This window comes from Ascaphus truei, unplaced genomic scaffold, assembly GCF_040206685.1.
Source record: "Ascaphus truei isolate aAscTru1 unplaced genomic scaffold, aAscTru1.hap1 HAP1_SCAFFOLD_527, whole genome shotgun sequence".
NCBI lineage: Eukaryota > Metazoa > Chordata > Amphibia > Anura > Ascaphidae > Ascaphus > Ascaphus truei.
In genome coordinates, this window is record NW_027456858.1 from 5,544 (window position 1) to 77,632 (window position 72,089).

Sequence of the window (72,089 nt, forward strand, 5' to 3'; positions counted from 1 at the left end):
GGTTACATACACACATCATGGGACTGTGCGGGGTTACATACACACATCATGGGACTGTGCGGGGTTACATACACACATCATGGGACTGTGCGGGGTTACATACACACATCATGGGACTGTGCGGGGGTTACATACACACATCATGGGACTGTGCGGGGGTTACATACACACATCATGGGACTGTGCGGGGGTTACATACACACATCATGGACTGTGCGGGGGTTACATACACACATCATGGGACTGTGCGGGGTTACATACACACATCATGGGACTGTGCGGGGTTACATACACACATCATGGGACTGTGCGGGGTTACATACACACATCATGGGACTGTGCGGGGTTACATACACACATCATGGGACTGTGCGGGGTTACATACACACATCATGGGACTGTGCGGGGGTTACATACACACATCATGGGACTGTGCGGGGTTACATACACACATCATGGGACTGTGCGGGGGTTACATACACACATCATGGGACTGTGCGGGGGTTACATACACACATCATGGGACTGTGCGGGGGTTACATACACACATCATGGGACTGTGCGGGGGTTACATACACACATCATGGGACTGTGCGGGGTTACATACACACATCATGGGACTGTGCGGGGTTACATACACACATCATGGGACTGTGCGGGGTTACATACACACATCATGGGACTGTGCGGGGTTACATGCTCACATCATGGGACTGTGCGGGGTTACATACACACATCATGGGACTGTGCGGGGTTACATACACACATCATGGGACTGTGCGGGGTTACATACACACATCATGGGACTGTGCGGGGTTACATACACACATCATGGGACTGTGCGGGGTTACATACACACATCATGGGACTGTGCGGGGTTACATACACACATCATGGGACTGTGCGGGGGTTACATACACACATCATGGGACTGTGCGGGGGTTACATACACACATCATGGGACTGTGCGGGGTTACATACACACATCATGGGACTGTGCGGGGGTTACATACACACATCATGGGACTGTGCGGGGGTTACATACACACATCATGGGACTGTGCGGGGGTTACATACACACATCATGGGACTGTGCGGGGTTACATACACACATCATGGGACTGTGCGGGGGTTACATACACACATCATGGGACTGTGCGGGGTTACATACACACATCATGGGACTGTGCGGGGTTACATTCTCACATCATGGGACTGTGCGGGGTTACATACACACATCATGGGACTGTGCGGGGTTACATACACACATCATGGGACTGTGCGGGGGTTACATACACACATCATGGGACTGTGCGGGGTTACATACACACATCATGGGACTGTGCGGGGTTACATACACACATCATGGGACTGTGCGGGGTTACATACACACATCATGGACTGTGCGGGGTTACATACACACATCATGGGACTGTGCGGGGGTTACATACACACATCATGGGACTGTGCGGGGGTTACATACACACATCATGGGACTGTGCGGGGGTTACATACACACATCATGGGACTGTGCGGGGTTACATACACACATCATGGGACTGTGCGGGGTTACATACACACATCATGGGACTGTGCGGGGGTTACATACACACATCATGGGACTGTGCGGGGTTACATACACACATCATGGGACTGTGCGGGGTTACATACACACATCATGGGACTGTGCGGGGGTTACATACACACATCATGGGACTGTGCGGGGGTTACATACACACATCATGGGACTGTGCGGGGTTACATACACACATCATGGGACTGTGCGGGGGTTACATACACACATCATGGGACTGTGCGGGGGTTACATACACACATCATGGGACTGTGCGGGGTTACATACACACATCATGGGACTGTGCGGGGTTACATACACACATCATGGGACTGTGCGGGGTTACATACACACATCATGGGACTGTGCGGGGTTACATACACACATCATGGGACTGTGCGGGGTTACATACACACATCATGGGACTGTGCGGGGGTTACATACACACATCATGGGACTGTGCGGGGGTTACATACACACATCATGGGACTGTGCGGGGGTTACATACACACATCATGGGACTGTGCGGGTTACATACACACATCATGGGACTGTGCGGGGTTACATACACACATCATGGGACTGTGCGGGGTTACATACACACATCATGGGACTGTGCGGGGTTACATACACACATCATGGGACTGTGCGGGGGTTACATACACACATCATGGGACTGTGCGGGGTTACATACACACATCATGGGACTGTGCGGGGTTACATACACACATCATGGGACTGTGCGGGGTTACATACACACATCATGGGACTGTGCGGGGGTTACATACACACATCATGGGACTGTGCGGGGTTACATACCACACATCATGGGACTGTGCGGGGTTACATACACACATCATGGGACTGTGCGGGGGTTACATACACACATCATGGGACTGTGCGGGGTTACATACACACCATCATGGGACTGTGCGGGGGTTACATACACACATCATGGGACTGCGGGGTTACATACACACATCATGGGACTGTGCGGGGGTTACATACACACATCATGGGACTGTGCGGGGGTTACATACACACATCATGGGACTGTGCGGGGTTACATACACACATCATGGGACTGTGCGGGGTTACATACACACATCATGGGACTGTGCGGGGTTACATACACACATCATGGGACTGTGCGGGGGTTACATGCTCACATCATGGGACTGTGCGGGGTTACATACACACATCATGGGACTGTGCGGGGTTACATACACACATCATGGGACTGTGCGGGGTTACATACACACATCATGGGACTGTGCGGGGTTACATACACACATCATGGGACTGTGCGGGGTTACATACACACATCATGGGACTGTGCGGGGGTTACATACACACATCATGGGACTGTGCGGGGGTTACATACACACATCATGGGACTGTGCGGGGTTACATACACACATCATGGGACTGTGCGGGGGTTACATACACACATCATGGGACTGTGCGGGGGTTACATACACACATCATGGGACTGTGCGGGGTTACATACACACATCATGGGACTGTGCGGGGTTACATACACACATCATGGGACTGTGCGGGGGTTACATACACACATCATGGGACTGTGCGGGGTTACATACACACATCATGGGACTGTGCGGGGTACATACACACATCATGGGACTGTGCGGGGGTTACATACACACATCATGGGACTGTGCGGGGTTACATACACACATCATGGGACTGTGCGGGGGTTACATGCACACATCATGGGACTGTGCGGGGTTACATACACACATCATGGGACTGTGCGGGGTTACATACACACATCATGGGACTGTGCGGGGGTTACATTCTCACATCATGGGACTGTGCGGGTTACATACACACATCATGGGACTGTGCGGGGGTTACATACACACATCATGGGACTGTGCGGGGTTACATACACACATCATGGGACTGTGCGGGGGTTACATACACACATCATGGGACTGTGCGGGGGTTACATACACACATCATGGGACTGTGCGGGGTTACATACACACATCATGGGACTGTGCGGGGGTTACATACACACATCATGGGACTGTGCGGGGTTACATACACACATCATGGGACTGTGCGGGGTTACATACACACATCATGGGACTGTGCGGGGTTACATACACACATCATGGGACTGTGCGGGGTTACATACACACATCATGGGACTATCATGGGACTGTGCAGGGGTTACATACACACATCATGGGACTGTGCGGGGTTACATACACACATCATGGGACTGTGCGGGGGTTACATACACACATCATGGGACTGTGCGGGGGTTACATACACACATCATGGGACTGTGCGGGGGTTACATACACACATCATGGGACTGTGCGGGGTTACATACACACATCATGGGACTGTGCGGGGGTTACATACACACATCATGGGACTGTGCGGGGTTACATACACACATCATGGGACTGTGCGGGGTTACATACACACATCATGGGACTGTGCGGGGGTTACATACACACATCATGGGACTGTGCTGGGGGTTACATACACACATCATGGGACTGTGCGGGGGTTACATACACACATCATGGGACTGTGCGGGGGTTACATACACACATCATGGGACTGTGCGGGGGTTACATACACACATCATGGGACTGTGCGGGGGTTACATACACACATCATGGGACTGTGCGGGGTTACATACACACATCATGGGACTGTGCGGGGTTACATACACACATCATGGGACTGTGCGGGGTTACATACACACATCATGGGACTGTGCGGGGTTACATACACACATCATGGGACTGTGCGGGGGTTACATTCTAACATCATGGGACTGCAGAGGTTACATACACACATCATGGGACTGTGCGGCGGTTACATACACACATCATGGGACTGTGCGGGGGTTACATACACACATCATGGGACTGTGCGGGGGTTACATACACACATCATGGGACTGTGCGGGGGTTACATACACACATCATGGGACTGTGCGGGGTTACATGCTCACATCATGGGACTGTGCGGGGTTACATACACACATCATGGGACTGTGCGGGGTTACATACACACATCATGGGACTGTGCGGGGTTACATGCTCACATCATGGGACTGTGCGGGGTTACATACACACATCATGGGACTGTGCGGGGTTACATACACACATCATGGGACTGTGCGGGGTTACATGCTCACATCATGGGACTGTGCGGGGGTTACATACACACATCATGGGACTGTGCGGGGGTTACATACACACATCATGGGACTGTGCGGGGTTACATACACACATCATGGGACTGTGCGGGGGTTACATACACACATCATGGGACTGTGCGGGGGTTAAATACACACATCATGGGACTGTGCGGGGTTACATACACACATCATGGGACTGTGCGGGGGTTACATACACACATCATGGGACTGTGCGGGGGTTACATACACACATCATGGGACTGTGCGGGGGTTACATACACACATCATGGGACTGTGCGGGGTTACATACACACATCATGGGACTGTGCGGGGTTACATACACACATCATGGGACTGTGCGGGGTTACATACACACATCATGGGACTGTGCGGGGGTTACATACTCACATCATGGGACTGTGCGGGGTTACATACACACATCATGGGACTGTGCGGTCGTTACATACACACATCATGGGACTGTGCGGGGGTTACATACACACATCATGGGACTATGCGGGGTTACATACACACATCATGGGACTGTGCGGGGTTACATACACACATCATGGGACTGTGCGGGGTTACATACACACATCATGGGACTGTGCGGGGTTACATACACACATCATGGGACTGTGCGGGGGTTACATTCTAACATCATGGGACTGCAGAGGATACATACACACATCATGGGACTGTGCGGGGGTTACATACACACATCATGGGACTGTGCGGGGTTACATACACACATCATGGGACTGTGCGGGGGTTACATACACACATCATGGGACTGTGCGGGGGTTACATACACACATCATGGGACTGTGCAGGGGTTACATACACACATCATGGGACTGTGCGGGGTTACATACACACATCATGGGACTGTGCGGGGGTTACATACACACATCATGGGACTGTGCGGGGGTTACATACACACATCATGGGACTGTGCGGGGTTACATACACACATCATGGGACTGTGCGGGGTTACATACACACATCATGGGACTGTGCGGGGGTTACATACACACATCATGGGACTGTGCGGGGTTACATACACACATCATGGGACTGTGCGGGGTTACATACACACATCATGGGACTGTGCGGGGGTTACATACACACATCATGGGACTGTGCGGGGGTTACATACACACATCATGGGACTGTGCGGGGTTACATACACACATCATGGGACTGTGCGGGGGTTACATACACACATCATGGGACTGTGCGGGGGTTACATACACACATCATGGGACTGTGCGGGGGTTACATACACACATCATGGGACTGTGCGGGGTTACATACACACATCATGGGACTGTGCGGGGTTACATACACACATCATGGGACTGTGCGGGGTTACATACACACATCATGGGACTGTGCGGGGTTACATACACACATCATGGGACTGTGCGGGGTTACATACACACATCATGGGACTGTGCGGGGTTACATACACACATCATGGGACTGTGCGGGGTTACATTCTAACATCATGGGACTGCAGAGGTTACATACACACATCATGGGACTGTGCGGGGGTTACATACACACATCATGGGACTGTGCGGGGTTACATACATACATCATGGGACTGTGCGGGGGTTACATACACACATCATGGGACTGTGCGGGGGTTACATACACACATCATGGGACTGTGCGGGGTTACATACACACATCATGGGACTGTGCGGGGGTTACATTCTAACATCATGGGACTGCAGAGGGTTACATACACACATCATGGGACTGTGCGGGGGTTACATACACACATCATGGGACTGTGCGGGGGTTACATACACACATCATGGGACTGTGCGGGAGTTACATACACACATCATGGGACTGTGCGGGGGTTACATGCTCACATCATGGGACTGTGCGGGGTTACATACACACATCATGGGACTGTGCGGGGTTACATGCTCACATCATGGGACTGTGCGGGGTTACATACACACATCATGGGACTGTGCGGGGTTACATGCTCACATCATGGGACTGTGCGGGGTTACATACACACATCATGGGACTGTGCGGGGTTACATACACACATCATGGGACTGTGCGGAGTTACATACTCACATCATGGGACTGTGCGGGGTTACATACACACATCATGGGACTGTGCGGGGGTTACATACACACATCATGGGACTGTGCGGGGTTACATACACACATCATGGGACTGTGCGGGGTTACATACACACATCATGGGACTGTGCGGGGTTACATACACACATCATGGGACTGTGCGGGGGTTACATGCTCACATCATGGGACTGTGCGGGGTTACATACACACATCATGGGACTGTGCGGGGGTTACATACACACATCATGGGACTGTGCGGGGGTTACATACACACATCATGGGACTGTGCGGGGTTACATACACACATCATGGGACTGTGCGGGGGTTACATACACACATCATGGGACTGTGCGGGGTTACATACACACATCATGGGACTGTGCGGGGGTTACATACTCACATCATGGGACTGTGCGGGGTTACATACACACATCATGGGACTGTGCGGGGTTACATACACACATCATGGGACTGTGCGGGGGTTACATTCTAACATCATGGGACTGCAGAGGGTTACATACACACATCATGGGACTGTGCGGGGGTTACATGCTCACATCATGGGACTGTGCGGGGTTACATACACACATCATGGGACTGTGCGGGGTTACATACACACATCATGGGACTGTGCGGGGGTTACATTCTAACATCATGGGACTGCAGAGGATACATACACACATCATGGGACTGTGCGGGGGTTACATACACACATCATGGGACTGTGCGGGGGTTACATACACACATCATGGGACTGTGCGGGGTTACATACACACATCATGGGACTGTGCGGGGGTTACATACACACATCATGGGACTGTGCGGGGGTTACATACACACATCATGGGACTGTGCGGGGGTTACATACACACATCATGGGACTGTGCGGGGTTACATACACACATCATGGGACTGTGCGGGGGTTACATACACACATCATGGGACTGTGCGGGGGTTACATACACACATCATGGGACTGTGCGGGGGTTACATACACACATCATGGGACTGTGCGGGGTTACATACACACATCATGGGACTGTGCGGGGTTACATACACACATCATGGGACTGTGCGGGGGTTACATACACACATCATGGGACTGTGCGGGGGTTACATACACACATCATGGGACTGTGCGGGGTTACATACACACATCATGGGACTGTGCGGGGGTTACATACACACATCATGGGACTGTGCGGGGGTTACATACACACATCATGGGACTGTGCGGGGGTTACATGCTCACATCATGGTACTGTGCGGGGTTACATACACACATCATGGGACTGTGCGGGGTTACATACACACATCATGGGACTGTGCGGGGGTTACATACACACATCATGGGACTGTGCGGGGTTACATACACACATCATGGGACTGTGCGGGGTTACATACACACATCATGGGACTGTGCGGGGGTTACATACACACATCATGGGACTGTGCGGGGGTTACATACACACATCATGGGACTGTGCGGGGTTACATACACACATCATGGGACTGTGCGGGGGTTACATACACACATCATGGGACTGTGCAGGGGTTACATACACACATCATGGGACTGTGCGGGGGTTACATGCTCACATCATGGTACTGTGCGGGGTTACATACACACATCATGGGACTGTGCGGGGGTTACATACACACATCATGGGACTGTGCGGGGGTTACATGCTCACATGGTACTGTGCGGGGTTACATACACACATCATGGGACTGTGCGGGGTTACATACACACATCATGGGACTGTGCGGGGGTTACATACACACATCATGGGACTGTGCGGGGGTTACATACACACATCATGGGACTGTGCGGGGTTACATACACACATCATGGGACTGTGCGGGGGTTACATACACACATCATGGGACTGTGCAGGGGTTACATACACACATCATGGGACTGTGCGGGGGTTACATGCTCACATCATGGTACTGTGCGGGGTTACATACACACATCATGGGACTGTGCGGGGTTACATACACACATCATGGGACTGTGCGGGGTTACATACACACATCATGGGACTGTGCGGGGGTTACATACACACATCATGGGACTGTGCGGGGTTACATGCTCACATCATGGTACTGTGCGGGGTTACATGCTCACATCATGGTACTGTGCGGGGTTACATACACACATCATGGGACTGTGCGGGGTTACATACACACATCATGGGACTGTGCGGGGGTTACATACACACATCATGGGACTGTGCGGGGTTACATGCTCACATCATGGTACTGTGCGGGGTTACATACACACATCATGGGACTGTGCGGGGGTTACATACACACATCATGGGACTGTGCGGGGGTTACATACACACATCATGGGACTGTGCGGGGGTTACATACACACATCATGGGACTGTGCGGGGGTTACATGCTCACATCATGGTACTGTGCGGGGTTACATACACACATCATGGGACTGTGCGGGGGTTACATACACACATCATGGGACTGTGTGGGGTTACATACACACATCATGGGACTGTGTGGGGTTACATACACACATCATGGGACTGTGCGGGTTACATTCTAACATCATGGGACTGTGCGGGGTTACATACACACATCATGGGACTGCAGAGGGTTACATACACACATCATGGGACTGTGCGGGGTTACATGCTCACATCATGGGACTGTGCGGGGGTTACATACACACATCATGGGACTGTGCGGGGGTTACATACACACATCATGGGACTGCAGAGGGTTACATGCTCACGTCATGGGACTGTGCGAGGTTACATACACACATCATGGGACTGTGCGGGGGTTACATACACACATCATGGGACTGTGCGGGGGTTACATACACACATCATGGGACTGTGCGGGGGTTACATACACACATCATGGGACTGTGCGGGGGTTACATGCTCACATCATGGTACTGTGCGGGGTTACATACACACATCATGGGACTGTGCGGGGTTACATACACACATCATGGGACTGTGCGGGGGTTACATACACACATCATGGGACTGTGCGGGGGTTACATGCTCACATCATGGTACTGTGCGGGGTTACATACACACATCATGGGACTGTGCGGGGTTACATACACACATCATGGGACTGTGCGGGGGTTACATACACACATCATGGGACTGTGCGGGGGTTACATACACACATCATGGGACTGTGCGGGGTTACATACACACATCATGGGACTGTGCGGGGGTTACATACACACATCATGGGACTGTGCAGGGGTTACATACACACATCATGGGACTGTGCGGGGGTTACATGCTCACATCATGGTACTGTGCGGGGTTACATACACACATCATGGTACTGTGCGGGGTTACATACACACATCATGGGACTGTGCGGGGTTACATACACACATCATGGGACTGTGCGGGGGTTACATACACACATCATGGTACTGTGCGGGGTTACATGCTCACATCATGGTACTGTGCGGGGTTACATGCTCACATCATGGTACTGTGCGGGGTTACATACACACATCATGGGACTGTGCGGGGTTACATACACACATCATGGGACTGTGCGGGGGTTACATACACACATCATGGGACTGTGCGGGGTTACATGCTCACATCATGGTACTGTGCGGGGTTACATACACACATCATGGGACTGTGCGGGGGTTACATACACACATCATGGGACTGTGCGGGGTTACATACACACATCATGGGACTGTGCGGGGGTTACATACACACATCATGGGACTGTGCGGGGGTTACATACACACATCATGGGACTGTGCGGGGTTACATACACACATCATGGGACTGTGCGGGGGTTACATACACACATCATGGTACTGTGCGGGGTTACATACACACATCATGGGACTGTGCGGGGGTTACATACACACATCATGGGACTGTGCGGGGGTTACATGCTCACATCATGGGACTGTGCGGGGTTACATACACACATCATGGGACTGTGCGGGGGTTACATACACACATCATGGGACTGTGCGGGGGTTACATTCTAACATCATGGGACTGTGCGGGGGTTACATACACACATCATGGGACTGTGCGGGGGTTACATGCTCACATCATGGTACTGTGCGGGGTTACATACACACATCATGGGACTGTGCGGGGTTACATACACACATCATGGGACTGTGTGGGGTTACATACACACATCATGGGACTGTGTGGGGTTACATACACACATCATGGGACTGTGTGGGGTTACATACACACATCATGGGACTGTGCGGGTTACATTCTAACATCATGGGACTGTGCGGGGTTACATACACACATCATGGGACTGCAGAGGTTACATGCTCACGTCATGGTACATGTCACACACTCACCGATGGCCAGGTGCACGGAGACCACCGTCTGACTGAGGGTGAGAGCCCAGAGTCGCAGACTGTGCACGGACCGGACCCCCGGCACTGACAGCAGCACCTCCTTCACTGAGCCGTGTGACATGCCGCGGGGGGCACCTAGTATCAGGGGGAAGGGCAGGGTGTGAGGGGCTGCACACAGCAACAAGTGTGCGTAACACGCAGAGCAGTGTGCGTAACACGCAGAGCGGTGTGTGTAACACGCAGAGCGGTGTGTGTAACATGCAGAGCGGTGTGTGTAACACGCAGAGCGGTGTGTGTAACATGCAGAGCGGTGTGTGTGTAACATGCAGAGCGGTGTGTGTAACATGCAGAGCGGTGTGTGTAACACGCAGAGCGGTGTGTGTAACATGCAGAGCGGTGTGTGTAACACGCAGAGCGGTGTGTGTAACATGCAGAGCAGTGTGTGTGTAACATGCAGAGCGGTGTGTGTAACACGCAGAGCGGTGTGTGTAACACGCAGAGCGGTGTGTGTAACATGCAGAGCAGTGTGTGTGTAACATGCAGAGCGGTGTGTGTAACACGCAGAGCGGTGTGCGGAACACGCAGAGCGGTGTGTGTAACATGCAGAGCGGTGTGTGTAACATGCAGAGCAGTGTGTGTAACACGCAGAGCGGTGTGTGTAACATGCAGAGCAGTGTGTGTGTAACATGCAGAGCGGTGTGTGTAACATGCAGAGCGGTGTGTGTAACACGCAGAGCGGTGTGCGGAACACGCAGAGCGGTGTGTGTAACATGCAGAGCGGTGTGTGTAACATGCAGAGCGGTGTGTGTAACACGCAGAGCGGTGTGTGTAACATGCAGAGCGGTGTGTGTAACACGCAGAGCGGTGTGTGTAACATGCAGAGCAGTGTGTGTAACATGCAGAGCGGTGTGTGTAACATGCAGAGCGGTGTGTGTAACACGCAGAGCGGTGTGTGTAACATGCAGAGCGGTGTGTGTAACACGCAGAGCGGTGTGTGTAACATGCAGAGCAGTGTGTGTGTAACATGCAGAGCGGTGTGTGTAACATGCAGAGCGGTGTGTGTAACACGCAGAGTGGTGTGCGGAACACGCAGAGCGGTGTGCGGAACACGCAGAGCGGTGTGTGTAACATGCAGAGCAGTGTGTGTGTGTAACATGCAGAGCAGTGCATGTGTGTGTGTAACACGCAGAGCAGTGTGTATGTGTAACACGCAGAGCGGTGTGTGTATGTGTAACATGCAGAGCGGTGTGTGTAACACGCAGAGTGGTGTGCGGAACACGCAGAGCGGTGTGTGTGTGTAACACGCAGAGCGGTGTGTGTGTGTAACATGCAGAGCGGTGTGTGTAACATGCAGAGCGGTGTGTGTAATACGCAGAGTGGTGTGCGGAACACGCAGAGCGGTGTGTGTAACATGCAGAGCAGTGTGTGTGTGTGTAACATGCAGAGAGGTGTGTGTGTGTGTAACATGCAGAGCAGTGTGTGTGTGTGTAACATGCAGAGTGTTGTGTGTAACACGCAAAGTGGTGTGCGGAACACGCAGAGCGGTGTGTGTAACATGCAGAGCAGTGTGTGTGTGTGTGTAACATGCAGAGCGGTGTGTGTGTGTATAACACGCAGAGCAGTGTGTATGTGTAACACGCAGAGCGGTGTGTGTATGTGTAACACGCAGAGCGGTGTGTGTATGTGTAACACGGAAGAGCAGTCCGTGTGTATGTGGAAGACGCAGAGCAGTGTGTGTATGTGTAACATGCAGAGCAGTGCGTGTGTATGTTTAACACGCAGAGCAGTGCGTGTGTATGTGTAACACGCAGAGCAGTGCGTGTGTATGTGTAACACGCAGAGCAGTGCGTGTGTATGTGTAACACACAGAGCAGTGCGTGTGTATGTGTAACACGCAGAGCAATGCGTGTGTATGTGTAACACGCAGAGCATTGTGTGTGTGTGTATGTGTAACACGCAGAGCGGTGTGTATATGTGTAACATGCAGAGCGGTGTGTACAGTATGTGTAACACGCAGAGCGGTGTGTGTATGTGTAACACACAGAGCGGTGTGTACAGTATGTGTAACACGCAGAGCGGTGTGTGTATGTGTAACACGCAGTGCGTTTGTATGTGTAACACGCAGAGCAGTGTGTGTGTGTATGTGTAACACGCAGAGCGGTGTGTATATGTGTAACATGCAGAGCGGTGTGTACAGTATGTGTAACATGCAGAGCGGTGTGTACAGTATGTGTAACACGCAGAGCGGTGTGTGTATGTGTAACACGCAGAGCAGTGTGTATGTGTAACACGCAGAGCAGTGTGTATGTGTAACACGCAGAGCAGTGTGTATGTGTAACACGCAGAGCAGTGTGTATGTGTAACACGCAGAGCAGTGTCTGTGTGTGACAGAGCGGTGTGTGTGTTACTGTACATGCATAGTGGTATGTGTATGTGTAACACGTATGTAGCTGAGCTGGTCTCGCAGAGTCCATGTCACGTGGCCTCACCTTCCATGAGCACCCAGAACACGTCCCGCAGGATGGTGACAGTGGTCCCCAGGACAAAGACGGAGAAGAGGAAGGTGCACACAGGGTCTGCGATCTTATACTGCGGCTGCAAGAGAGCACGGACACGGCTCACCCTACAGGGACACAGCTCACCCCACAGGGACACGGCTCACCCTACAGGGACACGGCGCACCCTACAGGGACACGGTTCACCCTACCGGCTCACCCTACAGGGACACGGCTCACCCTACAGGGACACGGCTCACCCTACAGGGACACGGCTCACCCTACAGGGACACGGCTCACCCTACAGAAACACCACCGACCTGAGGAACACCCCTCGCCCTACCAGCACACCAGTAATCCCATGGACACTCCTCGCCCTACAGGAACACTACCGATCCAAGGAGCAGGCCTCGCCCTATTGGAACACCACTGACCCAAGGGCCACGCTTCACCCTACAGGAACACCACTGACCCCCAGGAATACTCCTTACTCTACAGAAATACCACGAACCCCAGAATCGCCCCTCACCCTACAGGAACACCGGCGACCCCACAAAAAACCCTCATGCCACAGGAACACAACTGACTCCAAGAACACCCCTCACCCTACAGCAATACCACTGACTTCTGGAACACCCCTCACCCTACAGAAATACCACTGACTTCTGGAACACCCTTCACCCTACAGTAATACCACTGACTTCTGGAACAGACCTCACCCTACAGTAATACCACTGACTCCAAGAACACCCCTCACCCTACAGAAATACCACTGACTTCTGGAACACCCCTCGCCCTACAGAAATACCACTGACTTCTGGAATACCCCTCACCCTACAGTAATACCACTGACTTCTGGAACACCCCTCACCCTACAGTAATACCACTGACTTCTGGAACCCCCCTCACCCTATAGTAATACCACTGACTTCTGGAACACCCCTCACCCTATAGTAATATCTCTGACTTCTAGAACACCCCTCACCCTACAGTAATACCCCTGACTTCTGGAACACCCCTCACCCTACAGGAATACCACTGACTTCTGGAACCCCCCTCACCCTACAGTAATACCACTGACTTCTGGAACACCCCTCACCCTACAGAAATACCACTGACTTCTGGAACATCCCTGCCACGGGAGACCAGGCAATTACACCTTTATACCGGGATCATTCACTGAGCAAAACAAGGAGAAAAACTAATTGTGTTAATTCCTTAGAAACAGACGCACACACAGCGAGTTACAATGTGCAGAAGGAAACCCACTTACACACCAACTCCTCTGGGTTACAAAACTAACCTTTCCTAACTCGGATAGTCCTTAAAACAAAGTCCTTCCAATGCCCAGGATGTACCCGCAAAGTCCTGGAACTGATCTCGGCGTGCAGCTCCTGCCGCCACCGCTCATTCCCCTCTGGAGATGCCAACATCCCTTGACCGGGAGCGTGTACCGAACGTCCTGGCACTCCTTTCGGCGAGTAGTTCCAGCCCGACGTCTCTTTTCAGAACTTGGCCCCAGAAATCTCTGATCCCGCCCACGTCTATTTCTCTCAGAGAATCTTTCGGGTGGGTTCAAATCTGTCGCTGCTGTTTTGGCGCTTAGAATATCAGCGAACTGATTGGCTGCTGGGTTTCTTATAAGGATTTCAGTCCCATTCACAAAACGCTACAGCCAATCGGCGCGTGGGAATATTTCTACCAGCCTATCACAGAGTTGTCGGTTCTCTAAAGGCGGGCACTGATTTCAATTTTGCTAAGGGACATGCGCCAACCTGGCACCTCTGCCACTTAGCATATTGAACCCCCCGCTGGGCCAGGCTCCTCAAAGTCTGGAGATGGGCAAATGGTTGCCGATAGCCCTTATTCATGTCAGGACGTGGGTACTTGAGTGTAACTCCGGTACTCCACCCGTCCTAACACCTTGGCATCTCTGGCAAGTTCAAGTCTGGGACCCAACCAGAGACAGTGGCACCAAGCCTGGTGGCCATCTGGTCTCTCGGAACCAAAGACTTGGAAATCCCCCAGTTCATATACCGGGCATATACATATACTCTGTTCTTCACCATGTTCATAAAAATCATACAAAATTCTGCTAAGTTCCTCGTCCCCCTAGGATCTACTGAAAAGACGCGCACATTCATTTTCAGAGCGCCTAGACCTTCCTATAAGAAGTTTTAATAAAAGTTGCTTCAAATAATCCTTAGGTTCATTTTCAGGGCGGCTTCAATTGTACCAAAGCTGGACATAGAAATAATTCTACTCCCGCAACCTTATACATGGTTGGAGACACCCCGAACCCCACGTCCGGGGCATATACTGTGGGGGACACCCCCTAAACCAGGGATCCCTGACTATACCTGGGATACCCAAATCCCTGTGCCCATTTTTACCTTTCTGGTCTGTGCTGAAGCAGGGACTCCTGGCGGTGAGCTGCAAGAACGTTTTCAGGGTAGGAGTTTGACCGGAGCATTGTGCCTGTTTGTATCTGGGATTCCGACCTGATTCCTGGCTACATTTTTGGGGTATCCAGTAACTCAGGGACCCCGCGACATAGCCACAATCTGGAAAGATTTTCTCCGCAACCCCCCCCCCCCCCCACCCTGAAACTCATAGCCCCGCAATCTCTGCTTGCTGGCACCCCCCCCCCCCCTCCCCCCAGCAATCTCTGCTCGCTGGCACTCCTGGAAAGGCAAAAACATAACAATTCTTTATGTCGCATATTTCCATACAATGAACAGCAGTACGTACACGAAAGCCAGGTCCAAGAGCTGACACTCTAGGACCCCAAAACACGGATCAGGTTCAACCAAGTGGGCTTAACCTTTATTAGTGAGCCTGGTTACCCCCTTCACTCTCACTACCCCTCACCCTACAGGAACACCACTGACCCCACGAACACCCCTCGTCCTACAGGAACACCACTGACCCCACAAACACCCCTCATCCTACAGGAACACCACTGACCACATAGAAACAGCACAGATACTACAAGAACAGCACTGACCTACAGGAACACACCTTACCCTACAGCAATACCATAGGAAACTAGGAAACTGGGAAACTTGGTCTTTATGAAAACAGCCCCTTGGTCAAAATACTGACCGCTAGAGAATCCCGTCCTGGCTATGACCTAAACGCACCCAAAAATAATACAACCAAAAAGCACATGAGTGTAACACCACACCAAGGTACCCTACCCATTATTAAGAACCCTGCCTGTCCTACACTCAGGCACCCCACCCATCATCAAGGGCCCCCTCTGTGCCTCTCCTACACCAGGATACCCCACCCATCATCAGGAGCCCCGCCTGTGCCTGTCCTACACCAGGATACCCCACCCATCATCAAGGGCCCGTCTGTGCTTGTCCTACACCAGGATACCCCATTCATTATCAAGAGCCCCGCCTGTGCCTGTCCTACACCAGGATACCCCACCCATCATCAAGGGCTCCGCCTGTGCCTGTCCTACTGTACACCAGGATACCCCACCCATCATCAGGAGCCCCGCGCCTGTGCCTGTCCTACACCAGGATACCCCACCCATCATCAAGGGCCCGTCTGTGCTTGTCCTACACCAGGATACCCCATCCATTATCAAGAGCCCCGCCTGTGCCTGTCCTACACCAGGATACCCCACCCATCATCAGAAGCCCTGCCTGTGCCTTTCCTACATCAGGGTACCCCACCCTTCATCAAGGGCCCCACCTGTCCTACACCAGGGTACCCCACCCATCAAGTGCCCCGCCGGTGCCTGTCCTACACCAGGGTACCCCACCCATCATCAAGGGCCCGTCTGTGCTTGTCCAACACCATGATAGCCCACCCATCATCACGGGCCCCATCTGTGCCTGTCCTACACCATGATACCCCATCCATCATCAGGAGCCCAACCTGTGCCTGTCCTACACCAGGGTACCCCACCCATCAGCAAGAGCCCCGCCTGTGCCTGTCCTACATCAGGATACCCCACCCATTATCAGGAGCCCCGCCTGTGCCTGTCCTACAACAGAATACCCCACCCATCATCAAGGGCCCCGCCTGTGCCTGTCCTACACCAGGATAGCCCACCCATCATCAAGGGCCCGTCTGTGCTTGTCCTACACCAGGATACCCCACCCATCATCAAGAGCCCCGCATGTGCCTGTCCTACACCAGGGTACCCCACCCATCAACAAGGGCCCCGCCTGTGTCTGTCCCTCTTTTACCCTCATACCTCTCCTTCCCTCACCCCCTCCCCTTCCCTCACCCCCTCCCCTCACCACCTCCCCTTCCCTCACCACCTCCCCTTCCTTCATCCCACCCCCTTTCCTCATCCCCTCTCCTTCTCCCTCACCCCCTCTCCTTCGCTCACCCCTCTCCTTCCCACACCCCCTCCCCTTCTCTCACCACCTCCCCTTCCCTCACCGCCTTCCCTTCCCTCATCCCCTTCCCTCATCCCCTCTCCTTCTCCTCCCTCGCTTTCCCTCACCCCCTCTCCTTCCCTCACCCCCTCCTCACCCCCTCTCCTTCCCTCACCCCCTCCTCACCCCATCTCCTTCCCTCACCCCCTCTTCTTCCCTCACCCCCTCTCCTTCCCTCACCCCCTTCCCTCACCCCCTTCCCTCACCCCCTTCCCTCACCCCCTCTTCTTCCCTCCTTCCCTCCTTCCCTCACCCCCTCTCCTATTCCCTCGCTTTCCTTCACCCCCTCCCCTTCCCTCACCCCTCCTCTCACCCCTTCCCCTCACCCCCACCCCTCACCCCCTCTCCTTCCCTCACCCCCTCCCCTTCCCTCACCCCCTTCTCTCACCCCCTCTCCTTCCCTCACCCCTCACCTCCCCTCACCCCCTCCCTTACTTCTTACCCGCCTCCCCTCTCACCTTCCCTCAGCCCCTCCCATTCCCCCTCCCCTCACCCCCTCCCCTCACCCCCTCCCCTTACTTCTTACCCGCCTCCCCTCCTCTCCCCTCCTTCTTCCCCTCTCCTTCCCCTCACCCCCTCCCCCTCACCCCCTCCCCTTACTTCTTACCCGCCTCCCCTCCTCTCCCCTCCTTCCCCTCTCCTTCCCCTCACCCCCTCCCCCTCACCCCCTCCCCTTACTTCTTAACCGCCTCCCCGCCTCTCCCCTCCTTCTTTCCCTCCCCTTCCCCTCACCCCCTCCCCTTCCCCTCACCCCCTCCCCTTACTTCTTACCCGCCTCCCCTCTCACCTTGAAGAAGATAACGATAGCCGCCACCAGCACCCCGATGCTCTGCAGCAGGTCACCGACCACGTGGATGAAAGCCGCCCGGACGCTCGTGTTTCCGTGGGGCCCCGTGTGGAGAGCGAGGTCACCAATCGGACTGTCCCCAATCTTCTCGTACCCAGAGCCGTGGTTGTGCCCGTGGAACATGGTGGACTGGTGAAGGATATAGGCCATTCTGAGACACACAAATCAGGAGCCACGTCACTGCCACGGATAATACTGCCCAAACTCGCCCCCAATAAAACTATAGATTAGGTGGAAACGGAGCATTAACTTACCGTTATCTCCGAGTCCCTGAATGGCAGCCCCCCTCCCCCTGCTCCTCCCTAGGACCCCGGTGGGACGGTAGGGGTAGATTTGGCTGCTTTTGAATAAAGGTTAAGCCACCGTTACCCCTACATGTCAATGATATGATGGATGGATGTACAGCGTATTGTAGCAGTCCATTATATGTTCCTCTTACAGTACTGTATATAAAACCGTGACGTACAGCTCGGTTCATGAGTGGGGACCTGTAAGGGTTAACTCTCTCTTGATAGCCAGCACGGATGGCTCACTCGCAGAATAGGGTATGTTCTGTGTCTCCTTATCTAGCTGCACAACATGGCTGCACTCGTTCATCTTTCTGAGAACCGTATGCGGACCAGACCAGGCAGCCATTAATTTGTTCTCCCGAATGGGCTTGAGAACAAGCACCTGCTGTCCTGGGATGAACTCTCTGCTACGGGCATTCTGACCTTACCAAGTCTTCTGCTTGGTCTGAGCAGCCCTAAGGTTGTCCTGTGCCAACCCCATGAGCATCTGTAACCGGTCTCTGACATCTATCACATACTGAAGCACAGAGGCATCAGTAGTGGTAGTCTCCCCTTCCCATCCCTCACGGAATAGGTCCAGAGGTCCCCGTACCCTGCGACCATATAGCAGCTCAAAGGGAGAGAGCCCGCTAGATTCTTGCGGTGCCTCTGGGTTTCAGTAAAGGAAAGAGATACAGCCCTGGGAGTGCAGCTAAGGGAAGGAGTTACAGCTCTGGGAGTGCAGCTAAGGGAAGGAGTTACAGCTCTGGGAGTGCAGCTAAGGAAGGAGTTACAGGTCTGGGAGTGCAGCTAAGGGAAGGAGTTACAGCTCTGGGAGTGCAGCTAAGGGAAGGAGTTACAGCGCTGGGAGTGCAGCTAAGGGAAGGAGTTACAGCCCTGGGAGTGCAGCTAAGGGAAGGAGTTACAGCTCTGGGAGTGCAGCTAAGGGAAGGAGTTACAGCTCTGGGAGTGCAGCTAAGGGAAGGAGTTACAGCTCTGGGAGTGCAGCTAAGGGAAGGAGTTACAGCCCTGGGAGTGCAGCTAAGGGAAGGAGTTACAGCTCTGGGAGTGCAGCTAAGGGAAGGAGTTACAGCCCTGGGAGTGCAGCTAAGGGAAGGAGTTACAGCTCTGGGAGTGCAGCTAAGGGAAGGAGTTACAGCTCTGGGAGTGCAGCTAAGGGAAGGAGTTACAGCTCTGGGAGTGCAGCTAAGGGAAGGAGTTACAGCTCTGGGAGTGCAGCTAAGGGAAGGAGTTACAGCTCTGGGAGTGCAGCTAAGGGAAGGAGTTACAGCTCTGGGAGTGCAGCTAAGGGAAGGAGATACAGCTCTGGGAGTGCAGCTAAGGGAAGGAGTTACAGGTCTGGGAGTGCAGCTAAGGGAAGGAGTTACAGGTCTGGGAGTGCAGCTAAGGGAAGGAGTTACAGCTCTGGGAGTGCAGCTAAAGGAAGGAGATACAGCTCTGGGAGTGCAGCTAAGGGAAGGAGATACAGCTCTGGGAGTGCAGCTAAGGGAAGGAGTTACAGCTCTGGGAGTGCAGCTAAGGGAAGGAGTTACAGCTCTGGGAGTGCAGCTAAGGGAAGGAGTTACAGCTCTGGGAGTGCAGCTAAGGGAAGGAGTTACAGCCCTGAGAGTGCAGCTAAGGGAAGGAGTTACAGCCCTGGGAGTGCAGCTAAGGGAAGGAGTAACAGCTCTGGGAGTGCAGCTAAGGGAAGGAGTTACAGCTCTGGGAGTGCAGCTAAGGGAAGGAGATACAGCTCTGGGAGTGCAGCTAAGGGAAGGAGTTACAGCTCTGGGAGTGCAGCTAAGGGAAGGAGTTACAGCTCTGGGAGTGCAGCTAAGGGAAGGAGTTACAGCTCTGGGAGTGCAGCTAAGGGAAGGAGTTACAGCTCTGGGAGTGCAGCTAAGGGAAGGAGTTACAGCTCTGGGAGTGCAGCTAAGGGAAGGAGTTACAGCTCTGGGAGTGCAGCTAAGGGAAGGAGATACAGCTCTGGGAGTGCAGCTAAGGGAAAGAGTTACAGCTCTGAGAGTGCAGCTAAGGGAAGGAGTTACAGCTCTGGGAGTGCAGCTAAGGGAAGGAGTTACAGCTCTGGGAGTGCAGCTAATGGAAAGAGTTACAGCTCTGGGAGTGCAGCTAAGGGAAGGAGTTACAGCTCTGGGAGTGCAGCTAAGGGAATGAGTTACAGCTCTGGGAGTGCAGCTAAGGGAAGGAGATACAGCTCTGGGAGTGCAGCTAAGGGAAGGAGTTACAGCTCTGGGAGTGCAGCTAAGGGAAGGAGTTACAGCTCTGGGAGTGCAGCTAAGGGAAGGAGTTACAGCTCTGGGAGTGCAGCTAAGGGAAGGAGTTACAGCTCTGGGAGTGCAGCTAAGGGAAGGAGTTACAGCTCTGGGAGTGCAGCTAAGGGAAGGAGTTACAGGTCTGGGAGTGCAGCTAAGGGAAGGAGATACAGCTCTGGGAGTGCAGCTAAGGGAAGGAGTTACAGCCCTGGGAGTGCAGCTAAGGGAAGGAGTTACAGCCCTGGGAGTGCAGCTAAGGGAAGGAGTTACAGGTCTGGGAGTGCAGCTAAGGGAAGGAGTTACAGCTCTGGGAGTGCAGCTAAGGGAAGGAGTTACAGCTCTGGGACTGCAGCTAAGGGAAGGAGTTACAGCTCTGGGAGTGCAGCTAAGGGAACGAGTTACAGCCCTGGGAGTGCAGCTAAGGGAAGGAGTTACAGCTCTGAGATTGCAGCTAAGGGAAGGAGTTACAGCTCTGAGAGTGCAGCTAAGGGAAGGAGATACAGCTCTGGGAGTGCAGCTAAGGGAAGGAGTTACAGCTCTGAGAGTGCAGCTAAGGGAAGGAGTTACAGCTCTGGGAGTGCAGCTAAGGGAAGGAGTTACAGCTCTGGGAGTGCAGCTAAGGGGAGGAGATACAGCTCTGGGAGTGCAGCTAAGGGAAGGAGTTACAGGTCTGGGAGTGCAGCTAAGGGAAGGAGTTACAGCCCTGGGAGTGCAGCTAAGGGAAGGTGTTACAGGTCTGGGAGTGCAGCTAAGGGAAGGAGTTACAGCTCTGGGAGTGCAGCTAAGGGAAGGAGTTACAGCTCTGGGAGGGCAGCTAAGGGAAGGAGTTACAGGTCTGGGAGTGCAGCTAAGGGAAGGAGTTACAGCTCTGGGAGTGCAGCTAAGGGAAGGAGTTACAGGTCTGAGATTGCAGCTAAGGGAAGGAGTTACAGCTCTGGGAGTGCAGCTAAGGGAAGGAGTTACAGGTCTGGGAGTGCAGCTAAGGGAAGGAGTTACAGCTCTGGGAGTGCAGCTAAGGGAAGGAGTTACAGGTCTGGGAGTGCAGCTAAGGGAAGGAGTTACAGCTCTGGGAGTGCAGCTAAGGGAAGGAGTTACAGGTCTGGGAGTGCAGCTAAGGGAAGGAGTTACAGGTCTGGGAGTGCAGCTAAGGGAAGGAGTTACAGCTCTGGGAGTGCAGCTAAGGGAAGGAGTTACAGCTCTGGGAGTGCAGCTAAGGGAAGGAGTTACAGCCCTGGGAGTGCAGCTAAGGGAAGGAGTTACAGCTCTGGGAGTGCAGCTAAGGGAAGGAGATACAGCTCTGGGAGTGCAGCTAAGGGAAGGAGTTACAGCTCTGGGAGTGCAGCTAAGGGAAGGAGTTACAGCTCTGAGATTGCAGCTAAGGGAAGGAGTTACAGCTCTGAGAGTGCAGCTAAGGGAAGGAGTTACAGCCCTGGGAGTGCAGCTAAGGGAAGGAGTTACAGCTCTGGGAGTGCAGCTAAGGGAAGGAGTTACAGCTCTGGGAGTGCAGCTAAGGGAAGGAGTTACAGCCCTGGGAGTGCAGCTAAGGGAAGGAGTTACAGCTCTGGGAGTGCAGCTAAGGGAAGGAGTTACAGGTCTGGGATTGCAGCTAAGGGAAGGAGTTACAGCTCTGGGAGTGCAGCTAAGGGAAGGAGTTACAGCTCTGGGAGTGCAGCTAAGGGAAGGAGTTACAGGTCTGGGAGTGCAGCTAAGGGAAGGAGTTACAGCCCTGGGAGTGCAGCTAAGGGAAGGAGTTTCCAGCCCTGGGAGTGCAGCTAAGGGAAGGAGTTTCCAGCCCTGGGAGTGCAGCTAAGGGAAGGAGTTACAGCTCTGGGAGTGCAGCTAAGGGAAGGAGTTTCCAGCCCTGGGAGTGCAGCTAAGGGAAGGAGTTTCCAGCCCTGGGAGTGCAGCTGAGGGAAGGAGTTACAGCTCTGGGAGTGCAGCTAAGGGAAGGAGTTACAGCTCTGGGAGTGCAGCTAAGGGAAGGAGTTACAGCTCTGAGAGTGCAGCTAAGGGAAGGAGTTACATGTCTGGGAGTGCAGCTAAGGGAAGGAGTTACAGCTCTGGGAGTGCAGCTAAGGGAAGGAGTTACAGGTCTGGGAGTGCAGATAAGGGAAGGAGTTACAGCTCTGGGAGTGCAGCTAAGGGAAGGAGTTACAGGTCTGGGAGTGCAGATAAGGGAAGGAGTTACAGCTCTGGGAGTGCAGCTAAGGGAAGGAGTTACAGGTCTGGGAGTGCAGCTAAGGGAAGGAGTTACAGCTCTGGGAGTGCAGCTAAGGGAAGGAGTTACAGCCCTGGGAGTGCAGCTAAGGGAAGGAGTTACAGCTCTGGGAGTGCAGCTAAGGGAAGGAGTTACAGCTCTGGGAGTGCAGCTAAGGGAAGGAGTTACAGCTCTGGGAGTGCAGCTAAGGGAAGGAGTTACAGCTCTGGGAGTGCAGCTAAGGGAAGGAGTTACAGCTCTGGGAGTGCAGCTAAGGGAAGGAGTTACAGCTCTGGGAGTGCAGCTAAGGGAAGGAGATACAGCTCTGGGAGTGCAGCTAAGGGAAGGAGTTACAGGTCTGGGAGTGCAGCTAAGGGAAGGAGTTACAGCTCTGGGAGTGCAGCTAAGGGAAGGAGATACAGCTCTGGGAGTGCAGCTAAGGGAAGGAGATACAGCTCTGGGAGTGCAGCTAAGGGAAGGAGTTACAGCTCTGGGAGTGCAGCTAAGGGAAGGAGTTACAGCTCTGGGAGTGCAGCTAAGGGAAGGAGTTACAGCTCTGGGAGTGCAGCTAAGGGAAGGAGATACAGCTCTGGGAGTGCAGCTAAGGGAAGGAGTTACAGGTCTGGGAGTGCAGCTAAGGGAAGGAGTTACAGCTCTGGGAGTGCAGCTAAGGGAAGGAGATACAGCTCTGGGAGTGCAGCTAAGGGAAGGAGTTACAGCTCTGGGAGTGCAGCTAAGGGAAGGAGATACAGCTCTGGGAGTGCAGCTAAGGGAAGGAGATACAGCTCTGGGAGTGCAGCTAAGGGAAGGAGTTACAGCTCTGGGAGTGCAGCTAAGGGAAGGAGTTACAGCTCTGGGAGTGCAGCTAAGGGAAGGAGATACAGCTCTGGGAGTGCAGCTAAGGGAAGGAGTTACAGCTCTGGGAGTGCAGCTAAGGGAAGGAGATACAGCTCTGGGAGTGCAGCTAAGGGAAGGAGTTACAGCTCTGGGAGTGCAGCTAAGGGAAGGAGATACAGCTCTGGGAGTGCAGCTAAGGGAAGGAGTTACAGCTCTGGGAGTGCAGCTAAGGGAAGGAGTTACAGCTCTGGGAGTGCAGCTAAGGGAAGGAGTTACAGCTCTGAGAGTGCAGCTAAGGGAAGGAGATACAGCTCTGGGAGTGCAGCTAAGGGAAAGAGTTACAGCTCTGAGAGTGCAGCTAAGGGAAGGAGTTACAGCTCTGGGAGTGCAGCTAAGGGAAGGAGATACAGCTCTGGGAGTGCAGCTAAGGGAAGGAGTTACAGCTCTGGGAGTGCAACTAAGGGAAGGAGATACAGCTCTGGGAGTGCAGCTAAGGGAAGGAGATACAGCTCTGGGAGTGCAGCTAAGGGAAGGAGTTACAGCTCTGGGAGTGCAGCTAAGGGAAGGAGTTACAGCTCTGGGAGTGCAGCTAAGGGAAGGAGTTACAGCTCTGGGAGTGCAGCTAAGGGAAGGAGTTACAGCTCTGGGAGTGCAGCTAAGGGAAGGAGATACAGCTCTGGGAGTGCAGCTAAGGGAAGGAGATACAGCTCTGGGAGTGCAGCTAATGGAAAGAGTTACAGCTCTGGGAGTGCAGCTAAGGGAAGGAGTTACAGCTCTGGGACTGCAGCTAAGGGAAGGAGTTACAGCTCTGGGAGTGCAGCTAAGGGAAGGAGTTACAGCTCTGGGAGTGCAGCTAAGGGAAGGAGATACAGCTCTGGGAGTGCAGCTAAGGGAAGGAGATACAGGTCTGGGAGTGCAGCTAAGGGAAGGAGTTACAGCGCTGGGAGTGCAGCTAAGGGAAGGAGTTACAGCTCTGAGAGTGCAGGTAAGGGAAGGAGTTACAGGTCTGGGAGTGCAGCTAAGGGAAGGAGTTACAGCTCTGGGAGTGCAGCTAAGGGAAGGAGTTACAGGTCTGGGAGTGCAGCTAAGGGAAGGAGTTACAGGTCTGGGAGTGCAGCTAAGGGAAGGAGTTACAGCTCTGGGAGTGCAGCTAAGGGAAGGAGTTACAGCTCTGGGAGTGCAGCTAAGGGAAGGAGTTACAGCTCTGAGAGTGCAGCTAAGGGAAGGAGTTACAGCTCTGGGAGTGCAGCTAAGGGAAGGAGTTACAGGTCTGGGAGTGCAGCTAAGGGAAGGAGTTACAGCTCTGAGATTGCAGCTAAGGGAAGGAGTTACAGCTCTGAGAGTGCAGCTAAGGGAAGGAGATACAGCTCTGGGAGTGCAGCTAAGGGAAGGAGTTACAGCTCTGGGAGTGCAGCTAAGGGAAGGAGTTACAGCTCTGGGAGTGCAGCTAAGGGAAGGAGTTACAGCTCTGGGAGTGCAGCTAAGGGAAGGAGTTACAGGTCTGGGAGTGCAGCTAAGGGAAGGAGTTACAGCCCTGGGAGTGCAGCTAAGGGAAGGTGTTACAGGTCTGGGAGTGCAGCTAAGGGAAGGAGTTACAGCTCTGGGAGTGCAGCTAAGGGAAGGAGTTACAGCTCTGGGAGGGCAGCTAAGGGAAGGAGTTACAGGTCTGGGAGTGCAGCTAAGGGAAGGAGTTACAGCTCTGGGAGTGCAGCTAAGGGAAGGAGTTACAGGTCTGAGATTGCAGCTAAGGGAAGGAGTTACAGCTCTGGGAGTGCAGCTAAGGGAAGGAGTTACAGGTCTGGGAGTGCAGCTAAGGGAAGGAGTTACAGCTCTGGGAGTGCAGCTAAGGGAAGGAGTTACAGCTCTGGGAGTGCAGCTAAGGGAAGGAGTTACAGCTCTGGGAGTGCAGCTAAGGGAAGGAGTTACAGGTCTGGGAGTGCAGCTAAGGGAAGGAGATACAGCTCTGGGAGGGCAGCTAAGGGAAGGAGTTACAGCTCTGGGAGTGCAGCTAAGGGAAGGAGTTACAGCTCTGGGAGTGCAGCTAAGGGAAGGAGTTACAGGTCTGGGAGTGCAGCTAAGGGAAGGAGTTACAGGTCTGGGAGTGCAGCTAAGGGAAGGAGTTACAGCTCTGGGAGTGCAGCTAAGGGAAGGAGTTACAGCTCTGGGAGTGCAGCTAAGGGAAGGAGTTACAGCCCTGGGAGTGCAGCTAAGGGAAGGAGTTACAGCCCTGGGAGTGCAGCTAAGGGAAGGAGTTACAGCCCTGGGAGTGCAGCTAAGGGAAGGAGTTACAGCTCTGAGAGTGCAGCTAAGGGAAGGAGTTACAGCTCTGGGAGTGCAGCTAAGGGAAGGAGTTTCCAGCCCTGGGAGTGCAGCTAAGGGAAGGAGTTTCCAGCCCTGGGAGTGCAGCTAAGGGAAGGAGTTACAGCTCTGGGAGTGCAGCTAAGGGAAGGAGTTTCCAGCCCTGGGAGTGCAGCTAAGGGAAGGAGATACAGCTCTGGGAGTGCAGCTAAGGGAAGGAGATACAGCTCTGGGAGTGCAGCTAAGGGAAGGAGTTACAGCTCTGGGAGTGCAGCTAAGGGAAGGAGTTACAGCTCTGGGAGTGCAGCTAAGGGAAGGAGTTACAGCTCTGGGAGTGCAGCTAAGGGAAGGAGTTACAGGTCTGAGAGTGCAGCTAAGGGAAGGAGTTACAGCTCTGGGAGTGCAGCTAAGGGAAGGAGTTACAGCTCTGGGAGTGCAGCTAAGGGAAGGAGTTACAGCTCTGAGAGTGCAGCTAAGGGAAGGAGTTACATGTCTGGGAGTGCAGATAAGGGAAGGAGTTACAGCTCTGGGAGTGCAGCTAAGGGAAGGAGTTACAGCTCTGGGAGTGCAGCTAAGGGAAGGAGTTACAGCCCTGGGAGTGCAGCTAAGGGAAGGAGTTACAGCTCTGGGAGTGCAGCTAAGGGAAGGAGTTACAGCTCTGGGAGTGCAGCTAAGGGGAGGAGATACAGCTCTGGGAGTGCAGCTAAGGGAAGGAGTTACAGGTCTGGGAGTGCAGCTAAGGGAAGGAATTACAGCTCTGGGAGTGCAGCTAAGGGAAGGAGTTACAGCTCTGGGAGGGCAGCTAAGGGAAGGAGATACAGCTCTGGGAGTGCAGCTAAGGGAAGGAGTTACAGCTCTGGGATTGCAGCTAAGGGAAGGAGTTACAGCTCTGGGAGTGCAGCTAAGGGAAGGAGTTACAGCTCTGGGAGTGCAGCTAAGGGAAGGAGTTACAGCTCTGGGAGTGCAGCTAAGGGAAGGAGTTACAGCTCTGGGAGGGCAGCTAAGGGAAGGAGATACAGCTCTGGGAGTGCAGCTAAGGGAAGGAGTTACAGCTCTGGGAGTGCAGCTAAGGGAAGGAGTTACAGCTCTGGGAGGGCAGCTAAGGGAAGGAGATACAGCTCTGGGAGTGCAGCTAAGGGAAGGAGTTACAGCTCTGGGAGTGCAGCTAAGGGAAGGAGTTACAGCTCTGGGAGTGCAGCTAAGGGAAGGAGTTACAGCTCTGGGAGTGCAGCTAAGGGAAGGAGTTACAGCTCTGGGAGTGCAGCTAAGGGAAGGAGATACAGCTCTGGGAGTGCAGCTAAGGGAAGGAGTTACAGCCCTGGGAGTGCAGCTAAGGGAAGGAGTTACAGCCCTGGGAGTGCAGCTAAGGGAAGGAGTTACAGGTCTGGGAGTGCAGCTAAGGGAAGGAGTTACAGCCCTGGGAGTGCAGCTAAGGGAAGGAGTTACAGCTCTGGGAGTGCAGCTAAGGGAAGGAGTTACAGCTCTGGGAGTGCAGCTAAGGGAAGGAGATACAGCTCTGGGAGTGCAGCTAAGGGAAGAAGATACAGCTCTGGGAGTGCAGCTAAGGGAAGGAGTTACAGGTCTGGGAGTGCAGCTAAGGGAAGGAGTTACAGCTCTGGGAGTGCAGCTAAGGGAAGGAGTTACAGCTCTGGGAGTGCAGCTAAGGGAAGGAGATACAGCTCTGGGAGTGCAGCTAAGGGAAGGAGATACAGCTCTGGGAGTGCAGCTAAGGGAAGGAGTTACAGGTCTGGGAGTGCAGCTAAGGGAAGGAGTTACAGCTCTGGGAGTGCAGCTAAGGGAAGGAGTTACAGCTCTGAGAGTGCAGCTAAGGGAAGGAGTTACAGCCCTGGGAGTGCAGCTAAGGGAAGGAGTTACAGGTCTGGGAGTGCAGCTAAGGGAAGGAGTTACAGCACTGGGAGTGCAGCTAAGGGAAGGAGTTACAGGTCTGGGAGTGCAGCTAAGGGAAGGAGATACAGGTCTGGGAGTGCAGCTAAGGGAAGGAGTTACAGCACTGGGAGTGCAGCTAAGGGAAGGAGTTACAGGTCTGGGAGTGCAGCTAAGGGAAGGAGTTACAGCTCTGGGAGTGCAGCTAAGGGAAGGAGTTACAGCTCTGGGAGTGCAGCTTAGGGAAGGAGTTACAGCTCTGGGAGTGCAGCTAAGGGAAGGAGTTACAGCTCTGGGAGTGCAGCTAAGGGAAGGAGTTACAGCTCTGGGAGTGCAGCTAAGGGAAGGAGTTACAGCTCTGAGAGTGCAGCTAAGGGAAGGAGTTACAGCTCTGGGAGTGCAGCTAAGGGAAGGAGTTACAGCTCTGGGAGTGCAGCTAAGGGAAGGAGATACAGCTCTGGGAGTGCAGCTAAGGGAAGGAGTTACAGCTCTGAGAGTGCAGCTAAGGGAAGGAGTTACAGCTCTGGGAGTGCAGCTAAGGGAAGGAGTTACAGCTCTGGGAGTGCAGCTAAGGGAAGGAGTTACAGGTCTGGGAGTGCAGCTAAGGGAAGGAGTTACAGCTCTGGGAGTGCAGCTAAGGGAAGGAGATACAGCTCTGGGAGTGCAGCTAAGGGAAGGAGTTACAGCTCTGGGAGTGCAGCTAAGGGAAGGAGTTACAGCTCTGGGAGTGCAGCTAAGGGAAGGAGTTACAGGTCTGGGAGTGCAGCTAAGGGAAGGAGTTACAGGTCTGGGAGTGCAGCTAAGGGAAGGAGTTACAGGTCTGGGAGTGCAGCTAAGGGAAGGAGTTACAGCCCTGGGAGTGCAGCTAAGGGAAGGAGATACAGCTCTGGGAGTGCAGCTAAGGGAAGGCGTTACAGCCCTGGGAGTGCAGCTAAGGGAAGGCGTTACAGCCCTGGGAGTGCAGCTAAGGGAAGGAGTTACAGGTCTGGGAGTGCAGCTAAGGGAAGGAGTTACAGCTCTGGGAGTGCAGCTAAGGGAAGGAGTTACAGGTCTGGGAGTGCAGCTAAGGGAAGGAGTTACAGGTCTGGGAGTGCAGCTAAGGGAAGGAGTTACAGGTCTGGGAGTGCAGCTAAGGGAAGGAGATACAGCCCTGGGAGTGCAGCTAAGGGAAGGAGTTACAGGTCTGGGAGTGCAGCTAAGGGAAGGAGTTACAGGTCTGGGAGTGCAGCTAAGGGAAGGAGTTACAGGTCTGGGAGTGCAGCTAAGGGAAGGAGATACAGCCCTGGGAGTGCAGCTAAGGGAAGGAGTTACAGGTCTGGGAGTGCAGCTAAGGGAAGGAGATACAGCCCTGGGAGTGCAGCTAAGGGAAGGAGTTACAGCTCTGGGAGTGCAGCTAAGGGAAGGAGTTACAGCCCTGGGAGTGCACCTAAGGGAAGGAGTTACAGCTCTGGGAGTGCAGCTAAGGGAAGGAGTTACAGCTCTGGGAGTGCAGCTAAGGGAAGGAGTTACAGCCCTGGGAGTGCACCTAAGGGAAGGAGTTACAGCTCTGGGAGTGCAGCTAAGGGAAGGAGTTACAGCCCTGGGAGTGCAGCTAAGGGAAGGAGTTACAGCTCTGGGAGTGCAGCTAAGGGAAGGAGATACAGCTCTGGGAGTGCAGCTAAGGGAAGGAGTTACAGCTCTGGGAGTGCAGCTAAGGGAAGGAGTTACAGCTCTGGGAGTGCAGCTAAGGGAAGGAGATACAGCCCTGAGAGTGCAGCTAAGGGAAGGAGTTACAGCTCTGGGAGTGCAGCTAAGGGAAGGAGTTACAGCTCTGGGAGTGCAGCTAAGGGAAGGAGTTACAGCTCTGGGAGTGCAGGTAAGGGAAGGAGTTACAGCTCTGGGAGTGCAGCTAAGGGAAGGAGATACAGCTCTGGGAGTGCAGCTAAGGGAAGGAGTTACAGCTCTGGGAGTGCAGCTAAGGGAAGGAGATACAGCTCTGGGAGTGCAGCTAAGGGGAGGAGATACAGCTCTGGGAGTGCAGCTAAGGGAAGGAGTTACAGCTCTGGGAGTGCAGCTAAGGGAAGGAGTTACAGCTCTGGGAGTGCAGCTAAGGGAAGGAGTTACAGGTCTGGGAGTGCAGCTAAGGGAAGGAGTTACAGCCCTGAGAGTGCAGCTAAGGGAAGGAGTTACAGCTCTGGGAGTGCAGCTAAGGGAAGGAGTTACAGGTCTGGGAGTGCAGCTAAGGGAAGGAGTTACAGCTCTGGGAGTGCAGCTAAGGGAAGGAGTTACAGCTCTGGGAGTGCAGCTAAGGGAAGGAGTTACAGCTCTGGGAGTGCAGCTAAGGGAAGGAGTTACAGCTCTGGGAGTGCAGGTAAGGGAAGGAGTTACAGCTCTGGGAGTGCAGCTAAGGGAAGGAGATACAGCTCTGGGAGTGCAGCTAAGGGAAGGAGTTACAGCTCTGGGAGTGCAGCTAAGGGAAGGAGTTACAGCTCTGGGAGTGCAGCTAAGGGAAGGAGTTACAGGTCTGGGAGTGCAGCTAAGGGAAGGAGTTACAGCCCTGAGAGTGCAGCTAAGGGAAGGAGTTACAGCTCTGGGAGTGCAGCTAAGGGAAGGAGTTACAGGTCTGGGAGTGCAGCTAAGGGAAGGAGTTACAGCTCTGGGAGTGCAGCTAAGGGAAGGAGTTACAGCTCTGGGAGTGCAGCTAAGGGAAGGAGTTACAGCTCTGGGAGTGCAGCTAAGGGAAGGAGTTACAGCTCTGAGAGTGCAGCTAAGGGAAGGAGTTACAGCTCTGGGAGTGCAGCTAAGGGAATGAGATACAGCTCTGGGAGTGCAGCTAAGGGAAGGAGTTACAGCCCTGGGAGTGCAGCTAAGGGAAGGAGTTACAGCTCTGGTAGTGCAGCTAAGGGAAGGAGTTACAGGTCTGGGAGTGCAGCTAAGGGAAGGAGTTACAGCTCTGGGAGTGCAGCTAAGGGAAGGAGTTACAGCTCTGGGAGTGCAGCTAAGGGAAGGAGTTACAGCTCTGGGAGTGCAGCTAAGGGAAGGAGTTACAGCTCTGAGAGTGCAGCTAAGGGAAGGAGTTACAGCCCTGGGAGTGCAGCTAAGGGAAGGAGTTACAGCTCTGGGAGTGCAGCTAAGGGAAGGAGTTACAGCTCTGGGAGTGCAGCTAAGGGAAGGAGTTACAGCTCTGGGAGTGCAGCTAAGGGAAGGAGTTACAGCGCTGGGAGTGCAGCTAAGGGAAGGAGTTACAGCTCTGGGAGTGCAGCTAAGGGAAGGAGTTACAGCTCTGGGAGTGCAGCTAAGGGAAGGAGTTACAGCTCTGGGAGTGCAGCTAAGGGAAGGAGTTACAGGTCTGGGAGTGCAGCTAAGGGAAGGAGATACAGCCCTGGGAGTGCAGCTAAGGGAAGGAGTTACAGGTCTGGGAGTGCAGCTAAGGGAAGGAGATACAGCCCTGAGAGTGCAGCTAAGGAAAGGAGTTACAGCTCTGGGAGTGCAGCTAAGGGAAGGAGATACAGCCCTGAGAGTGCAGCTAAGGGAAGGAGATACAGCCCTGAGAGTGCAGCTAAGGGAAGGAGTTACAGCTCTGGGAGTGCAGCTAAGGGAAGGAGTTACAGCTCTGAGAGTGCAGCTAAGGGAAGGAGATACAGCCCTGAGAGTGCAGCTAAGGGAAGGAGTTACAGCTCTGGGAGTGCAGCTAAGGGAAGGAGTTACAGCCCTGGGAGTGCAGCTAAGGGAAGGAGTTACAGCTCTGGGAGTGCAGCTAAGGGAAGGAGTTACAGCTCTGGGAGTGCAGCTAAGGGAAGGAGTTACAGCTCTGGGAGTGCAGCTAAGGGAAGGAGTTACAGCTCTGGGAGTGCAGCTAAGGGAAGGAGTTACAGCTCTGGGAGTGCAGCTAAGGGAAGGAGTTACAGCTCTGGGAGTGCAGCTAAGGGAAGGAGTTACAGCCCTGGGAGTGCAGCTAAGGGAAGGAGTTACAGCTCTGGGACTGCAGCTAAGGGAAGGAGTTACAGCTCTGGGAGTGCAGCTAAGGGAAGGAGTTACAGGTCTGGGAGTGCAGCTAAGGGAAGGAGTTACAGCTCTGGGAGTGCAGCTAAGGGAAGGAGTTACAGCTCTGGGAGTGCAGCTAAGGGAAGGAGTTACAGCTCTGGGAGTGCAGCTAAGGGAAGGAGTTACAGCTCTGGGAGTGCAGCTAAGGGAAGGAGTTACAGCTCTGGGAGTGCAGCTAAGGGAAGGAGTTACAGCGCTGGGAGTGCAGCTAAGGGAAGGAGTTACAGCTCTGGGAGTGCAGATAAGGGAAGGAGTTACAGCTCTGGGAGTGCAGCTAAGGGAAGGAGTTACAGCTCTGGGAGTGCAGCTAAGGGAAGGAGTTACAGGTCTGGGAGTGCAGCTAAGGGAAGGAGTTACAGCTCTGGGAGTGCAGCTAAGGGAAGGAGTTACAGGTCTGGGAGTGCAGCTAAGGGAAGGAGTTACAGCTCTGGGAGTGCAGCTAAGGGAAGGAGATACAGCTCTGGGAGTGCAGCTAAGGGAAGGAGTTACAGCTCTGGGAGTGCAGCTAAGGGAAGGAGTTACAGCTCTGGGAGTGCAGCTAAGGGAAGGAGTTACAGGTCTGGGAGTGCAGCTAAGGGAAGGAGTTACAGGTCTGGGAGTGCAGCTAAGGGAAGGAGTTACAGGTCTGGGAGTGCAGCTAAGGGAAGGAGTTACAGCCCTGGGAGTGCAGCTAAGGGAAGGAGATACAGCTCTGGGAGTGCAGCTAAGGGAAGGCGTTACAGCCCTGGGAGTGCAGCTAAGGGAAGGCGTTACAGCCCTGGGAGTGCAGCTAAGGGAAGGAGTTACAGGTCTGGGAGTGCAGCTAAGGGAAGGAGTTACAGGTCTGGGAGTGCAGCTAAGGGAAGGAGTTACAGCTCTGGGAGTGCAGCTAAGGGAAGGAGTTACAGGTCTGGGAGTGCAGCTAAGGGAAGGAGATACAGCCCTGGGAGTGCAGCTAAGGGAAGGAGTTACAGCTCTGGGAGTGCAGCTAAGGGAAGGAGTTACAGCCCTGGGAGTGCACCTAAGGGAAGGAGTTACAGCTCTGGGAGTGCAGCTAAGGGAAGGAGTTACAGCTCTGGGAGTGCAGCTAAGGGAAGGAGTTACAGCCCTGGGAGTGCACCTAAGGGAAGGAGTTACAGCTCTGGGAGTGCAGCTAAGGGAAGGAGTTACAGCCCTGGGAGTGCAGCTAAGGGAAGGAGTTACAGCTCTGGGAGTGCAGCTAAGGGAAGGAGATACAGCCCTGGGAGTGCAGCTAAGGGAAGGAGTTACAGCTCTGGGAGTGCAGCTAAGGGAAGGAGTTACAGCTCTGGGAGTGCAGCTAAGGGAAGGAGTTACAGCTCTGGGAGTGCAGCTAAGGGAAGGAGATACAGCCCTGAGAGTGCAGCTAAGGGAAGGAGTTACAGCTCTGGGAGTGCAGCTAAGGGAAGGAGTTACAGCTCTGGGAGTGCAGCTAAGGGAAGGAGTTACAGCTCTGGGAGTGCAGGTAAGGGAAGGAGTTACAGCTCTGGGAGTGCAGCTAAGGGAAGGAGATACAGCTCTGGGAGTGCAGCTAAGGGAAGGAGTTACAGCTCTGGGAGTGCAGCTAAGGGAAGGAGATACAGCTCTGGGAGTGCAGCTAAGGGGAGGAGATACAGCTCTGGGAGTGCAGCTAAGGGAAGGAGTTACAGCTCTGGGAGTGCAGCTAAGGGAAGGAGTTACAGCTCTGGGAGTGCAGCTAAGGGAAGGAGTTACAGGTCTGGGAGTGCAGCTAAGGGAAGGAGTTACAGCCCTGAGAGTGCAGCTAAGGGAAGGAGTTACAGCTCTGGGAGTGAAGCTAAGGGAAGGAGTTACAGCTCTGGGAGTGCAGCTAAGGGAAGGAGTTACAGGTCTGGGAGTGCAGCTAAGGGAAGGAGTTACAGCTCTGGGAGTGCAGCTAAGGGAAGGAGTTACAGCTCTGGGAGTGCAGCTAAGGGAAGGAGTTACAGCTCTGGGAGTGCAGCTAAGGGAAGGAGTTACAGCTCTGAGAGTGCAGCTAAGGGAAGGAGTTACAGCTCTGAGAGTGCAGCTAAGGGGAGGAGTTACAGCTCTGGGAGTGCAGGTAAGGGAAGGAGTTACAGCTCTGAGAGTGCAGCTAAGGGAAGGAGTTACAGCTCTGGGAGTGCAGGTAAGGGAAGGAGTTACAGCTCTGGGAGTGCAGCTAAGGGAAGGAGATACAGCTCTGGGAGTGCAGCTAAGGGAAGGAGTTACAGCTCTGGGAGTGCAGCTAAGGGAAGGAGTTACAGCTCTGGGAGTGCAGCTAAGGGAAGGAGTTACAGGTCTGGGAGTGCAGCTAAGGGAAGGAGTTACAGGTCTGGGAGTGCAGCTAAGGGAAGGAGTTACAGCTCTGGGAGTGCAGCTAAGGGAAGGAGTTACAGCTCTGGGAGTGCAGCTAAGGGAAGGAGTTACAGCTCTGGGAGTGCAGCTAAGGGAAGGAGTTACAGCTCTGAGAGTGCAGCTAAGGGAAGGAGTTACAGCTCTGGGAGTGCAGCTAAGGGAAGGAGATACAGCTCTGGGAGTGCAGCTAAGGGAAGGAGTTACAGCCCTGGGAGTGCAGCTAAGGGAAGGAGTTACAGCTCTGGTAGTGCAGCTAAGGGAAGGAGTTACAGGTCTGGGAGTGCAGCTAAGGGAAGGAGTTACAGCTCTGGGAGTGCAGCTAAGGGAAGGAGTTACAGCTCTGGGAGTGCAGCTAAGGGAAGGAGTTACAGCTCTGGGAGTGCAGCTAAGGGAAGGAGTTACAGCTCTGAGAGTGCAGCTAAGGGAAGGAGTTACAGCCCTGGGAGTGCAGCTAAGGGAAGGAGTTACAGCTCTGGGAGTGCAGCTAAGGGAAGGAGTTACAGCTCTGGGAGTGCAGCTAAGGGAAGGAGTTACAGCTCTGGGAGTGCAGCTAAGGGAAGGAGATACAGGTCTGGGAGTGCAGCTAAGGGAAGGAGATACAGCCCTGGGAGTGCAGCTAAGGGAAGGAGTTACAGGTCTGGGAGTGCAGCTAAGGGAAGGAGATACAGCCATGAGAGTGCAGCTAAGGAAAGGAGTTACAGCTCTGGGAGTGCAGCTAAGGGAAGGAGATACAGCCCTGAGAGTGCAGCTAAGGGAAGGAGATACAGCCCTGAGAGTGCAGCTAAGGGAAGGAGTTACAGCTCTGGGAGTGCAGCTAAGGGAAGGAGTTACAGCCCTGAGAGTGCAGCTAAGGGAAGGAGATACAGCCCTGAGAGTGCAGCTAAGGGAAGGAGTTACAGCTCTGGGAGTGCAGCTAAGGGAAGGAGTTACAGCCCTGGGAGTGCAGCTAAGGGAAGGAGTTACAGCTCTGGGAGTGCAGCTAAGGGAAGGAGTTACAGCTCTGGGAGTGCAGCTAAGGGAAGGAGTTACAGCTCTGGGAGTGCAGCTAAGGGAAGGAGTTACAGCTCTGGGAGTGCAGCTAAGGGAAGGAGTTACAGCTCTGGGAGTGCAGCTAAGGGAAGGAGTTACAGCTCTGGGAGTGCAGCTAAGGGAAGGAGTTACAGCCCTGGGAGTGCAGCTAAGGGAAGGAGTTACAGCTCTGGGAGTGCAGCTAAGGGAAGGAGTTACAGCTCTGGGAGTGCAGCTAAGGGAAGGAGTTACAGCGCTGGGAGTGCAGCTAAGGGAAGGAGTTACAGCTCTGGGAGTGCAGCTAAGGGAAGGAGTTACAGGTCTGGGAGTGCAGCTAAGGGAAGGAGTTACAGCTCTGGGAGTGCAGCTAAGGGAAGGAGTTACAGCTCTGGGAGTGCAGCTAAGGGAAGGAGTTACAGCTCTGGGAGTGCAGCTAAGGGAAGGAGTTACAGCTCTGGGAGTGCAGCTAAGGGAAGGAGTTACAGCTCTGGGAGTGCAGCTAAGGGAAGGAGTTACAGCGCTGGGAGTGCAGCTAAGGGAAGGAGTTACAGCTCTGGGAGTGCAGCTAAGGGAAGGAGTTACAGGTCTGGGAGTGCAGCTAAGGGAAGGAGTTACAGGTCTGGGAGTGCAGCTAAGGGAAGGAGTTACAGCTCTGGGAGTGCAGCTAAGGGAAGGAGTTACAGCTCTGGGAGTGCAGCTAAGGGAAGGAGTTACAGCTCTGGGAGTGCAGCTAAGGGAAGGAGTTACAGCTCTGGGAGTGCAGCTAAGGGAAGGAGTTACAGCTCTGGGAGTGCAGCTAAGGGAAGGAGTTACAGCTCTGGGAGTGCAGCTAAGGGAAGGAGTTACAGCTCTGGGAGTGCAGCTAAGGGAAGGAGTTACAGCTCTGGGAGTGCAGCTAAGGGAAGGAGTTACAGCTCTGGGAGTGCAGCTAAGGGAAGGAGTTACAGCTCTGGGAGTGCAGCTAAGGGAAGGAGTTACAGCTATGGGAGTGCAGCTAAGGGAAGGAGTTACAGGTCTGGGAGTGCAGCTAAGGGAAGGAGTTACAGCTCTGGGAGTGCAGCTAAGGGAAGGAGTTACAGCTCTGGGAGTGCAGCTAAGGGAAGGAGTTACAGCTCTGAGATTGCAGCTAAGGGAAGGAGTTACAGCTCTGGGAGTGCAGCTAAGGGAAGGAGATACAGCTCTGGGAGTGCAGCTAAGGGAAGGAGTTACAGGTCTGGGAGTGCAGCTAAGGGAAGGAGATACAGCTCTGGGAGTGCAGCTAAGGGAAGGAGTTACAGCTCTGGGAGTGCAGCTAAGGGAAGGAGTTACAGCTCTGAGAGTGCAGCTAAGGGAAGGAGTTACAGGTCTGGGAGTGCAGCTAAGGGAAGGAGTTACAGCTCTGGGAGTGCAGCTAAGGGAAGGAGTTACAGCCCTGGGAGTGCAGCTAAGGGAAGGAGTTACAGCTCTGGGAGTGCAGCTAAGGGAAGGAGTTACAGCTCTGGGAGTGCAGCTAAGGGAAGGAGTTACAGCGCTGGGAGTGCAGCTAAGGGAAGGAGTTACAGCTCTGGGAGTGCAGCTAAGGGAAGGAGTTACAGGTCTGGGAGTGCAGCTAAGGGAAGGAGTTACAGCTCTGGGAGTGCAGCTAAGGGAAGGAGTTACAGCTCTGGGAGTGCAGCTAAGGGAAGGAGTTACAGCTCTGGGAGTGCAGCTAAGGGAAGGAGTTACAGCTCTGGGAGTGCAGCTAAGGGAAGGAGTTACAGCTCTGGGAGTGCAGCTAAGGGAAGGAGTTACAGCGCTGGGAGTGCAGCTAAGGGAAGGAGTTACAGCTCTGGGAGTGCAGCTAAGGGAAGGAGTTACAGGTCTGGGAGTGCAGCTAAGGGAAGGAGTTACAGGTCTGGGAGTGCAGCTAAGGGAAGGAGTTACAGCTCTGGGAGTGCAGCTAAGGGAAGGAGTTACAGCTCTGGGAGTGCAGCTAAGGGAAGGAGTTACAGCTCTGGGAGTGCAGCTAAGGGAAGGAGTTACAGCTCTGGGAGTGCAGCTAAGGGAAGGAGTTACAGCTCTGGGAGTGCAGCTAAGGGAAGGAGTTACAGCTCTGGGAGTGCAGCTAAGGGAAGGAGTTACAGCTCTGGGAGTGCAGCTAAGGGAAGGAGTTACAGCTCTGGGAGTGCAGCTAAGGGAAGGAGTTACAGCTCTGGGAGTGCAGCTAAGGGAAGGAGTTACAGCTCTGGGAGTGCAGCTAAGGGAAGGAGTTACAGCTATGGGAGTGCAGCTAAGGGAAGGAGTTACAGGTCTGGGAGTGCAGCTAAGGGAAGGAGTTACAGCTCTGGGAGTGCAGCTAAGGGAAGGAGTTACAGCTCTGGGAGTGCAGCTAAGGGAAGGAGTTACAGCTCTGAGATTGCAGCTAAGGGAAGGAGTTACAGCTCTGGGAGTGCAGCTAAGGGAAGGAGATACAGCTCTGGGAGTGCAGCTAAGGGAAGGAGTTACAGGTCTGGGAGTGCAGCTAAGGGAAGGAGATACAGCTCTGGGAGTGCAGCTAAGGGAAGGAGTTACAGCTCTGGGAGTGCAGCTAAGGGAAGGAGTTACAGCTCTGAGAGTGCAGCTAAGGGAAGGAGTTACAGGTCTGGGAGTGCAGCTAAGGGAAGGAGTTACAGCTCTGGGAGTGCAGCTAAGGGAAGGAGTTACAGCTCTGGGAGTGCAGCTAAGGGAAGGAGTTACAGCTCTGGGAGTGCAGCTAAGGGAAGGAGTTACAGCTCTGGGAGTGCAGCTAAGGGAAGGAGTTACAGCTCTGAGAGTGCAGCTAAGGGAAGGAGTTACAGCTCTGGGAGTGCAGCTAAGGGAAGGAGTTACAGCTCTGGGAGTGCAGCTAAGGGAAGGAGATACAGCTCTGGGAGTGCAGCTAAGGGAAGGAGTTACAGGTCTGGGAGTGCAGCTAAGGGAAGGAGTTTACAGCTCTGGGAGTGCAGCTAAGGGAAGGAGTTACAGGTCTGGGAGTGCAGCTAAGGGAAGGAGTTACAGCTCTGGGAGTGCAGCTAAGGGAAGGAGTTACAGGTCTGGGAGTGCAGCTAAGGGAAGGAGTTACAGCTCTGGGAGTGCAGCTAAGGGAAGGAGTTACAGCTCTGGGAGTGCAGCTAAGGGAAGGAGTTACAGCTCTGGGAGTGCAGCTAAGGGAAGGAGTTACAGCTCTGGGAGTGCAGCTAAGGGAAGGAGTTACAGCTCTGGGAGTGCAGCTAAGGGAAGGAGTTACAGCTCTGGGAGTGCAGCTAAGGGAAGGAGTTACAGCTCTGGGAGTGCAGCTAAGGGAAGGAGTTACAGCTCTGGGAGTGCAGCTAAGGGAAGGAGATACAGCTCCGGGAGTGCAGCTAAGGGAAGGAGATACAGCTCTGGGAGTGCAGCTAAGGGAAGGAGTTACAGCTCTGGGAGTGCAGCTAAGGGAAGGAGATACAGCTCCGGGAGTGCAGCTAAGGGAAGGAGATACAGCTCTGGGAGTGCAGCTAAGGGAAGGAGTTACAGCTCTGGGAGTGCAGCTAAGGGAAGGAGTTACAGGTCTGGGAGTGCAGCTAAGGGAAGGAGTTACAGCTCTGGGAGTGCAGCTAAGGGAAGGAGTTACAGCTCTGGGAGTGCAGCTAAGGGAAGGAGATACAGGTCTGGGAGTGCAGCTAAGGGAAGGAGTTACAGCTCTGGGAGTGCAGCTAAGGGAAGGAGTTACAGGTCTGGGAGTGCAGCTAAGGGAAGGAGTTACAGGTCTGGGAGTGCAGCTAAGGGAAGGAGATACAGCTCTGGGAGTGCAGCTAAGGGAAGGAGTTACAGCTCTGGGAGTGCAGCTAAGGGAAGGAGTTACAGCTCTGGGAGTGCAGCTAAGGGAAGGAGTTACAGCTCTGGGAGTGCAGCTAAGGGAAGGAGTTACAGGTCTGGGAGTGCAGCTAAGGGAAGGAGTTACAGCTCTGGGAGTGCAGCTAAGGGAAGGAGTTACAGCTCTGGGAGTGCAGCTAAGGGAAGGAGTTACAGCTCTGGGAGTGCAGCTAAGGGAAGGAGTTACAGCTCTGGGAGTGCAGCTAAGGGAAGGAGTTACAGCTCTGGGAGTGCAGCTAAGGGAAGGAGTTACAGGTCTGGGAGTGCAGCTAAGGGAAGGAGTTACAGGTCTGGGAGTGCAGCTAAGGGAAGGAGTTACAGGTCTGGGAGTGCAGCTAAGGGAAGGAGTTACAGGTCTGGGAGTGCAGCTAAGGGAAGGAGATACAGGTCTGGGAGTGCAGCTAAGGGAAGGAGTTACAGCTCTGGGAGTGCAGCTAAGGGAAGGAGTTACAGCTCTGGGAGTGCAGCTAAGGGAAGGAGTTACAGCTCTGGGGGTGCAGCTAAGGGAAGGAGTTACAGGTCTGGGAGTGCAGCTAAGGGAAGGAGTTACAGCTCTGGGAGTGCAGCTAAGGGAAGGAGTTACAGGTCTGGGAGTGCAGCTAAGGGAAGGAGTTACAGCTCTGGGAGTGCAGCTAAGGGAAGGAGTTACAGCTCTGGGAGTGCAGCTAAGGGAAGGAGTTACAGCTCTGGGGGTGCAGCTAAGGGAAGGAGTTACAGCTCTGGGAGTGCAGCTAAGGGAAGGAGTTACAGCTCTGGGAGTGCAGCTAAGGGAAGGAGTTACAGCTCTGGGAGTGCAGCTAAGGGAAGGAGTTACAGCTCTGGGAGTGCAGCTAAGGGAAGGAGTTACAGGTCTGGGAGTGCAGCTAAGGGAAGGAGTTACAGGTCTGGGAGTGCAGCTAAGGGAAGGAGATACAGGTCTGGGAGTGCAGCTAAGGGAAGGAGTTACAGGTCTGGGAGTGCAGCTAAGGGAAGGAGTTACAGCTCTGGGAGTGCAGCTAAGGGAAGGAGTTACAGCTCTGGGAGTGCAGCTAAGGGAAGGAGTTACAGCTCTGGGAGTGCAGCTAAGGGAAGGAGTTACAGCCCTGAGAGTGCAGCTAAGGGAAGGAGTTACAGCTCTGGGAGTGCAGCTAAGGGAAGGAGTTACAGCTCTGGGAGTGCAGCTAAGGGGAGGAGTTACAGCTCTGGGAGTGCAGCTAAGGGAAGGAGTTACAGCTCTGGAGTGCAGCTAAGGGAAGGAGTTACAGCTCTGAGAGTGCAGCTAAGGGAAGGAGTTACAGCTCTGGGAGTGCAGCTAAGGGAAGGAGTTACAGGTCTGGGAGTGCAGCTAAGGGGAGGAGTTACAGCTCTGGGAGTGCAGCTAAGGGAAGGAGTTACAGCTCTGGGAGTGCAGCTAAGGGAAGGAGTTACAGCGCTGGGAGTGCAGCTAAGGGAAGGAGTTACAGCTCTGAGATTGCAGCTAAGGGAAGGAGTTACAGCTCTGGGAGTGCAGCTAAGGGAAGGAGTTACAGCTCTGGGAGTGCAGCTAAGGGAAGGAGTTACAGGTCTGGGAGTGCAGCTAAGGGGAGGAGTTACAGCTCTGGGAGTGCAGCTAAGGGAAGGAGTTACAGGTCTGGGAGTGCAGCTAAGGGAAGGAGTTACAGCTCTGGGAGTGCAGCTAAGGGAAGGAGATACAGCTCTGGGAGTGCAGCTAAGGGAAGGAGTTACAGCTCTGGGAGTGCAGCTAAGGGAAGGAGTTACAGGTCTGGGAGTGCAGCTAAGGGAAGGAGATACAGCTCTGGGAGTGCAGCTAAGGGAAGGAGTTACAGCTCTGGGAGTGCAGCTAAGGGAAGGAGTTACAGCTCTGGGAGTGCAGCTAAGGGAAGGAGTTACAGCTCTGAGAGTGCAACTAAGGGAAGGAGTTACAGCTCTGGGAGTGCAGCTAAGGGAAGGAGTTACAGCTCTGGGAGTGCAGCTAAGGGAAGGAGTTACAGCTCTGGGAGTGCAGCTAAGGGAAGGAGTTACAGCTCTGGGAGTGCAGCTAAGGGAAGGAGTTACAGCTCTGGGAGTGCAGCTAAGGGAAGGAGATACAGGTCTGGGAGTGCAGCTAAGGGAAGGAGTTACAGCTCTGGGAGTGCAGCTAAGGGAAGGAGTTACAGGTCTGGGAGTGCAGCTAAGGGAAGGAGATACAGCTCTGGGAGTGCAGCTAAGGGAAGGAGTTACAGCTCTGAGAGTGCAGCTAAGGGAAGGAGTTACAGCTCTGGGAGTGCAGCTAAGGGAAGGAGATACAGCTCTGGGAGTGCAGCTAAGGGAAGGAGTTACAGCCCTGGGAGTGCAGCTAAGGGAAGGAGTTACAGCTCTGGGAGTGCAGCTAAGGGAAGGAGTTACAGCTCTGGGAGTGCAGCTAAGGGAAGGAGTTACAGCTCTGGGAGTGCAGCTAAGGGAAGGAGTTACAGCTCTGGGAGTGCAGCTAAGGGAAGGAGTTACAGGTCTGGGAGTGCAGCTAAGGGAAGGAGTTACAGCTCTGGGAGTGCAGCTAAGGGAAGGAGTTACAGCTCTGGGAGTGCAGCTAAGGGAAGGAGTTACAGGTCTGGGAGTGCAGCTAAGGGAAGGAGATACAGCTCTGGGAGTGCAGCTAAGGGAAGGAGTTACAGGTCTGGGAGTGCAGCTAAGGGAAGGAGTTACAGCTCTGGGAGTGCAGCTAAGGGAAGGAGTTACAGCTCTGGGAGTGCAGCTAAGGGAAGGAGTTACAGCCCTGGGAGTGCAGCTAAGGGAAGGAGTTACAGCTCTGAGAGTGCAGCTAAGGGAAGGAGATACAGCTCTGGGGGTGCAGCTAAGGGAAGGAGTTACAGGTCTGGGGGTGCAGCTAAGGGAAGGAGTTACAGCTCTGGGGGTGCAGCTAAGGGAAGGAGTTACAGCTCTGGGAGTGCAGCTAAGGGAAGGAGTTACAGCTCTGGGAGTGCAGCTAAGGGAAGGAGTTACAGCTCTGGGAGTGCAGCTAAGGGAAGGAGTTACAGCTCTGGGAGTGCAGCTAAGGGAAGGAGTTACAGCTCTGGGAGTGCAGCTAAGGGAAGGAGTTACAGCTCTGGGAGTGCAGCTAAGGGAAGGAGATACAGGTCTGGGAGTGCAGCTAAGGGAAGGAGTTACAGCTCTGGGAGTGCAGCTAAGGGAAGGAGATACAGCTCTGGGGGTGCAGCTAAGGGAAGGAGATACAGCTCTGGGAGTGCAGCTAAGGGAAGGAGTTACAGCTCTGGGAGTGCAGCTAAGGGAAGGAGATACAGCGCTGGGAGTGCAGCTAAGGGAAGGAGTTACAGCGCTGGGAGTGCAGCTAAGGGAAGGAGTTACAGCCCTGAGAGTGCAGCTAAGGGAAGGAGTTACAGGTCTGGGAGTGCAGCTAAGGGAAGGAGTTACAGCTCTGGGAGTGCAGCTAAGGGAAGGAGTTACAGCTCTGGGAGTGCAGCTAAGGGAAGGAGTTACAGCTCTGGGAGTGCAGCTAAGGGAAGGAGATACAGGTCTGGGAGTGCAGCTAAGGGAAGGAGTTACAGCTCTGGGAGTGCAGCTAAGGGAAGGAGTTACAGCTCTGGGAGTGCAGCTAAGGGAAGGAGATACAGGTCTGGGAGTGCAGCTAAGGGAAGGAGTTACAGCTCTGGGAGTGCAGCTAAGGGAAGGAGATACAGCGCTGGGAGTGCAGCTAAGGGAAGGAGTTACAGGTCTGGGACTGCAGCTAAGGGAAGGAGTTACAGGTCTGGGAGTGCAGCTAAGGGAAGGAGTTACAGCCCTGGGAGTGCAGCTAAGGGAAGGAGTTACAGCCCTGGGAGTGCAGCTAAGGGGAGGAGATACAGCCCTGAGAGTGCAGCTAAGGGAAGGAGTTACAGCCCTGGGGGTGCAGCTAAGGGAAGGAGTTACAGGTCTGGGGGTGCAGCTAAGCATCTTTTCATTTCACTTCAGGACAGAAGAAAAAATGGGAAATATGTTTTATGTTTCATAAAAGGTTTACTAGCCAATGTGGCTACAAGGTTTTTACAGTCTAACTCAGGTTTACAGTGAACGGGGGATATGGCTAGTGGGAATAAAGGTATATAGTCCCATTCTACCCCTCACAGCCCAAAAAGACTTAGACAAAGTAAAGAGTGTAAAAGTATCTTTTTATCAAACTGAGATGTTTATAAGTGTATTGTACGTATAAGCTGGGACGTTCTCAGCAGACGGTTCTCTGAGGGGCCAGTGGGCTATCAAGGTGCCACTGAGTCTGCCCTGGGTCCGCACTTCACAGTCACAGATGCTGCCAGAGGTGTTAAAGCCATTTGGGCGGGATGGTCTGGTGGTGTGCCCTCGTCCGGGAAACAATGTCCGCCATCGCGGCCAGCGTTTGCCTTCCCAGACTTCGAGGCACCAAAGGCTGTGCTTACAGTGCCGGCGACGCAAAACAAATGCATTGCAGCCATCATCTGCGTTTATAGTGCGCACTACGGCGACGCAGCGACAGGGCTATAAAAAATCTGCCAGTCACTGTTATTTGATTTTTATCGGCGCCGGTCTCTCCTTGCGGCCAATCAGGAGCTTCTCCGTCCCCCTGCCCTCCCCCTTTATGACGTCACTGGCATTGTAGCCAGCGTCGTCTCCTAAATTTGAAATATAACTATCGCAACGGCGACGGGTGACGTCATCGGTCGCGTCGCCGGCACTACGAGAGCGGCCTAACCCAGCGGTGGCTTCTGAATAACAAGTGGCTAGGGAGACAAACTCGCGCACGTCCGCGTTGCCTTCCGAAGGAAGAACCGCGTGCCCGGCTCTGGAGGACTGGCAGCCCTCTGATTGGCTGGTTGTAAAGTTCCCAGGCTCGGATTGGCTGGAGTATTTCATGAATGAATCTGAAATACTATAAGAAACCCTCAGCCAATCCGGACAAGAGATTCTCCCAGATTCTAAACGCCAAGGCAGCAGCGGCAAATCTGAACTCGCCAAAAGATGCTCTGGGAGAAATATCAGCGCCAGAGATTTCAAGGGGAGAAAAGTCCCACTTTTCGGGGCCAAGTTCTGAAAAGGGAATGTAGTGTTCGCGGCTGGAACTTTCTTCTGGTCAAAATATTTTGGCATCTCCAGAGGAGATACAGGGGCTGAGTCTGGTAACTCATGCCGAATTGAGTTCCAGGACTTTTGCGGGTAACTCCCGGTAACCTAAAGACTTTGTTTTCGATGCTATTTCCATTAGGAAAGGTTAGTTCTGTAGCCCGGACCCCCAGTAAGTGTGTTTCCTCTTGTTTATTGCAATTCACTGTCGCAATGTGTTTTACTTCTTGGTTTTGCTCGGTGATAGGATCCCGGTATAAAGGTGTAAGTACCTGCTCTCCCGGGACATGTTACCCCCCGGAAAGGCTCACTGATCACAGGGAGTGGCATCAGGGGAACCTTCACACGGTCGCCCGACTTCCCTACTCACTGGGAGGCATCACAGGAGCGGAAAAAATCTGCCACTGCCCTGGATACCCCCAGTCAGCAAAACGCTGCAATCGCCGGGTTCTAGTGCGGGTGACCCCCTGATGTCCCACTAGTGGGATGGAGTGGGCTACCTGCAGTAACTGCTGCCTATACTCCCTGGGTACCACATACTGTCGCCTACCTGCCCATAGTCTGTCTGGAGCATCAGGGGCATGCTCTCTGTACAGGAGCCCGAGGTGCCACAGATACCGATCCGACCCACTCTGAGAGGCAGACTCGGACGCCCGAAGTCTCATGCCCTCTAAGCTGGGATCGGACCGCACTGCTTCTCTGTTACCTAGCGTCGGCCACTCATCCTTAGTCATGAAGTCAGGGGATGGGGAAACAGGGACATTGGCTTGGATGTCAGGACACAGTGTCGACTCGGTCTGGCATACATGCCTGGTCTCCATAGAGACCTCAGCATTCGGCTGTCCCAAATGCAGGGGGACGGTGATTTCCTCAGTGGGCAGGAGTACCAAAGGACTGGTACAGGGGTATAGAGGACTGGTACAGGGGTATAGGGGACTGGTACAGGGGTATAGAAGACTGGTACAGGGGTATAGACGACTGGTACAGGGGTATATGGGACTGGTACAGGGGTATAGAGGACTGGTACAGGGGTATAGAGGACTGGTACAGGGTATAGAGGACTGGTACAGGGGTATAAAGGACTGGTACAGGGTATAGAGGACTGGTACAGGGTATAGAGGACTGGTACAGGGTATAGAGGACTGGTACAGGGGTATAGAGGACTGGTACAGGGTATAGAAGACTGGTACAGAGGTATAGAGGACTGGTGCAGGGTATAGAGGACTGGTACAGGGGTATAGGGGACTGGTACAGGGGTATATGGGACTGGTACAGGGGTATAGGGGACTGGTACAGGGGTATAGGGGACTGGTACAGGGGTATAGGGGACTGGTACAGGGTATAGGGGACTGGTACAGGGTATAGGGGACTGGTACAGGGGTATAGAGGACTGGTACAGGGTATAGAGGACTGGTACAGGGTATAGAGGACTGGTACAGGGTATAGGGGACTGGTACAGGGGAATAGAGGACTGGTACAGGGGTATAGAGGACTGGTACAGGGGTATAGAGGACTGGTACAGGGGTATAGACGACGGGTACAGGGGTATATGGGACTGGTACAGGGGTATATGGGACTGGTACAGGGGTATAGAGGACTGGTACAAGGGTATAGAGGACTGGTACAGGGTATAGAGGACTGGTACAGGGTATAGAGGACTGGTATAGAGGACTGGTACAGGGTATAGAGGACTGGTACAGGGTATAGAGGACTGGTACAGGGTATAGAGGACTGGTACAGGGTATAGAGGACTGGTACAGGGTATAGAGGACTGGTACAGGGGTATAGAGGACTGGTGCAGGGTATAGAGGAATGGTGCAGTTATAGAGGACTGGTACAGGGCTATAGGGGACTGGTACAGGGATATATGGGACTGGTACAGGGGTATAGGGGACTGGTACAGGGGTATAGAGGACTGGTACAGGGTATAGGGGACTGGTACAGGGGTATAGAGGACTGGTACAGGGTATAGAGGACTGGTACAGGGGTATAGAGGACTGGTACAGGGGTATAGAGGACTGGTACAGGGTATAGGGGACTGGTACAGGGGTATAGAGGACTGGTACAGGGTATAGGGGACTGGTACAGGAGTAAAGGGGACTGGTACAGGGGTATAGGGGACTGGTACAGGGGTATAGGGGACTGGTACAGGGGTATAGGGGACTGGTATAGGGGACTGGTACAGGGGTATAGAGGACTGGTACAAGGTATACGGAACTGGTACAGGGTATAGGGAACTGGTACAGGGGTATAGAGGACTGGTACAGGGTATAGAGGACTGGTACAGGGGTATAGAGGACTGGTACAGGGGTATAGAGGACTGGTACAGGGGTAGAGAGGACTGGTGCAGGGGTATAGAGGACTGGTACAGGGGTATAGAGGACTAGTACAGGGTATAGAGGACTGGTGCAGGGTATAGAGGACTGGTACAGGGTATAGAGGACTGGTACAGGGTATAGAGGACTGGTACAGGGGTATAGAGGACTGGTACAGGGGTATAGAGGACTGGTACAGGGTATAGGGGACTGGTACAGGGGTATAGAGGACTGGTACAGGGTATAGGGGACTGGTACAGGAGTAAAGGGGACTGGTACAGGGGTATAGGGGACTGGTACAGGGGTATAGGGGACTGGTACAGGGGTATAGGGGACTGGTATAGGGGACTGGTACAGGGGTATAGAGGACTGGTACAAGGTATACGGAACTGGTACAGGGTATAGGGAACTGGTACAGGGGTATAGAGGACTGGTACAGGGTATAGAGGACTGGTACAGGGGTATAGAGGACTGGTACAGGGGTATAGAGGACTGGTACAGGGGTAGAGAGGACTGGTGCAGGGGTATAGAGGACTGGTACAGGGGTATAGAGGACTAGTACAGGGTATAGAGGACTGGTGCAGGGTATAGAGGACTGGTACAGGGTATAGAGGACTGGTACAGGGTATAGAGGACTGGTACAGGGGTATAGAGGACTGGTACAGGGTATAGAGGACTGGTACAGGGTATAGAGGACTGGTACAGGGGTATAGAGGACTGGTGCAGGGTATAGAGGACTGGTACAAGGGTATAGAGGACTGGTACAGGGGTATAGAGGACTGGTGCAAGGGTATAGAGGACTGGTACAGGGGTATAGAGGACTAGTACAGGGTATAGAGGACTGGTACAGGGTATAGAGGACTGGTACAGGGTATAGAGGACTGGTACAGGGTATAGAGGACTGGTACAGGGGTATAGAGGACTGGTACAGGGTATAGAGGACTGGTACAGGGGTATAGAGGACTGGTGCAGGGTATAGAGGACTGGTGCAGGGTATAGAGGACTGGTACAGGGGTATAGGGGACTGGTACAGGGATATATGGGACTGGTACAGGGGTATAGGGGACTGGTACAGGGGTATAGAGGACTGGTACAGGGTATAGGGGACTGGTACAGGGGTATAGAGGACTGGTACAGGGTATAGAGGACTGGTACAGGGGTATAGAGGACTGGTACAGGGTATAGGAGACTGGTACAGGGGTATAGAGGACTGGTACAGGGTATAGGGGACTGGTACAGGAGTAAAGGGGACTGGTACAGGGGTATATGGGACTGGTAAGGGGTATAGGGGACTGGTACAGGGGTATAGGGGACTGGTACAGGGGTATTGGGGACTGGTACAGGGGTATAGGGGACTGGTACAGGGGGATAGGGGACTGGTACAGGGGTATAGAGGACTGGTACAGGGGTATAGAGGACTGGTACAGGGGTATAGAGGACTGGTACAGGGGTATAGGGGACTGGTACAGGGGTATAGAGGACTGGTACAGGGGTATAGGGGACTGGTACAGGGGTATAGGGGACTGGTACAGGGGTATAGGGGACTGGTACAGGGGTATTGGGGACTGGTACAGGGGTATAGAGGACTGGTACAGGGGTATAGGGGACTGGTACAGGGGTATAGAGGACTGGTACAGGGGTACAGGGGTATAGGGGACTGGTACAGGGGTATAGGGGACTGGTACAGGGGTATAGAGGACTGGTACAGGGGTATAGAGGACTGGTAAAGGGTATAGAGGACTGGTACAGGCGTATAGAGGACTGGTACAGGCGTATAGAGGACTGGTACAGGCGTATAGAGGACTGGTACAGGGGTATAGGGGACTGGTACAGGGGTATAGGGGACTGGTACAGGGGTATAGGGGACTGGTACAGGGGTATAGGGGACTGGTACAGGGGTATAGGGGACTGGTACAGGGGTATAGAGGACTGGTACAGGGATATTGGGGACTGGTACAGGGGTATAGAGGACTGGTACAGGGGTATAGGGGACTGGTACAGGGGTATAGGGGACTGGTACAGGGGTATTGGGGACTGGTACAGGGGTATTGGGGACTGGTACAGGGGTATAGAGGACTGGTACAGGGGTATAGGGGACTGGTACAGGGGTATAGAGGACTGGTACAGGGGTACAGGGGACTGGTACAGGGGTATAGGGGACTGGTACAGGGGTATAGAGGACTGGTACAGGGGTATAGAGGACTGGTACAGGCGTATAGAGGACTGGTACAGGCGTATAGAGGACTGGTACAGGCGTATAGAGGACTGGTACAGGAGTATAGGGGACTGGTACAGGGGTATAGATGACTGGTACAGGGGTATAGAGGACTGGTACAGGGGTATAGAGGACTGGTACAGGGGTATAGAGGACTGGTACAGGAGTATAAGGGACTGGTACAGGGGTATAGAGGACTGGTACAGGGGTATAGAGGACTGGTACAGGGTATAGGGGACTGGTACAGGGTATAGGGGACTGGTACAGGGTATAGGGGACTGGTACAGGGTATAGAGGACTGGTACAGGAGTATTGGGGACTGGTACAGGGTATAGCGGACTGGTACAGGGGTATAGAGGACTGGTACAGGGGTATAGAGGACTGGTACGGGGTTATAGAGGACTGGTACAGAGTATAGAGGACTGGTACAGGGGTATAGAGGACGGGTACAGGGGTATAGAGGACGGGTACAGGGTATAGGGGGCTGGTACAGGGGTATAGGGGACTGGTACATGGTATAAGGGACTGGTACAGGGGTATAGGGAACTGGTACAGGGGTATAGGGGACTGGTACAGGGGTATAGGGGACTGGTACAGGGTATAGGGGACTGGTACAGGGGTATAGGGGACTGGTACAGGGGTATAGAGGACTGGTACAGGGGTATAGAGGACTGGTAAAGGGTATAGAGGACTGGTACAGGCGAATAGAGGACTGGTACAGGCGTATAGAGGACTGGTACAGGCGTATAGAGGACTGGTACAGGAGTATAGGGGACTGGTACAGGGGTATAGATGACTGGTACAGGGGTATAGAGGACTGGTACAGGGGTATAGAGGACTGGTACAGGGGTATAGAGGACTGGTACAGGAGTATAAGGGACTGGTACAGGGGTATAGAGGACTGGTACAGGGGTATAGAGGACTGGTACAGGGTATAGGGGACTGGTACAGGGTATAGGGGACTGGTACAGGGTATAGGGGACTGGTACAGGGTATAGAGGACTGGTACAGGAGTATTGGGGACTGGTACAGGGTATAGCGGACTGGGACAGGGGTATAGAGGACTGGTACAGGGGTATAGAGGACTGGTACGGGGTTATAGAGGACTGGTACAGAGTATAGAGGACTGGTACAGGGGTATAGAGGACGGGTACAGGGGTATAGAGGACGGGTACAGGGTATAGGGGGCTGGTACAGGGGTATAGGGGACTGGTACAGGGTATAAGGGACTGGTACAGGGGTATAGGGAACTGGTACAGGGGTATAGGGGACTGGTACAGGGGTATAGGGGACTGGTACAGGGTATAGGGGACTGGTACAGGGTATAGGGGACTGGTACAGGGGTATAGAGGACTGGTACAGGGGTATAGAGGACTGGTACAGGTGTATAGAGGACTGGTACAGGGGTATAGGGGATTGGTATAGGGGACTGGTACAGGGTATAGGGGACTGGTACAGGGGTATACTGGGGTATTATAGGCAGTCCCGTTACTCACATGAAATTGACACCGACAGCGCAGGCGGAAGTGATGAGCATGACATGTCCATCAATGTCATAGTCACTGTTGATGATGCGAGCGGTGGCGAGATACAGAAGGACGCCGGTCACTATCCAGATGGAGACCACCGAGGCCAACGCCCCCAGGATCTCTGCAACACGGACCAGAGGGAAGGGGGGGTTACCGGGGTGTCCTAATACAGGGACACATATCCCTCACCTCCTCCTAATACAGGGACACATACCCCCCACCTCCTCCTAATACAGGGACACATACCCCTCACCTCCTCCTAATACAGGGACACATACCTCTCTCCTCCTCCTAATACACAGAGATCAGGGACACATACCCCTCTCCTCCTCCTAATACAGGGACACATACCCACCACCTCCTCCTAATACAGGGACACATACCACCCACCTCCTCCTAATACAGGGACACATACCCCCCACCTCCTCCTAATACAGGGACACATACCCCTCACCTCCTCCTAATACAGGGACACATACCTCTCTCCTCCTCCTAATACACAGAGATCAGGGACACATACCTCTCTCCTCCTCCTAATACAGGGACACATACCCCTCACCTCCTCTTAATACAGGGACACATACCTCTCTCCTCCTCCTAATACACAGAGATCAGGGACACATACCTCTCTCCTCCTAATACAGGGACACATACCCCTCACCTCCTCCTAATACAGGGACACATATCCCTCACCTCCTCCTAATACAGGGACACATACCCCTCACCTCCTTCTAATACACAGAGATCAGGGACACATACCTCACTCCTCCTCCTAATACAGGGACACATACCCCTCACCTCCTCCTAATACAGGATCAGGGACACATACCTCTCTCCTCCTCCTAATACAGGGACACATATCCCTCACCTCCTCCTAATACAGGGACACATACCCCTCTCCTCCTCCTAATACAGAGACACATACCCCTCTCCTTCTCCTAATACAGAGACACATACCCCTCTCCTTCTCCTAATACAGAGACACATACCCCTCACCTCCTCCTAATACACAGAGATCAGGGAAACATACCTCTCTCCTCCTCCTAATACAGGGACACATATCCCTCACCTCCTCCTAATACAGGGACACATACCCCTCACCTCCTCCTAATACAGAGACACATACCCCTCTCCTCCTCCTAATACAGAGACACATACCCCTCTCCTCCTCCTAATACAGGGATACATACCCCTCACCTCCTCCTAATACAGGGACACATACCCCTCACCTCCTCCTAATACACAGAGATCAGGGACACATACCTCTCACCTCGTCCTAATACAGGGACCCCCGTGCGCTGTTTGCGTTCTGCTCCTGGGGGAGGTACAGTTACCTCATTCCCTGCTATTAGACACCTCAGGGACACATACCTCCCCCTATTATTCCCGTTTCCCTTCCGTTACCCCCCGCCCGGCTCTTCCCCAGCTGTACCTACCTGAGCGGTGCCAGCCGAAGGTCATGTTCTTGGTGGGCGGCCGGGAGGAGACCCACAGGGAGAAGATGCTGACGCACATACTGCCCAGGTCAGTGAGGAGGTGGGCAGCGTCCGTCATGATGGCCAGGCTGTGCGCCAGGTACCCACCTAGTGACCGAGACAGACACACGGTGAAGATTACCTCGGTGCCGCCGCCGCCGCCCGGGGTCCCCGAAGGATTGCCCCTGCCGGGGTCGCAGTCAGAAGCAGGGACCCCCCGCAGCTACACTGCGGCAGACGCTGTCCCCGGCGTCGCTGACCTTCGCGTGTTAGACTGCGGCGCCCGGGGACAGCGACTCTTACCACATCTGTATATACGTACGTACACGGCTTCATGGTGACATGGAGGGGGCTACGAGGTGGGACTTCCCCAACGTTACCTACGGACGTACACGGCTTCACGGTGACATGGAGGGGGCTACGAGGTGGGACTTCCCCAACGTTACCTACGGACGTTCACGGCTTCATGGTGACATGGAGGGGGCTACGAGGTGGGACTTCCCCAACGTTACCTACGGACGTTCACGGCTTCATGGTGACGTGGAGGGGGCTACGAGGTGGGACTTCCCCAACGTTACCTACGGACATACACGGCTTCATGGTGACATGGAGGGGGCTACGAGGTGGGACTTCCCCAACGTTACCTACGGACGTTCACGGCTTCATGGTGACATGGTGGGGGCTACGAGGTGGGACTTCCCCAACGTTACCTACGGACGTTCACGGCTTCATGGTGACATGGTGGGGGCTATGAGGTGGGACTTCCCCAACGTTACCTACGGACGTACACGGCTTCATGGTGACATGGAGGGGGCTACGAGGTGGGACTTCCCCAACGTTACCTACGACCTCCCCGATCATGAAGATGAAGCACACGGCGCAGGCCAAGTACAGCTTCCTCCGCGCCCGCAGCTTCTGCTGGGTCTCCGTGGACGGGGAGGCCACGCCATGGCAGTGCCGGGACTTGGGCCTCTCCAGCTCAATGGAGACATCGGAGCCCCCGTTCTGGAAGGGAAATCCGGGGAACAAGTCCTCGGTGCCTGAAAAGAGACTGCAGAGGAAGGAAAGACTGAGTGAAGTACCCCAAAGCACCGGCTCTACGTGTGAAGAAGAGACCTGTGAGGTTTGGGAAGCTCTGTACATTGAAGAAGAGACCTGTGAGGTTTGGGAAGCTCTGTACATGTGAAGAAGAGACCTGTGAGGTTTGGGAATGCTCTGTACATGTGAAGAAGAGACCTGTGAGGTTTGGGAAGCTCTGTACATGTGAAGAAGAGACCCGTGAGGTTTGGGAAGCTCTGTACATGTGAAGAATAGACCTGTGAGGTTTGGGAAGCTCTGTACATGTGAAGAATAGACCTGTGAGGTTGGGAAAGCTATGTACATGTGAAGAAGAAACCTGTGAGGTTTGGAAAGGTCAGTACATATGAAGAAGAGACCTGCGAGGTTTGGAAAGGTCATTACATATGAAGAAGAGACCTGCGAGGTTTGGAAACCTACCATTATTTCAGTTTTATATGTTCTGTTTTAATGTCTTCTTCTCGTAGAGAAGTTTTACTGTAATTGTTTGGCCCAAATGGGTGAAAATGAGGACGAATCCCACTCATGTTAACAGCAGGATTGCGATGTATGTTCCATGATAAAGAAAATAGTATTTCTGAGCACTGTCCTTTCCCTTCCATGCTGGTGTTACATGTCAGTAGCGTGTGCATGTGTCTGTGTGAGAGTATTAGCCAGCGTGTGTTCATGCTGCTTCCGCACAGGTACAGTGAAGCGTCCGGCAGGATAACTGTACAGAGAAGATTATAAAGGTTCCCGGGGGGGCCGCACAACCAATAAATCATCCAGAGAGATGTTTCCAACGCCAGAGACAAGCCTGTGTATTCAACCTTATCAGTTTAAAGGACTTCATTTGCATATTACCCAGAAGCCCTTACACAGATACAATCTCACTCCCTGCAACACACACCAACGAATGAGAAACCTCCCTGCAATCTCTGATAAGTGACACTGCGGGGTTCTCAGCCCTTCCATTCCCACAACCACATGTAACGGCCATGCGCAGGACGCCCTATCCCTGCTCATTCGTAGGGGACTATTCTAGGGGCTTCGATAACCAGCTCATCGAGGTTTCTGAGCAGTTCTCACAAAATTTGGCTCGGTAGCTATTCAGAAATGGACAAGAAGAGGAAGGCGTTTAGATTCTTTAAGTCAGAAGGGACAGAGACATCGTATGAGAATTATAAGGAATGTAACAAAAATTGCAAAGGGGCAATCAAATTAGCAAAAAGGGATAATGATAAAAAGATTGCAATAGAAAGTAAGGTCAACGTAAAGGGTTATTTCAGTACTTTAATAACATAAAAATGAGAAAAGAAAACATAGGACCCTTTCAGTGTGAGATGGGTAGGCAGATTATTGGAGATAAGGAAAAAGCTGAGTTATTAAACAAATTCTTTGCCTCTGTGTTTACCAGGGAAGAATCAAGTTCAATAGTAGTGCCGCAGGAGGAAGCCACAACCTCCATATTAATGACCAATTGGTTAACTGAGGAAGAAGTTCATAAGCGACTTGAAAAAATTAAAGTAAATAAGGCACCTGGCCCCGATGGCATACATCCAAGAGTTCTCAGGGAGTTAAGCTCAGTAATAGCAAAACCATTATATTTAATATTCAAGGACTCCATTTCCACAGGCTCAGTACCACAAGATTGGCGTAAAGCAGATGTGGTGCCTATATTTAAAAAGGGAGCTAGATCACAACCGGGAAAATACAGACCTGTAAGCCTGACTTCAATAGTAGGGAAACTACTTGAAGGTTTAATACGGGATAATATTCAGGAATACCTAATGGAAAACAAAATTATTAGTAATAGTCAGCATGGATTTATGAAGGATAGATCTTGCCAAACTAACCTTATTTGTTTCTTTGAGGAGGTAAGTAGGAATTTAGACCAGGGTAATGCAGTTGATGTGGTCTACTTAGATTTTGCAAAGGCTTTTGATACGGTTTCACACAAGAGGTTGGTGCACAAAATAAAGAAAATTGGACTCAGTAATAATTTATGCACCTGGATTGAAACTGGTTAAAGGACAGACAGCAGAGGGTTGTCATAAATGGAACTTTTTCAGGTTGGGCTAAAGCCGTGAGTGGATTACCTCAGGGATCGGTACTGGGACCCCTGCTTTTTAACTTGTTTATTAATGACCTTGAGTTTGGGATCGAGAGCAAAGTCTCCATCTTTGCTGATGATACTAAATTGTGTAAGGTAATAGAATCAGAGCAGGATGTAATTTCTCTTCAGAAAGTGCCGGGAGGTATAGTTTCAGAGTGGGAAAGAGATCAGGGGACCCCCAACGGCTATAAAAGCCCAGCGGTACCGAAGAACAGGCCTGCAACAGGTCCAGTACAACATGAGCTCCCACGGAGTGCCGGCACCATCAATAAGCCGCCATACCCAGGATTGGGTGGGTGCCACCCCACTGACCCTGGCTCGCACCCACACGGCGTTACTGGGGATTGGGTAGTAACCTGGATACTGTGTGAGAAGAATGTCTCCAAGTCCATGGACCAGCGTTCCCAGGGTACACAAAGTAACGTGGAACAGTCCCAAAGGAATACTGAGACATTGTTTGCACATCCAGCTGGTCACAGAAAGTGACGGGAAATCCCGGCGGTCAGAGAACCAAGCCGTTTATATCTCTCAGAGAAATCCGCGCTTTCAGAGGAAAGAACAAACGGCTCACACAAAATACACTTCATCGGAGCAAACACACAATGAAAAGACAAATGTCTAAAGCAACAGCTGACACTCTCTGATGAAACATTACTGAGCATACTGAGCACAGACCCACAAGGAAACGGAAAAGGGTCTTGGTAAAAGTCACAATCAAACGCCAGCCAATACGGCTTAAACTCCCACGTCGTGGTGTCGTGTCCGGGACCGTCAGCTTGTCTAGGGAGGTACTGGTACTTAGCCAGGGGGGGGGGACTCAGCCAGGAAGGTACTCAGCCAGGGACGTACTCAGCAAGGGGTGGGGGACTCAGCCAGGGAGGTACTCAGCCAGGGAGGTACTCAGCCAAGGAGGTACTCAGCCAGGGGGGGGGACTCAGCCAGGGGGGTCTCAGGCAGGGAGGTACTGAGCCAGGGAGGTACTGAGCCAGGGAGGTACTGAGCCAGGGAGGTACTCAGCCAGGGGGGTACTCAGCCAGGGAGGGGACTCAGCCAGGGAGGGAACTCAGCCAGGGAGGGAACTCAGCCAGGGGGGGGATCTCAGTCAGGGGGGGTGGATCTCAGCCAGGGGGGTCTCAGCCAGGGAGGTACTCGGCCAGGGAGGTACTCAGCCAGGGAGGTACTCAGCCAGGGAGGTACTCAGCCAGGGAGGTACTGAGCCAGGGAGGTGCTGAGCCAGGGAGGTACTCAGTCAGGGATGTACTCAGCCAGGGGGGGTCTCAGCCAGGGGGGGGTCTCAGCCAGGGAGGTACTCAGCCAGGGAGGTACTCAGCCAGGGAGGTGCTGAGCCAGGGAGGTACTCAGTCAGGGAGGTACTCAGCCGGGGGGAGGGGGGGTTCAGCCAGGGAGGTACTCAGTCAGGGAGGTACTCAGTCAGGGAGGTACTCAGTCAGGGAGGTACTCAGCCAGGGAGGTACTCAGCCAGGGGGGGGGGTCTCAGCCAGGGAGGTACTCAGCCAGGAGGGGGTCTCAGCCAGGAGGGGGTCTCAGCCAGGGAGGTACTCAGTCAGGGAGGTACGTGAATTACCACCTCTCCCCTGTACCCCCCCGCCTGTACCTAGCAATCACACACACATTAATGATGCTGAACTCCCTCCAGTTCTCCCCACTTACCACATAGAGTGTAAGCTCTTTGGGGCAGGGATTCCTGTTCCCAATGTGACTTTTATGTCTCAAGCGTTTATTCCCATTATGTGATATGTTATTATAGTTACATAGTAGATGATGATGATGATTAGACTGTAAGCTCCTCGGGGCAGGGACTCCTCTTCCTTAATGTCTAAAGCACTTATTCCCATGATCTGTTATTTATATTATCTGTTATTTATTTTATTACCACGTGTATTACTGCTGTGACGCGCTATGTACATTAATGGCACTATATGAAGAAATACATACTGTACATACAATAAAATATCTTAAACTAAAATGAAATATATATTAGCACTAGCTATATACAGCTCAACCCGTTAAAACGCGATCCGTTACAACGCGAATCCGCTTATAACGCAGTGCCAGCGTGGCTCCCAATTTACGTATGTATGAATACTTTACCACACGATTATTGGTATCTTAAATACTTTATTGTACAACGCATACAATTGTACATTATTTCTAACGCGGTCCGCTTATAGCGCGATGTGATTCTTTGGGCCCCAAGCACAGCGTTATAAGGGGGCTGAGCTGTATTTTCAATATATAGTTATGCTGAAATTTCCATTTCTGTCGTTTTATTATTTCTATTTTATGTAACTTGAATTGTAAACAGAATAAATAATAAAGCTATAAATGTGTCACATGACGCGCACAGTGAAACATACGGACTAGGATAATAATAATAATAATAAAAAAGTACTTAAAATGTATTCCAATGTAAATAACAATAAAACAGGATTATATTAACTCATTTTTTCACTCGCGTTATTTATTTAATTTCTTCATTATTATTTTTTATTTCATTGAAGCATTGCGACAAAGATCAATTATAAATGAACGTATGCGCCAGGCGGGGATGTGACAGAGACGGGAAGGAGTTACTGTAGCACTGCCGATCTGCTCAAAGTACTCACACCACGGGTCCGATAAGGGCCACCAACAGGCCACGTGATAGGAATCTCTCTGCTTCAGCACAGGGACTCAGTCATTCTGAAGCAGGGATATCCTGAAAACCTGACCTGTTGGTGGCCCTTGAGGGCTGGAGTTGGCTGCCCGTGCTGAAGCTTTTCTGGGGAAGATGGTGTGACTACGGGCGGTACATAGAGAAGGAAAGGCGTGGGCGGTGTACGCTCTGTATCTCCAGGTTACCCAGCGCAGGACTCCCGGGGGGGGACTGGGAACTGGCCGAGGAGTCGCAAGTATATTCTGTCATTTAGGCGTTCGATGCTCAAGCTGGTATGTGACACAACACACGGTATGACACACTGTGACACTGTGACATGGTGTGATACAACACAAGGTATGATACACTGTGACACAACACACGGTATGACACACTGTGACATGGTGTGATACAACACAAGGTATGATACACTGTGACACAACACACGGTATGACACTGTGACACGGTGTAACACAACACACGGTATGACACACTGTGACACTGTGACATGGTGTGATACATCACAAGGTATGATACACTGTGACACAACACACGGTATGACACACTGTGACACTGTGACATGGTGTGATACATCACAAGGTATGATACACTGTGACACAACACACGGTATGACACTGTGACACGGTGTAACACAACACACGGTATGACACTGTGACACAGTGTGACACAACACACGGTATGACACACTGTGACACGGTGTGACACAACACACGGTAAAACACTGTGACACGGTGTGAAACAACACACGGTGTGACACGGTGTGACACTGTGACACGGTGTGACAACACAGTGTGACACGTCATTGCACCTACCGAACTATGCGTCACGTGTAACTAGTCCCCTAACGACCTTCATACGTCCCAGCTTATATTAGGGTCATTGCAATCTATATATTTTTTTTTTTAAATTTATGTTGGTTGTGCTTATGGGCAATCTGATTGGTCAGTTGGCCTGTCACTCAACCTCTGGCCAAATCAGATTGGTCTGTCGCCCCCCCCCCCCCCCCCGACCTCCCACGGCTCTCAATGGCTGGTGTGTCCCGCCCCCCCACGGCTATCATTGGCCGGTGCGCTCTAACCCTGGGGGCTCCAACCCCCGGCCGCACTGCTGCTGCTGCTGCCGCTGCTGCCGACACCTGAGGTGAGGAAATGCTCCCCGGGGCTGTTGCTGGGGGAGGAGGGGGGGGACGTGTGAGTATTTGCCCCATACACCCCAGCTCCGTTTTTGGCCCCATACCCCCCAGCTCCGTTTTTGGCCATCCCAACTGACAAACACGGTGACGCACACACAGTGACGCACACACTGACACCCCCTCCTTCCCCCCACCCCTGCCTTCCTCCCCCCCCCTGCCTTCCACCCCCCCTGCCTTCCTCCCCCCCCCCGCCCTTCCTCCCCCCTGCCCCTGCCTTCCTCCCCCCCCGCGCTCAATGCTCACCCAGCACCTCTGGGACTCCCCCCGCTCAATGCCCACCCAGCACCCTGGGACTCCCCCCACTCAATGCCCACCCAGCACCTCTGGGACTCCCTCCCGCTCAATGCCCACCCAGCACCTCTTGGACTCCCCCCACTCAATGCCCACCCAGCACCTCTGGGACTCCCTCCCGCTCAATGCCCACCCAGCACCTCTGGGACTCCCCCCTCTCAATACCCACCCAGCACCTCTGGGACTCCCCCCCGCTCAATGCCCACCCAGCACCTCTGGGACTCCCCCCCGCTCAATGCCCACCCAGCACCTCTGGGACTCCCCCCCTCTCAATGCCCACCCAGCACCACTGGGACTCCATCCTGCTCAATGCCCCCCCAGCACCTCTGGGACTCCCCCCCGCTCAATGCCCACCCAGCACCCCTGGGACTCCCTCCCGCTCAATACCCCCCCAGCACCCCTGGGACTGCCGAATAGACGTAAGGCCTCTGTAACTCACTTACCTGCTATCTGCAGGTCTTCGGCGACACGTCGCCATGGCAACGTGGCGTCAAATGACGCCGCGGGGTCATGTTACATCACGCGCCAAAAGCATTAGTAAGACGACACCTTGAATATGGAGTACAATTTTGGGCACCAATCCTAAGAAAAGACATTATGGAACTAGAGAGAGTGCAGAGAAGAGCCACCAAATTAATAAAGGGGATGGACATTCTAACTTATGAGGAGAGGCTAGCTAAATTAGATTTATTTACATTAGAAAAGAGGCGTCTAAGAGGGGATATGATAACTATATACAAATATATTCAGGGACAATACAAGGAGCTTTCAAAAGAACTATTCATCCCACGGGCAGTACAAAGGACTCGGGCCATCCCTTAAGGTTGGAGGAAAGGAGATTTCACCAGCAACAAAGGAAAGGGTTCTTTACAGTAAGGGCAGTTAAAATGTGGAATTCATTACCCATGGAGACTGTGATGGCAGATACAATAGATTTGTTCAAAAAAAGGTTGGACATCTTTTTAGATGGGAAAGGTATACAGGAATATACTGTACCAAATAAGTATACATGGGAAGGATGTTGATCCAGGGATTAATCCGATTGCCAATTCTTGGAGTCAGGAAGGAATTTATTTTTCCCCTTATGAGACATCATTGGATGATATGACTCTGGGGTTTTTTGTTTGTCTTCCTCTGGATCAATTAGTAAGTACAGATATAGGATAAAGTATCTGTCGTCTAAATTTAGCATAGGTTGAACTTGATGGATGTACGTCTTTTTTCAACTTCATCTTCTATGTAACTATGTAACTATCTGTAACTATGCAACTATACAAATAGAAATCTATATACCTGAGTTGTGGGAAATGTCGTTGTCCTGCCTGGCTGTCCCTCTCCCCCCACGCTCTCTCCGTCCTCCTACCCCCCTCTCTTTCCCCCCTCCCTCTTTCTCCCCCCTCTCTCAACCTTCCTCAACACCCTCTCTCTCACCCCTCCCTCTCAACCCCCCTCTCTCCTCCTTCCTCAACCCCCTCTTCCCCCCTCTCTCTCCCCTCCCACTCGCTCCCTTCCTTCCCCGCTCTTTCCCCCTTCCTCCCCCACCTCTCTCTCAGACCTTCCTCCCCCCTCCACCTCTCCCCCCATCCTCTCATTTCTCCCTCCCCTCTCGGCCCCTTCCTCCCCCCTCTCTCTCTCTCTCTCTCTGACCTTCCCTCCCCCACTCTCTCTCCGAACTCTCTCCCCTCTCTTTCCCGGCCCCCACCCCTCCCTCACTCTCGCGTTCTCCCCCTCCGCCTTGCTGCACATGTAGTTATTTCACGGCTGGCTGCTCTGGAAATGGTTTCATTTATTACACAGACAGATCTGAGCTGTGAACACTCAGACAATCCTGCGATATCATTCCCTGCTGTGTGTAAGATCGCAGGGACGAGCCTTGCATTGTATATACAGAATAACTATAGGTAGGGGCAGCAAGAGGGCCAGTCTCCCCCCCACACACTACTACACCATGACATGTAAACACAGCACAGGTACAGCGCGGGCAGCAAGAGGGACAGACTCCCCCCCACACACACTACTACACCATGTATACACAGCACAGGAACAGCGCGGGCAGCAAGAGGGCCAGTCTCCCCCCCCACACACTACTACACCATGACATGTATACACAGCACAGGTACAGCGCGGGCAGCAAGAGGGACAGTCTCCCCCCCACGCACTACTACACCATGTATACACAGCACAGGTACAGCGCAGGCAGCAAGAGGGCCAGACTCCCCCCCACGCACTACTACACCATGTATACACAGCACAGGTACAGCGCAGGCAGCAAGAGGGCCAGACTCCCCCCCACACACTACTACACCATGCATACACAGCACAGGTACAGCGCAGGCAGCAAGAGGGCCAGACTCCCCCCCACGCACTACTACACCATGTATACACAGCACAGGTACAGCGCAGGCAGCAAGAGGGCCAGACTCCCCCCCACGCACTACTACACCATGTATACACAGCACAGGTACAGCGCAGGCAGCAAGAGGGCCAGACTCCCCCCCACACACTACTACACCATGTATACACAGCACAGGTACAGCGCGGGCAGCAAGAGGGCCAGACCCCCCCCCCCCCCACACACACTACTACACCATGACATGTATACACAGACTGTAAGCTCCTCGGGGCAGGGACTCCTCTTCCTTAATGTTACTTTTATGTCTGAAGCTCTTATTCCCATGACCTGTTATTTATATTATCTGTTATTTATTTGATTACCACGTGTATTACTGCTGTGAAGCGCTATGTACACTAATGGCGCTATATAAATAAAAACATACAATACAATACAATACACAGCACAGGTACAGCGCGGGCAGCGGCAGTGCCAGTCTCCCCCCCCCCCCCCACCCACACACACTACTACACCATGACATGTATACACAGCACAGGTACAGCGCGGGTAGCAAGAGGGCCAGACTCCCCCCTCCCCCCCACACACACTACTACACCATGTATACACAGCACAGGTACAGCGCGGGCAGCAGCAGCCTCCCCCTCACACACACTACTACACCATGTATACACAGCACAGGTACAGCGCGGGCAGTGCCAGCCTCCCCCTCACACACACTACTACACCATGTATACACATCACAGGTACAGCGCGGGCAGTGCCAGCCTCCCCCTCACACACACTACTACACCATGTATACACAGCACAGGTACAGCACGGGCAGCGCCAGTGCCAGCCTCCCCCTCACACACACTACTACACCATGTATACACAGCACAGGTACAGCGCGGGCAGCGCCAGTGCCAGCCTCCCCCTCACACACTACTACACCATGTATACACAGCACAGGTACAGCGCGGGCAGCGCCAGTGCCAGCCTCCCCCTCACATACTACTACACCATGTATACACAGCACAGGTACAGCGCGGGCAGCGCCAGTGCCAGCCTCCCCCTCACACACTACTACACCATGTATATACAGCACAGGTACAGCTCGGGCAGCGGCAGTGCCAGCCTCCCCCTCACACACAGGAAGGGGAGGAGCTGTGAGCCAAGATGGCGGCAGACCCTGGAGGAGGGAGAGGAGTTGGAACCAGATCTCAAGCTAATCTGAATGCGGATAAGAAAGTTACCCTGGAAGCTAAAGTGCAGAAATGTTTGCAAAAGAAAGAGTCAGAAAATATGGAAAAAGAGATGAATGAAAATGTTGGGCAGAAAGAATCTGAAATGGAGAGTACTGAAAGTACTCAGAACCAGACGGGTAAGAGAACTGCGGCTAAAACCAGCTCAAGGTTTAATGAAGCGAAGAGTAAAAGGCAGGCAGAGCATGAGAAAAGGAGACTTGGGGTCACAGAAATTGTTATCCCACAAATTAGCAAGGACATGCACATAAATGCACAGGCAGCTGCACCTGAGACAGAGACCCCGCAAGCAGCTGCTCCTGACGCAGTGACCCCGCAAACAACTGTACCTGACGCAGTGACCCTGCATACAGCTGTACCGGAGATAGAGAAACTGCATACAACTCTACCTGATACAGAGAGACTACAAGCAGCTGATGGTTGCAGACAGGTGCAGGAATTAGCAGCCACAGCCAAGGCAGACACACAGCAAACAGCCCAGGCTGAGAGCCTGAATGATGCTGGCAATACACCTGAGACAGAGCAGCAAACAGCCCAGGCACAGGAAGAAGTGTCTGAAATAGAAATGGCTGAAGCAGTGGAGAACGCTGAAGCAGTAGAGGCTTTTGAGGCGCAAGAAATGGAGATTCCTAAAGTGGGAGAGAAATCCATACAGCCTGCAGCAGCATCAAAGCCCTTAGCAGAAACAGGAGCGGCAAAAGCAAAGTCCTTAGCTGAAGCAGGAACGGCAGCAAAACCAACAGGAGCGGCTGAGCCAGCTCCCCCACAGCAGTCAGCATAGAGTACAAGACGCCCAGGTACATCTTATTTGTCATTTGATGATGCCAGAAAGCGCAGGAACGTTGTCAGACTGCATTATTGGGGGGATATGGTTCCTATACCGGACAGATTTGTTGTAGGAAAAGACTTGATCAAAATTTCTCTTGGCTTCCAACCCAGTGAGGTGTTTGCTTTGTTACATGCTCCTAATAGCAGGAACTACGAAGTCAGCTTTAAGACACCAGAAGGGCTAGAAAAATTCTGGTTTCGTTACAGAGAAGTGAAGGATAATCCTGAATGGGAATTCTTTAAAGTTATCCAGGTATCTCGCCCTGTGACCGTGGAAGTGAATATTATCTTTGATATTGAGACTGTAGCGGTTGAAGATATATGTTTTTGGCTGCAAAGACAGTGCGATGTTCAGTCCGGTCCAGTGAAAAGTATGGATGCTGAAGGTTTCTGGAATGGGGGCTACAAGTTTAAAGTTAAACTTAGATACACACACAATGTGGCATGTCACCTCCCAACCGCCATATATATTGGAAGGGATCGCGGGCGATGTTTTTATTGGGGACAGCCTAAAAAATGTTTTAAATGTGATTCCCCCAGGCACTTAAGCTCAGCGTGTGACAAAATCAGGTGCACTTTATGTGGTTCTATTGGTCATCACAGCTCTGAGTGTGACAAGGACATAGTCTGCAACCTGTGCTATAAATGTGGTCATTCCTTTAAAGATTGCCCAGAAGCCGAACACAACCATTATGGGCAGAATGAAATGTCTCATGACAGAATACAGCATCTCCTAGTGATAAAGAGAATACCACAGAGTCATCAGAAAGTCTTCAACTTACACCTGTAGAAGAGGTTTTAAAATCTCTGGGTCTGACATATACGCTTCCAGCCCAAAGGTGGTCAGACGGAGAACACAGTAGCGATCTGAGCAAAGATGGCGGCGAGTCCCGCAAAGATGGCGGCGAACCCTGCAAGGATGGCGGCGAACCCTGCAAGGATGGCAGCGAACCCTGCAAAGATGGCAGCGAACCCTGCAAAGATGGCAGCGAACCCTGCAAAGATGGCGACGAACCCTGCAAAGATGGTGGCGAACCCCGCAAGGATGGTAATAATGAATGGGAAACAATAACAAGTAAAAACAGGACTGCCCAAACCAGCTCAGCTAGAAAGAAAACTACAGAAACTGTCCAAGAAGAGATCTCGCTGCACAATACCTATGAGGTATTGGAGGAAAAGAGTTGGGGTGAAAAGATGGATGATGCAGACCCTGATATGTCGGACAGTCAGACCTCGCAGCAGTCTGGATCTATTCAGGACATTGAGATGGCCGGACCATCGAATAAGAGAAATCTGCCATCAGAGAGTCCCCCCGGGAGAAAGAAAATGGTCAAAAAGAAAAATGGTGCTAAAAAGAAAAAAAAAGGGTGGTGGTGATTTACTAAATATGCAAAGTGCCCCTCTCCGCTGAAAGTGGCAACTAATTAATGTGAATAGTTTTAAGGGGAAAAGATACAGACTCAAGTCTTTTCTAGTCTAAAGGACATTAAGAATTAGATTTTCTTTTTGCAGGAAATTTGCCAGTTTACTTTGATTTATTTATCTATCAGTAAAGTGTATATAGCAGGGGGAATCTGAGAGGTTGGAGAGAGGCGTTTAGATATCTTTGAAAAGGGAATCTCTGTAAGATAAATGTAATGTTTATGTGATTCTCTGGATGCTATTCTGTAAGTATTGTGTGTATTTGTAAATATTTGTATTTTGTATTTAAAATAAAAAAGATTCCCCTCACACACTACTACACCATGTATACACAGCACAGGTACATGCCAGCCTCCCCCTCACACACAGGAAGGGGAGGAGCTGTGAGCCAAGATGGCGGCAGACCCTGGAGGAGGGAGAGGAGATGGAACCAGGTCTCAAGCTAATCTGAATGCGGATAGGAAAGTTTCCCTGGAAGCTAAAATTCAGAAATGTTTGCAAAAGAAAGAGTCCGAAAATATGGAAAAAGGGATGAATGAAAATGTTGGGCAGAAAGAATCTGAAATGGAGAATACTGAAAGTCCGGCTCAGAACCAGACGGGTAAGAGAACTGCGGCTAAAACCAGCTCAAGGTCTAATGAAGCCAAGAGTAAAAGGCAGGCAGAGCATGAGAAAAGGAGACTTGGGGTCACAGAAATTGTTATCCCACAAATTGGCAAGGACATACACACTAATGCACAGGCAACTACAGCTACACCTGAGACAGAGACCCCGCAAGCAGCTGCACCTGACGCAGTGACCCCGCAAACAACTGTACCTGATGCAGTGACCCCGCAAACAACTGTACCTGATGCAGTGACCCCGCAAACAACTGTACCTGATGCAGTGACCCTGCATACAGCTGCACCGGAGATAGAGAAACTGCATACAACTCTACCTGATACAGAGAGTCTACAAGCAGCTGATGGTTGCAGACAGGTGCAGGAATTAGCAGCCACACCCAAGGCAGACACACAGCAAACAGCCCAGGCTGAGAGCCTGAATGATGCTGGCAATACACCTGAGACAGAGCAGCAAACAGCTCAGGCACAGGAAGAAGTGTCTGAAATAGAAATGGCTGAAGCAGTGGAGAACGCTGAAGCAGTTGAGGCTTTTGAGGCGCAAGAAATGGAGATTCCTAAAGTGGGAGAGAAATCCATACAGCCTGCAGCAGCATCAAAGCCCTTAGCAGAAACAGGAGCGGCAAAAGCAAAGTCCTTAGCTGAAGCAGGAACGGCAGCAAAACCAACAGGAGCGGCCGAGCCAGCTCCCCCCCAGCAGTCAGCATAGAGTACAAGACGCCCAGGTACATCTTATTTGTCATTTGATGATGCCAGAAAGCGCAGGAACGTTGTCAGACTACATTATTGGGGGGATATGGTTCCTATACCGGACAGATTTGTTGTAGGAAAAGACTTGATCAAAGTTTCTCTTGGCTTCCAACCCAGTGAGGTGTTTGCTTTGTTACATGCCCCTAATAGCAGAAACTACGAAGTGAGCTTTAAGACACCAGAAGGGCTAGAAAAATTCTGGTTTCGTTACAGAGAAGTGAAGGATAATCCAGAATGGGAATTCTTTAAAGTTATCCAGGTATCTCGCCCTGTGACCGTGGAAGTGAATATTATCTTTGATATTGAGACTGTAGCGGTTGAAGATATATGTTTTTGGCTACAAAGACAGTGCGATGTTCAGTCCGGTCCAGTGAAAAGTATGGATGCTGAAGGTTTCTGGAATGGGGGCTACAAGTTTAAAGTTAAACTTCGATACACACACAATGTGGCATGTCACCTCCCAAACGCCATATATATTGGAAGAGATCGCGGGCGATGTTTTTATTGGGGACAGCCTAAAAAATGTTTTAAATGTGATTCCCCCAGGCACTTAAGCTCAGCGTGTGACAAAATCAGGTGCACTTTATGTGGTTCTATTGGTCATCACAGCTCTGAGTGTGACAAGGACATAGTCTGCAACCTGTGCTATAAATGTGGTCATTCCTTTAAAGATTGCCCAGAAGCCGAACCATTGCCCAGAAGGTGATTCACTAAATATGCAAAGTGCCCCTCTCCGCTGAAAGTGGCAACTATTAATGTGAATAGTATTAAGGGGAAAAGATACAGACTCAAGTCTTTTCTAGTCTAAAGGACATTAAGAATTAGATTTTCTTTTTGCAGGAAACTTGCTTGATTACTTTGTGTTATTTATCTATCAGTAAAGTGTATATTGTTTATCTATCAGATGTAAAGTGTATATAGCAGGGGGAATCTGAGAGGTTGGAGAGATGCGTTTAGATATCTTTGAAAAGGGAATCTCTGTAAGATAAATGTATTGTTTATGTCATTTTCTGGATGCTATTCTGTAAGTATTGTGTGTATTTGTAAATATTTGTATTTTGTATTTAAAATAAAAAAGATTCCCCTCACACACTACTACACCATGTATACACAGCACAGGTACATGCCAGCCTCCCCCTCACACACAGGAAGGGGAGGAGCTGTGAGCCAAGATGGCGGAAGACCCTGGAGGAGGGAGAGGAGATGGAACCAGGTCTCAAGCTAATCTGAATGCGGATAGGAAAGTTTCCCTGGAAGCTAAAATTCAGAAATGTTTGCAAAAGAAAGAGTCCGAAAATATGGAAAAAGGGATGAATGAAAATGTTGGGCAGAAAGAAGCTGAAATGGAGAATACTGAAAGTCCGGCTCAGAACCAGACGGGTAAGAGAACTGCGGCTAAAACCGGGTCAAGGTCTAATGAAGCCAGGAGTAAAAGGCAGGCAGAACATGAGAAAAGGAGACTTGGGGTCACAGAAATTGTTATCCCACAAATTTGTAAGGACATACGCACTAATGCACAGCCATCTGCAGCTACACTTGACATAGAGACCCCGCAAGCAACTGCACCTGACACAGTGACCCTGTATACAACTGTACCTGATACAGAAACTCTGCATACAACTGTACCTGACACGGAGACCCTGCAAGCAGCTGAGGATTGCAGACAGGTGCAGGAATTAGCAGCCACACCCAAGGGAGACACACTACGAACAGCCCAGGCCGAGAGCCTGAATAATGCTGGCAATACACCTGAGACAGAGCAGCAAACAGCCCAAGCACTGGAAGAAGTGTCTGAAATAGAAATGGCTGAAGCAGTGGAGAACGCTGAAGCAGTAGAGACTTTTGAGGCACAAGAAATGGAGATTCCTAAAGTGGGAGAAAAATCCATACAGCCTGCAGCAGCATCAAAGCCCTTAGCAGAAACAGGAGCGGCAAAGGCAAAGTCCTTAGGTGAAGCAGGAAATGCAGCAAAACAAACAGGAGTGGCTGAGTCAGCTCCCCCCCCCCAGCAGTCAGCATGGAGTACAGGATGCCCAGGTATATCTTATTTGTCATTTGATGATGCCAGAAAGCGCAGGAACGTAGTCAGGCTGCATTATTGGGGGGATATGGTTCCTATACCGGACAGATTTGTTATAGGAAAGGACTTGATGAAAGTTTCTCTTGGCTTCCAACCCAGTGAGGTGTATGCTTTGTTACATGCTCCTAATAGCAGGAACTATGAAGTCAGCTTTAAGACACCAGAAAGGCTGGAAAAATTCTGGTTTTATTACAGAGAAGTGAAGGATAATCCTGAATGGGAATTCTTTAAAGTTATCCAGGTATCTCGCCCTGTGACCGTGGAAGTGAATATTATCTTTGATATTGAGACTGTAGCGGTTGAAGATATATGTTTTTGGCTGCAAAGACAGTGCGATGTTCAGTCCGGTCCAGTGAAAAGTATGGATGCTGAAGGTTTCTGGAATGGGGGCTACAAGTTTAAAGTTAAACTTAGATACACACACAATGTGGCATGTCACCTCCCAACCGCCATATATATTGGAAGGTATCGCGTGCGATGTTTTTATTGGGGACAGCCTAAAAAGTGTATTAAATGTGATTCCCCCAGGCACTTAAGCTCAGCGTGTGACAAAATCAGGTGCACTTTATGTGGTTCAATTGGTCATCACAGCTCTGAGTGTGACAAGGACATTGTCTGCAACCTGTGCTATAAATGTGGTCATTCCTTTAAAGATTGCCCAGAAGCCGAACACAACCATTACAGGCAGAAGGAAATGTCTAGTGTACAGAATACAGCATCTCATAGTGATAAAGAGAATACCACAGAGTCATCAGAATGTCTTCAACTTGCACCTGTAGGAGAGGTTTGAAAAAGTCTCGGGGTCTGCCATATACGCTTCCAGCCCAAAGGGGGTGAGATGGAGAGCACAGGAGCGATCTGAGTTTTGTACCAAACACAGAAAATTCTACTCAGGAAGGTGATGTACCCTGCAAAGATGGCGGCGAACCCTGCAAAGATGGCGGCGAACCCTGCAAAGATGGTGGCGATCCCTGCAAAGATGGTGGCGAACCCTGCAAAGATGGCGGCGAACCTCGCAAAGATGGCGGCGAACCTCACAAAGATGGTGAAAATGAATGGGAAACAATAACAAATAAAAACAAGACTGCCCAAACCAGCTCAGCTGGAAAGAAAACTACAGAAACTGTCCCAGAAGAGATCTCGCTGGACAATACCTATGAGGTATTGGAGGGAAAGATTTGGGGTGAAAAGATGGATGACGCAGACCCCGATATGTCGGACAGTCAGACCTCGCAGCAGTCAGGATCTATTAGGGACATTGAGATGGCCGGACCATCAAATAAGAGAAATCTGCCATCATGGTGATTCACTAAATGTGCCAAAGTGCCCCTCTCCGCTGAAGGTGGCAACTAATTAATGTGAATAGTATTAAGGGGAAAAAGATACAGACCCACCCATCCAATCCGTTCACCCAATCATTCCACCCACCCATCCAATCCGTTCACCCAATCATTCCACCCACCCATCCAATCCGTTCACCCAATCATTCCACCCACCCATCCAATCCATTCACCCAATCATTCCACCCACCCAGCCAATCCATTCACCCAATCATTCCACCCACCCATCCAATCCGTTCACCCAATCATTCCACCCACCCATCCAATCCGTTCACCCAATCATTCCACCCACCCAGCCAAGCCATTCACCCAATCATTCCACCCACCCAATCCATTCACCAAATCATTCCACCCACCCAGCCAATCCACTCACCCAATCATTCCACCCACCCAGCCAAGCCATTCACCCAATCATTCCACCCACCCATCCAATCCATTCACAAAATCATTCCACCCACCCATCCAATCCGTTCACCCAATCATTCCACCCACCCAGCCAATCCATTCACCCAATCATTCCACCCAGCCAATCCATTCACAAAATCATTCCACCCACCCATCCAATCCGTTCACCCAATCATTCCACCCACCCATCCAATCCATTCACCCAATCATTCCACCCACCCAGCCAATCCATTCACCCAATCATTCCACCCACCCAGCCAATCCATTCACCCAATCATTCCGCCCTTCCAGCCAATCCATTCACAAAATCATTCCACCCACTCATCCAATCCATTCACCCAATCATTCCACCCACCCATCCAATCAATTCACCCAATCACTCTACCCACCCACCCATCCAATCCATTCACCCAATTATTCCACCCACCCATCCAATCCATTCACCCAATCATTCCACCCAGCCAATCCATTCACAAAATCATTCCACCCACCCATCCAATCCGTTCACCCAATCATTCCACCCACCCATCCAATCCGTTCACCCAATCATTCCACCCACCCAGCCAATCCATTCACCCAATTATTCCACCCACCCATCCAATCCATTCACCCAATCATTCCACCCAGCCAATCCATTCACAAAATCATTCCACCCACCCATCCAATCCGTTCACCCAATCATTCCACCCACCCATCCAATCCATTCACCCAATCATTCCACCCAGCCAATCCATTCACAAAATCATTCCACCCACCCATCCAATCCGTTCACCCAATCATTCCACCCACCCATCCAATCCGTTCACCCAATCATTCCACCCACCCAGCCAATCCATTCACCCAATTATTCCACCCACCCATCCAATCCATTCACCCAATCATTCCACCCAGCCAATCCATTCACAAAATCATTCCACCCACCCATCCAATCCGTTCACCCAATCATTCCGCCCACCCATCCAATCCGTTCACCCAATCATTCCACCCACCCAGCCAATCCATTCACCCAATCATTCCACCCAGCCAATCCATTCACAAAATCATTCCACCCACCCATCCAATCCGTTCACCCAATCATTCCACCCACCCATCCAATCCGTTCACCCAATCATTCCACCCACCCAGCCAATCCATTCACCCAATCATTCCACCCACCCAGCCAATCCATTCACCCAATTATTCCACCCACCCAGCCAATCCATTCACAAAATCA

The 72,089-nt window shown here is 52.5% G+C and overlaps 1 protein-coding gene across 1 annotated transcript; it reads right to left on the bottom strand.

The window, feature by feature from the left end:
• Nucleotides 1-11,232: 11,232 nt before the first annotated feature.
• Nucleotides 11,233-60,315, bottom strand: LOC142485083 (proton-coupled zinc antiporter SLC30A2-like; the record flags this gene model as incomplete). Its single annotated transcript, XM_075584288.1, has 8 exons — nt 60,281-60,315; nt 59,433-59,489; nt 53,348-53,556; nt 52,467-52,613; nt 50,998-51,151; nt 18,918-19,128; nt 13,722-13,827; nt 11,233-11,367 (listed from the first exon to the last, which is right to left on the bottom strand). Coding segments are annotated over exons 1-8 (1,054 nt in total), but the record flags the coding sequence as incomplete, so codon positions are not given.
• Nucleotides 60,316-72,089: the final 11,774 nt, after the last annotated feature.